This window comes from Eschrichtius robustus, chromosome 2 (assembly GCF_028021215.1).
Source record: "Eschrichtius robustus isolate mEscRob2 chromosome 2, mEscRob2.pri, whole genome shotgun sequence".
Taxonomy (NCBI): Eukaryota; Metazoa; Chordata; class Mammalia; order Artiodactyla; family Eschrichtiidae; genus Eschrichtius; species Eschrichtius robustus.
Window position 1 is genome coordinate 170,292,204 of NC_090825.1, and position 68,235 is coordinate 170,360,438.

The 68,235-nt window shown below is 53.3% G+C and overlaps 4 protein-coding genes and 1 pseudogene across 8 annotated transcripts; 4 read left to right on the forward strand and 1 right to left on the reverse strand.

Moving 5' to 3' along the window:
• Positions 1-14,441: 14,441 nt before the first annotated feature.
• On the forward strand, positions 14,442-26,264 carry YJU2B (YJU2 splicing factor homolog B). Of its 2 annotated transcripts, none has more exons than XM_068536875.1 (11): positions 14,442-14,491; positions 15,222-15,266; positions 17,016-17,237; positions 18,632-18,685; positions 20,134-20,216; positions 21,959-22,014; positions 23,705-23,765; positions 24,246-24,388; positions 24,484-24,656; positions 25,330-25,468; positions 25,566-26,264. In XM_068536875.1, exons 3-11 carry the CDS (start codon positions 17,235-17,237, stop codon positions 26,045-26,047), a joined length of 1,194 nt encoding a protein of 397 aa, XP_068392976.1. In that variant the 5' UTR covers positions 14,442-14,491; positions 15,222-15,266; positions 17,016-17,234; the 3' UTR covers positions 26,048-26,264. The 2 variants fall into 2 exon arrangements, with proteins under 2 accessions (XP_068392976.1, XP_068392977.1); XM_068536876.1 differs by lacking the exon at positions 14,442-14,491 and adding an exon at positions 14,524-15,142.
• A 1,018-nt stretch (positions 26,265-27,282) lies between these two features.
• On the forward strand, positions 27,283-32,512 carry MRI1 (methylthioribose-1-phosphate isomerase 1). The gene is made up of 6 exons (XM_068536874.1): positions 27,283-27,494; positions 27,570-27,808; positions 28,646-28,821; positions 30,088-30,264; positions 30,347-30,571; positions 32,299-32,512. Exons 1-6 carry the CDS (start codon positions 27,363-27,365, stop codon positions 32,442-32,444), a joined length of 1,095 nt encoding a protein of 364 aa, XP_068392975.1. The 5' UTR covers positions 27,283-27,362; the 3' UTR covers positions 32,445-32,512.
• A 1,115-nt stretch (positions 32,513-33,627) lies between these two features.
• C2H19orf53 (chromosome 2 C19orf53 homolog) lies at positions 33,628-36,798 on the forward strand. 3 transcript variants are annotated; one of them, XM_068536878.1, is made up of 4 exons: positions 33,628-33,903; positions 33,981-34,036; positions 35,943-36,065; positions 36,354-36,798. In XM_068536878.1, the coding sequence occupies exons 1-4, from the start codon at positions 33,807-33,809 to the stop codon at positions 36,495-36,497; spliced, it is 420 nt and encodes a 139-aa protein (XP_068392979.1). In that variant the 5' UTR covers positions 33,628-33,806; the 3' UTR covers positions 36,498-36,798. The 3 variants fall into 3 exon arrangements, with proteins under 3 accessions (XP_068392979.1, XP_068392978.1, XP_068392980.1); XM_068536877.1 differs by having other exon boundaries at positions 33,674-33,903; positions 35,943-36,086; XM_068536879.1 differs by lacking the exon at positions 35,943-36,065 and having other exon boundaries at positions 33,694-33,903.
• A 6,444-nt stretch (positions 36,799-43,242) lies between these two features.
• Positions 43,243-62,462, forward strand: ZSWIM4 (zinc finger SWIM-type containing 4). Of its 2 annotated transcripts, none has more exons than XM_068536880.1 (14): positions 43,243-43,610; positions 45,655-45,856; positions 47,245-47,601; positions 49,139-49,287; positions 49,374-49,524; positions 50,386-50,553; positions 51,216-51,572; positions 52,893-53,030; positions 53,393-53,647; positions 54,276-54,411; positions 56,663-56,817; positions 58,279-58,442; positions 59,910-59,991; positions 60,405-62,462. In XM_068536880.1, exons 1-14 carry the CDS (start codon positions 43,458-43,460, stop codon positions 61,262-61,264), a joined length of 3,327 nt encoding a protein of 1,108 aa, XP_068392981.1. In that variant the 5' UTR covers positions 43,243-43,457; the 3' UTR covers positions 61,265-62,462. The 2 variants fall into 2 exon arrangements, with proteins under 2 accessions (XP_068392981.1, XP_068392982.1); XM_068536881.1 differs by having other exon boundaries at positions 49,139-49,218.
• Positions 62,463-64,310: 1,848 nt separating this feature from the next.
• LOC137760018 (uncharacterized) overlaps positions 64,311-68,235 on the reverse strand; it is a 6,323-nt pseudogene continuing 2,398 nt past the window's right edge.

Below are 68,235 nucleotides of genomic sequence, written 5' to 3' on the forward strand. Positions count from 1 at the left end.
GTCTTTTTTAAGGAACGTCCATACTCTTCTCCATAGTGGCTGCACCAATTTACATCCTCACCAACAGTACAAGAGGGTTCCCTTTTCTCCACACCCTCTCCAGCATTTATTATTTGTAGATTTTTTTGGTGATGGCCATTCTTTACCATAACGTTTTTAACTGATTTTCTGGGTGTAGAACTATAATCCTATTTCTACAAGCACTTGTAAAATTAAAAGAAAAAAATGCATGACCTCATTCTGAGAAAACGTCAGGAGGGACATTCTACAAAATACCTGGCCAGAATGCTTCAAAAATGTTAAGATCATGAAAGATAAGGAAATACTGAGGAACTGTCACAGACTGGAAGAGACAAAGGAGATGTGACACTAAATGAAATGTGCTGTCCTGGATGGGTTCCTGGTCCAGATAAAGCTTTCACTAGTGGAAAACCTGGTGAATTCCTAAGAATGGCTGTAGCTGAGTTAATAGTATTCTACTAATGTTGATTTCTTAGTTTTGATAAATCTCTGGTTATATAAGATGTTAACATTCAGGGAAGCGGAGTTAGGTATATAAGAACTCTCTGTACTCTCCTGGTAAATTTCCTGTAAATCTAAAATCATTTCAGGGCTTCCCTGGTGGTGTAGTGGTTAAGAATCCGCCTGCCAATGCAGGGGACACAGGTTCCAGCCCTGGTCCAGGACGATCCCACGTGCCACAGAGCAACTAGGCCCGTGCGCCACAACTACTGAGCCTGCGCTCTAGAGCCTGCAAGCCACAACTACTGAGCCTGCGTGCCACAACTACTGAAGCCTGCGCACCTAGAGCCCGTGCTCCGCAACAAGAGAAGCCACTGCAATGAGAAGCCCGCACACGGCAACAAAGAGTATCCCCCGCTCGCCGCAACTAGAGAAAGCCCACACACAGCAACAAAGACCCAACGCAGCCAAAAATAAAAATAAATAAATTTTTAAAAATTTAAAAAAATAAAATCATTTCAAAATAAAAAGTTTAAAAAGAAAGACTTCAGGTTTTGACCTTCAGCCGATGGAGAACCTGATCCAGTGGATAAATGTTCCTGCCTCCAGCTTTCCAACAGACATTGCTAGGAGGAATCTTTACCCTGTGGCCCACGGCAGTGACCGCAATAACACACCTTATCTTGGCTTTTCCCCCTTGTTGGTCACAGTCTCCCAGCTCTCTCACTCCTGCTCCCTGAGGTCACCTCTGACAAGGACCCCTCTCTTTGGCCAAACTTTAGTCAGGCTCCTCTGAGCTCTCTCTGGCCAGCCCTTGTCCTTGTCCTGCTGAGCCCAGTTGAGCAAGAATCTCCCCACACTTGACACATAACCAAGTTCCTCTTAGTAACTCTCCATCCACTGATTCCCCCACGCTACCCATTGGCTATAACCTCCCAGCTGCCCCTGCTGTATTAGGAGTTGAGGTCAGTCTCTCTCCCCTATTTCCATAGTCTTGAATGAAATCTTCCTTGCTTGTTTAACACTGTCCAGTGCCATTTTTCTTTGATGCCTCCCAAATAAACAACCTGATTCCAAGTCCTTATCTCAAGGGGACCCAAACTAGGACAATCCCCGTTTAACAGATGAGGAAAATGAGGCACAGAAATTAAGGTGTTCTCCCAAGGTCTAACAGCCAGGAAATGGTTGAGATAAGGCATCAACCAGACAGCCCAGCACCAGAGTCTGCCCTCTTGATGACTACACTATACTGTCTCTAAGAATTTAAGTATTTTCCACTTTAAATTTCACTAATTTAAACCCAGGTTTGTATCCCCATGATTCCCTAACACAAACTCAAACACCATTCTCCTGCCAACTTATTCAAATAACGTGTGTAGGGCAGAGAAAAGTGACAGCTTGAAACTACTCTAATTTTACTTACAAATAATTTGGTTGATTCATGCTGTTTTCTCCAAAACCTTCCAAAAAAAAAAAAAAAACCTGGTAATCTGGTTGGTGTTACAGAATGCCAAGTTTGTCACATACATCTCTCACAACTTCTACAATTCTCCCTCGAAAGCAACACTCAAAAGCAGTCAGTCACAAAACTAGAGTAGTAAACAAGGGATATTCCAAGACAGGAAAAAGTTAGCTTTCTAAAACAGATGGAATGAGAAAAAAAGGAAGGAGGAGGAAAGTGAAAGAGCAGCTTCTGGAAGAAAGAAACTTCAGTGTTCCATGTTGTAAAGATCATTAACAGGGTAAAAAAGAACTAAGTTGCTATAACAGACACCCAAAAATGTACCAGTATAAAGAATGCAGAAGTATGAACCTTATTCAGGTAACTGTCCTCAGGTAAGTGGTCCTGTTGTGCATGGCAGCTGCTCTCTGTTTGATCACTCGGGACCCATGTACTTTCATTCCCTTGCTCTGCTATTGTATTAGTTTCCTAGGGCTGCTCTAACAAAGTGCCACAAGCTGGGTGGCTTCAGACACCATTTATCCTCTCATAGTTCTGGTGGCCAAGAGTCCAAAATCAAGGTGTTGGCATGGCCATGCTTCCTTGGCCTGTGATAGCAACATTTCAATCTCTGCCTCTGTCTTCATGTGGCCTTCTTCTGTTTCTCTCTGCAGTGCTCTCTTCTTATAAGGACACCAGTCATATTGGAATAGAGCCCCCTTAATGACCTCTTCTTAACGTGATTATATCTACAGAGACCGTATTTCCAAATAAGGTCACTGCTGAGATGTTTTTACTTACACTTTTGACACCAAGTGTATTTTTTCCACACCAATAACCTATTTTCCAACTCTCTGGACACCACCTGGGTGTCCAACAATTCAATTCAGTTCTGACACTAACTATTCAGAGTTCATGCCAGACGCCAAAAGTTAAGGGCTCAGTTCCACAAGACTGTCCCCCACCTCATATGCCAATCACAAATGCTGGGCCTCCTGTACTTATGACCAGCCATCTATACATCAGGGGCTCACATGACCCCCTCCCTAGGTTCAATAATTTGCTAGATCAGCTCACATAACTCAAGGAAAATGGTTTAGTTACTATTACTGGTTTATTATAAAGGATATTATAAAGGATACTTTATACACTTAGAATTAACTGAGGCTAGGAAATGATATAATTTTATCAAGGTCATACTGTCAGTAAGTGGCACAGGGAGGATTGGAATCCCTGCTTCTCTACTATGCAATGCTGCTTAACAAATATAACAGGATCCTTCTTCATCAACCAAAAACAAAACATTTACCATATGTCTGCTTATTTATTCAAAAAATTTGATGAGTCAATCCTTACCTTCAAGAGGTTCACAACTTAAAAAAAAAAAAAAAATCCCCAGCGTCCACTCTCTCTTTATTCCTTTAAGTAGTACAACCTCCTGCATTGTAGGGGTATATATGGCCTCCAGCTAGAAACTACATTTCCCAGGAACCCTTGCTGCCAGGTGTGGCCATGTGACTACATTGAAGTCCAATGGGATTCAAGCAAACATCAGAGCAATTTGGAGGTCATCTCCTTAAACACAAAACTACTCGCCTTAGACTTCCTCCTCCCACTTCTGCTGGGAACTTGGATATAGAGGCAAGCCAGCTCCTACTGTGTATCTGAGGACAGACCCTAGGAGCTGGAGAAGCAACAAGATGGAAGGAATCTGGGTTCCTGGATGACCTGATGGAGCACAGAAAAGAATTAATACCCAATCCTACATGACCTTATTTGCCCCTGTTTAATTTTAATCAAAGACTTGAGTCCACACAAAGTCTGTGGCATGAATGAAATGGAATGACATACTATAAAAGCTTGTTATAAACATTCCATAAAGCTAAAAGCCATGCAACTAATTACGGTAAAATTATTACGTGCAGGAAGGTAGCTGGCGCGGATGCAAACTTCATGCAAAGTTTCCATGAAAAAGGCATCCATTTTAACAGAATTAGAATAAGATGCACTGTCCTTCAACTTGGGGAACACAGCCTAGGCTGGATTTCAGCCCCCTTTCCAGCCTCTCAGCCAGGCACAACATGAAGAGCCATACACAGCAGTTTATATCTATACGCAGAAAAAGGGGGGTGGGATCTTGTATTTAAATGAATTTTATATAAAGTGAATCGTTTTGAGTGCACTGAGGAAGTTTTCTATTTAAAGAAATCCTGCTGCGAATTCCTTTGCAGAGAATGCTTTCCTAATGGAATTAGTCACCAATGAGTCATCTCTACAAAATTCAGATTCGTGATTTGGTCTTAGCAGGATCTGGCCGGAGAAGTCAGATGAATTATAGATATCGGTAATAAATTATAGAGTACTCAAAAGCAAAAGAGGAAAGAAAAAAATGGCACGTGGGTGTGAACCGGATGGACACAGGGAGATCTTCAAAGTGGTCCCCACCAGCACCTGATCTTGGCCGGGATCCGCCCGCCCGTGGTTGTCCTTTAATGGTCATGGGGATAGAAAATCAGCTTCTGTCCAATCGGAAAGTAAATGAACGAAGGGACAACACAGAACAACTCGGAGAAGCGTCACCAAGTTGAGGTAAAAGGCTGTGAACGAACAAAGGAAGCCTAGGCCTGCAAGTTCTCGGCCCGCCCCGCCCCGGTTGCCCTGACAACCGAGCGGGCGTCAGAGCAGAGCCTGGGACACGTGGCCAGCCTCCCGAAGGCCCCGGCGCACTGGCGCTCGCGCATGCGCCTGAGGACTGGCGTTGCGCTGCGGAGGCCGCACCTACCTTGGGCTCTTCAGACCCTGGCTTGGCTGCTGCTCATCTGTGAGAGCCTCGCCGAGCGGGGAAGTGGGATCACAGGGACCCAGCAGGGATAAGAAGCTCGTCTGGGCGCCCCCTTAGTGCTGAGGGCCCTCTGGGGGGACTCTGGAGAAGACACCCGCCTTCCAGGCCGGCACCTTCCTTCAAAGCTATGAGACCGCACTCCAGGTCCCTGGCTAGACTCAGTTTCCCCACCTGTAGAGTGGGGGTTCACAGTTCCTACCTCAGAGGCCGAAGAAGATTCATAAAACTGGAAACAGGGCGGGCTCCGTGGTGACCGCTCAGGGGCCTTCGTGGTGGGAGTGGTAGGGTGAAGGGGTGCCCTTCAACAACCCGAGGAGGTGGGCATATTATTCTCTTTTTACAGGGAAGGAAACTGAAGCCAGAAAAGTGAAGTGGGACCCACTCAAGGGGCTCAGCTAGTGCCTGGCAGAACGAGGAGGGGAAGCTGCCCAGCCTGGGGTCACCCCCGTTGGAGGATCTAGGGGTGCGACGCGCCATGTGCCTTGGCGGGAGTGAGCGGGTTGTGTGTAAATGTTGGGGGTGGGAAGAAGGAGTGAGGGCAAGAAATAGCAGCCCCAAATGCCCCGAATACCATCCGGATTATAAACGGGATGGGGAAAGTGATGGATTTAGGAGCCCAAAGATGCTTACCTTTGAGACAGTACCTTTGCTGGCAAATTCTTCAGCCCGCCTAGCATCTCCACCAGGGTCCACATTCCAATCTGAGCTCCCATTTTGTTTCCTGTGCCTCTAGCGCAGGGTTTCTCTACATCAGCACTACTGACACGTGGGGCCGGATCATTCTTTGTGGTAGCGGGGACCGGCCTGTGCACTGTGAGATGTTTCTGTCTAGCAGCGTAGCCAGCCTCTACCCGCTAGATCCCGTGAACATGACCCCCCGAAGATGTCATAACCAAATGTCCCCTGGGAGACAACTCTCCCCAGTTGAGAACCACTGACCAGGGCCAAAAATTAAAAGACAGATCAATTTATTCCTTTTTCACTAAGTAAATTTTGAATTCGTGAACCATGTTCTATGCCCGGAAGTAGATATTATATTAATTCTCGCTCTCTCTGGAGACCCTAAAAATAGCCCAATTTTCTGGAAACTGGTTATCCCAATTGGATTATATGAAGTACAATGGATGATTGTAACGGACAGGTCAACTGTGGAATAAGCGTTGGGCAAAAATCAGGAGACCTGGGTTCTGTACCAAGTTCTGCCATGACAAACTCTGTGGCCTTTTCACGTAAGCTCTCTGGACTGATTTTCCCGTCTGTCAGATGAAGACAGTGAGATGATTTCTAAGGACCTGGAAACGCTCAGATTCTGACAAGATACCTCCCCCAACCTTGAAGTTATTTAAGCCACCCAGCCTCCCTCTCAGTGCCCCCTTCACTCCCAAATGTCTTTTGTTACTTCTCTCAGCCTCCTGGCCTGGTTCCTTAAACACATCTTAAAGAGTCAGTCCTTCCAGGCTTTTGTTACCACTCAGACAAACTATTATTCCTGATTCTAACAAGTAAATTATGGCGGTGTTTAACACAGCAGTGGCAGGGGCTTGTTTGTGGGAAATTACAGTGTTTAAGCACAAGACACCCTGATGTTTGCGTGAGGAAAAATAAAATAAAATTAAAACTGGCCTTTTAAAATGCCCCATGATGTGGTGCTTAAATTATAGGAATGTCCCAAGCATCTACATAAATTATTCTGACCTGACTGGTCTTCATACAAAAAGCCATAGATCATCCCTTTAATTATTAATTCTCTTCAGCATCCACCTGCCTTTCCACGTACCCTGCAGTTGCCAGATTGGAGTAATGGGTCAGAAGATTCTATGACCTATCTTCAAAGAGCAGAAACTTGAAGGAATCAGGATCCTGCTCATAGAGAATGGTCTGCCCAGGATGATGCAACCTGAACCCACCAGAATGTAAGCTCAAGAGGGCAAAGATTGCTGCTGAGGGCCCGGGTTCAGTCCCTGGTAGGGGAACTAAGATCCTGCAAGCCGCACGGTGCAGCCAAAAAAAAAAAAAAAAAGAGGGCAAAGATTGCCCGTCTTGTTTATCACTGCATCTCCAGTGCTTAGACCAAAGCTAGACACCTAGTAACACTGAATAAATGTGTCAAATGAATGACTGAACAAGGCATATTTGGGTAAGTCATACATAAAGTCAATCTAAACATTTTGCTTGTGGTTTAAGATTATGTTTCAGCCTTCTAGGAAGTTTTGGTGTACTAGACAACATTTCCTTTTTTTCCCTCCTCCCTTTTTTCTATTACCCTCACCAGTTCTCTCATCTGACAAAGCATCTCCTCCCTCATCTGGGTCGGCTCTGTGTAATCAGCACCCTTCTGGAGGGCGGCATTCACATGTGTTCCTGGTCGCAGGAGGAGAAGGAATTTATTACCTGGAGCTCATGGTGTGGGGGACGGGGGGCAGTTCTGTGGTCCCTAAGCCTGATTCCTGTGCCCCGCCCCTGCTGTGTTGCATACTGGTCTTATCCCAAAAGCTTGTTCTATATGCTTGTGGTTTGCTGTTTGAAAACATCACCTTAATGCAGGTGAGTCAGACAGTGGATGCCTGACTCACCTTTTTTTTTTTTTTAAGATTTTTGTTTTTATTTATTTATTTATTTTGGCTGCGCCAGGTGTTAGTTGCAACACACAGGATCTTCTTTGTGGTAGGCGGGATCTTTTTGTTGTTGTTGTTGCAGCATGCGGGCTTCTTAGTTGCAGCATGTGGATTTCTTAGTTGCTGCATGCATGCGGGATCTAGTTCCCTGACCAGGGATCGAACCCAGGCCCCCTGCATTGGGAGCACGGAGTCTTACCCACTGGACCACCAGGGAAGTCCCAAGGCTCCGAGTTCTGACTTTCTCTTAGCGTCTCCATGCTTTTATTAGATCCATCTCAGAAGCAACAAAAGGAGAGACTGCCTCTTAAAATTGTCAATAGTACTCATTTCTTTTGGACAACACACTCCTTAAGGAGGAGAACCATCTGTAGTAAAGGTCTCTATTGGGAATTCCCTGGCGGTCCAGTAGTTAAGACTCTGCTCTTCCACTGCAGGGGGCACGGGTTCGATCCCTGGCTGGGGAACTAAGATCCCGCAAGCCGCATGGCACGGCCATAAATAAATAAATAGATAGATAGATAGATAGTCTCCATTTGGCCAAGGGGGTGGTATGGGTAAGGGTGTCCATTCCATTTCTCCCATATTTCAATTGTCTGTATATAGCAGTTACATCAAGCCTAACTCCCAAACATTCTTTTTTAAGATTTTAATTTGTTTTAAGGGTGATATTCTGGGCACACTTCTTTTCTTTAGGGCCATTTCTCCTCTTGACAATGTTTATCGTCATGAATTGATGTAGTGACTCCACATAGATGTCCTAGATGCAGAAGACCAAAAGTTACAAGTACTGGTTGTCTCATGTCCGTTTTGATAAACACCAATTCATTTATGCAGTGGAAAGGGGAAAACCTATTTTCTGAGCCAAAGACTATAGAGTCACCATTGGTGGAATCTAGACTAAAGTACCAGGCATCATGCTAAGTGCCTTCCCAATGTTATCCCATGAAACCTCTTCCGCAACTCTGAATTTTGAGGATCGTTCTCCCCATCTTGGGGTGATGAAATTGAGCCATACGGTAGTTAACAACTTTGCCCAGGTCACAAAATTAGGAAGTGATGGGGCCCGAATTCAAATCCCTAGATTTGAAGTTAAAATCTTTGTAACAACCAGTAAGCAGATGATCATGGTCCAAACACGGGACCTCCCTGCATCCTGTCCACAGCAGCTTTGCAGCTGCTTTTATTAAAAAGACTTGGAGATCTGACTTGTAGATGCACTGAAGATAAAGATTTCACCTTTTTGATCTCTTGGACCATGGCTAAGCAAACCATCTGCCCTCTGCCTGATTTTATTTTTTTTTAATTTTTCGTTGTATTGGGTCTTCGTTGCTGCACGGGCTTTCTCTAGTTGTAGCGAGTGGGGGCTACTCTTGATTGTGGTACGTGGGCTTCTCATTGCAGTGGCTTCTCTTGTTGCGGAGCACGGGCTCTAGCACACAGGCTTCAGTAGTTGCAGCATGCGGGCTCAGTAGTTGTGGCTCGCGGGCTTAGTTGCTCCTCAGCATGTGGGATCTTCCCGGACCAGGGATCGAACCCGTGTCCCCTGCAGTGGCAGGCGGATTCTTAACCACTGCGCCACCAGGGAAGTCTCCCTCTGCCTGGTTTTAGAAATACAGTTGTACTGGCACACAGGCACACCTGTTCTTTTACATATTGTCTGTGGCTGCTTTCATTCAACAGCCCCAGAGCTGAGCGGTTGCTACAGAGCTGTCTGGCCCACCAGTGTAAAATATTTACTCTCTGGCTCTTTACAGAAAGTTTGCCGACGCTGCCTTAGACTCTAAGGCTTCAAGCCAGGACGAAAGCACGCGTTAGCCCAAATTCTGGCCCACCTGCCTGTGACTGATCGCAGCACCCTTGTGCTTATCGCCCCCGTGTCCTTCAGATTTGGCTGTCAGAAGGACATTATGAAGTAAACTGCATTTGTGGGCATTTAATGGTAAATAAGGCACCACTGCAACAGGGCCGCCAAGAGAACAGCAAATGCCTTCCTCGTGCACTCTGTTGGTACCGTTGATCATTCCAGCCGCAAGCAAAAATGCATTGAGTTATTCCTTAAAAGGCTTTTAGAAAACCAGAAATGCTATGAGTGTCTCTGCATCTCTGCTTCCTTGCTCTCTCCTGAAATTTCAAGAACGGCAGGCTCCAAGAGATTGTCAGACCCTTCCTATGGCACACCAGGTCAACCAAAATAGCAAGCAGCAGAGCCAAGAATAGAACCCACTGCTCCCGAGAATCCAGTTTTCCTAAACCCATAAAGGCGCAGGCCTCCTTTAAAAGTCCTTTGAACCCGGTACAGTAAAAGCAGTGCCTGAGTTGAGCATGTCATTCTTCTTGTTTGGAGGTAGTTTGCAGATGGCATTGAACTCTTCAAGATCCAGACCTCCTCCATGTCCTCTCTTGCTGATTACAGGGCCACAAAGCGTGATGGGGCCTCGTGGCTTCAAGGTGCCCTTCCACCACTGGGAAGGGAGGCTCCCTCTCTCATTTAATCCAATCCTGCCTTCTTCCTCTTTAGAGACAGCAGCCCAGTTAAGTAGCTCTCACTGCCCTGCGTGGACTCGAAGCCCTTTGCATCGCACACTCCTCTTTTCACACACGAAACGTATTTCTAATCAGATGTTCCTTTTCTTTTTTTCTTACTGAAGTAAAGTTGATTTACAGTGTCGTGTTAATTTCTGCTGTACAGCAAAGTGATTCAGTTATACACATATATACATTCTTTATCTTTTTTTATAAATTTATTTATGTATTTTTATTTTTGGCTGTGTTGGGTCTTCGTTGCTGCACGCGGGCTTTCTCTAGTTGCAATGAGCGGGGGCTACTCTTCGTTGCGGTGCACAGGCTTCTCACTGTTGTGGCTTCTCTTGTGGAGCACAGGCTCTAGGCGTGAGGGCTTCAGTAGTTGTGGCACACGGGCTCAGTAGTTGTGGCTCGCAGGCTCTAGAGCACAGGCTCAGTAGTTGTGGCACACGGGCTTAGTTGCTCCGTGGCATGTGGGATCTTCCCGGACCAGGGCTCGAACCATGTTCCCTGCATTGGCAGCCGGATTCTTAACCACTGCGCCACCAGGGAAGTCCCACATACATTCTTTTTTATATTCTTTTCCATTATGGTTTATCCCACAATATTGAATATATATAGTTCCCTGTGCTATACAGTAAGACCTTGTTTATCTGTCAGATGTTCCTTTTCAAGATTTTTGTTTCCCCCAAAGAATTTAGCTGCAGAATAAGCCAGGTGCGGTAGCTAACAATTGGAGGTGTGGCACTGAACTTGCTCGTTTTGCAGGTCCTCTCCTGCCCCCTCCTCTGGAGTTACAGGATCATGGCAAGGACACCAAGGTTCGCTGGGTGCCCTGTGTGCTCAGAGCCTGGCCACTGGAGGAGTGGCCCACGCAGGAGCTGGCCCTGTCCTCTCTGTCTTCCAGCTTGCACCGGGAAGAGGATTTATCCGAGAAACCCAAGTGTTGTCCTGATCTCATCAGGATCTGACAGAGGCAGATATATAGGCCTGTCATTGAGTTTTCTGTTTTGTCTGCAGTTGATTTGAAAATGTGTCACGCTTCCTTTTGTCAAGTTCTTGATTCGACCTTTCATTTTCTCTCTGGACTCAGACCCCCTCAACCACCAAATCTGGAACTCTGATACTCCTGGGAAATGTGTTAAGTAACCTGCAAGTACAGCTTCATGTTAAGAGACCCAGACCAGTAGGATTGCACAAAGATCCATCGTCCTGGTTTTGTAGCCCCCTGAATTTCAACTCCTGTTACCTTGTCTTCCATAATCAGAGAGCTTGCATTATCGACCAGCCTCAGTGCTCACTTGTAAAAGATGATTAACTTGGTTTGGACTTCATTTTTACCATTCTATAGCTATTTCATACTTTGCAGTCCTACCTATAAAATGAATTGTTTGAGGCCCCCCAGTCTTGGTGTCAGCTTTCACAAAAAATAAGGTGAATGATCTGGAGTTTGTAAATTCCACATACCAACTCTGCATCTTAGACACAGATATTGTTAAAGTTCTTTGGCTTGCAAGAAAGAGAAACTTGTTCAGATTCGCTTAGTCAAAGAGGAGAGTTTATTTTAGGGATACAGGGATATATCAAGCCGCTTAAGAACTGAAAGGTCTCCAGGGGTAAGGAAAGTTTTGCTGTCTATTTCTTTCTCTTTCTCTCTCTTTCCCTCTTTATCTCTATTTCTTTCTCTCTCTCTTTCTCACCACATGGTTTTCATCTCTGCTTTTCTCTGCACATGGCTACAGATGTCTTCCCACTAAGTCCCAAAGTTCTATGTCCTCAGACTAAGCCACAAGCAGATTCCTGTGCATGTCTGGATCCCAGCTGTAAATTGCCAGGAGCAAACCCCATTGGCCCAGCTTGGGTTAAATCTATACCCCTGATCCAATCAGCTGTGGCCAAGGATGGGCCATAAATCGAAATGCTGCAGCATCCTCTGGAAGTTGGATGTTCTCACACAAAGGCAGGGGTGGGGGCTGGGCAGACACCCCAAATAGTTTTGGTCACAGTCACAGATCAAATATAAACTGTCTAACCTATTGCGCCTGCTTTCTGAGCTGGTTGGTGATTGGGGCATGAAGACAGAGGTAGGCTTGAACCACAGACTCTCAGAGGTGGGAGGGAGCTGAAGGGCTGGCATGTGGAAGAGGGGTCGGTCCTCTGTGACCCCCAAAAGTTAGGAACAGGGCCACATAGTGGGTGCCAGTAGCAGGGAAGTGGGTTTCAGTTTTATGTAAAGAACTTCCTGGTGCTTAGAGGTCGCCTCCTCCTCGGTCATTCTGCTCTTGTCCCCCGAAGCCACACCATGATCTTGGAACGCCCCTCCCGGCCCACTGGCTTCTCTCTTCCTCTTCAAACTCTTTTACAAATACATTGGTAGGCATTTACTGCATTTGTTCCCATGGGCAGGGCTGAGATATCCCACTTTACAGGTAAGCAGATAGAGGTGACATGACTTGGTCAGGGTCCCCCAGAGCTAGAATCCAGGTCCCTTCCTGTCACCCTGCCCAGCCTGGCTAATTGTCTTCCTCTCCCCGAACCAGTTCCCTTGGTCCCACGGGAAATGCCTTGCGCTTGGCATCTTTATAGACAGTCTCTTCGTATCCCAGGCTGATGTTTGTTTCCATCACCTGAGCTGTGTGTGAGTAATAAGAGTGAGGCTCGGGACTTCCCTGGTGGTGCAGTGGTTAAGAATCCACCTGCTAATGCAGGGGACACGGGTTCAAGCCCTGGTTCGGGAAGATCCTACATGCCGCGGAGCAACTAAGCTCACAAGCCACAACTACTGAGCCCACGCACCACAACTACTGAAGCCCGTGCACCTAGAGCCTCTGGTCCGCAACAAGAGAAGCCACTGCACTGAGAAGCCCACGCACCGCAACGAAGAGTAGCCCCCACTCGCTTCAATTAGAGAAAGCCCGTGCACAGCAACAGACACCCGACACAGCCAAAAATAAACAAAAAATAAACAAATAAAGGATTTTTTAAAAAAAGAGTGGGCTCTACATGTCCCTTGAAAGCCAAGGGCTCTCACACTTCTCACCAAAATATTACTCACAAGGGAGTATTTTGTGGCTTTTCAGTCACTAGCTCTTCTTTCAGGTGCAAGACAAGGACTCAACCAAAATCCAAAGGTAGCAAGCAAGATTACTGGGGTTTGAGTGCAGCTCCATCTTGTTCCTCAGGATCTGTGAGCATTCCTCTGCCCTCCCCCCGTACCCTTCCTCTGCCTGGCTTCTCTTTATCCAGCTCCGGTGTCACCCCTCACAGGGGTCTCACTGACCCTCACTTCTGCCCGCTCCTGAACACCCCACCCTTGTTAAAGATTCCTCCTGGTTCCCACAGCCCTTATGTTTAATGCATACAACCCAAAGCAGTATAGCTCAGAGGTTAAAGGAACAAGGTTTAGTGTCAGCAGATGTAGGTCAAATCCTCCACCTTTCACTAGCTGTGTGACCTTGGGCCAGTTGCTTAATCTCTCTGGGCCTGTCTCGTCATTTATAAAATGAAAATGATAGAGTATCCATCTCCTGGAATCAGCATTCCCTGAGGTGATTCATGTGAATAGTGAGCACTGGTGAATGATGCCTGGTGAGTAGTGAGCACTCCATATGCAGCACTATGATTACACAAGATCTGACTTACGAGGGCTTTAGAACAGGGCCTGGCACCAAATAGTATAGTAATAGTAGCAATCATAGCAGTAGTAGTGTCATCATTTTTCACACTGTCCTCGATAAATTGCCAGTTGACATGCCAGCCTCATCAGTGAGAAAAGGGTGTGTCCTTTACTCCATAATCCCCGTGGCCTGACATATAGCAGGCACCCAGTAAACAGCTATTGAGCGAACAAATGAACAAACAGATTTTGCTAAACTCTACAAGGCACAAAAGTACATTCAAAAGCCATTGCCCTGTGCAGAAGGCAAAATCAAGCTGGTCTGAAGGCTCTAAGACAAGGGCTGACCCACTTCTGTAAACGGCCAGACAGTACATTTTCAGCCTCCATGGGCCACAGGCGCTCCGTGACAACCATTCAATTCTGCCACTGTAGTGGGAAAGCAGCTACAGACAGGTAAATGAGTGGGCGCAGATGTATTCCAATAAAATTTTATACACGGACACTAACATGTGAACTTCATTTGATTTTCACAAGTCATAAAATGTTATTCTTTTGATTCCCCCCGCAACCATTTAAAAATGGAAAAACAATTCTTAACTCGCTAGCCATTCAAAAACAAGGGGCTGGTTTGATTTGGCCCCGGAGCTGGAATCTGCCCACCATTGCTCCACCGCTTCAGCTGGCGAAATCCCGCTCTCTGGAAAGCATCATCAGAAAGGCGGTCCTCGGATTGGGTCAGGCAAAGTGGGCGGGGCCGAGGGTGGGGCATCGTGTAGTGCGTGCAGTTGGGAAGGGCAGGCCCGGATTGGTCCACTCCGGCGGCTGTGAGCGAGCGGCGTGTTCGACATTCAGCCAGTCAGCGCTGCGCTGCCGCCTCGCCCCGCCTCGCGCAGGCGTCTCTGTCACGCGGGGAGTGCGCCACGCCCCCTTACGCACCCAGCAGGGACTTCCGGAACGGACGCGGAGTGACGTCAGGAGGAGGGCAGGTAAGTGCAGGCGGGCAGAGGGGCGGCTAGGCCCGGTAGGGCTGGGGGTCTGTCCACTGCTTCACCCGGCCTCGGAGCCGCCCGATGGGGACGAACGCGCCGGGGGCCGCGGGGCTCTGGGAACGTGGGCCCGATGCTCGGAGCCGCCCGCCCCCCAGCCGCGACCCCCGACCCAAAACCCCGGGCCCTGGCCGCGACCCCAGACCTGACCCTGGCCCATATTATACCTCTTCAGGTTTTCCTCATCTGGAAAATGGGACAGTAAGCCCCTACTTCTCTGGGTCTCGGTGAAGATTTTTTTAAATGACGCTTGTAAAACGGTTTGGCATGAGAAATAATCAAAACTACCAACGTTTAACTCAGCATCAGGCGCTCTTCCAGATACTTTAATTCACTGAGTCTTGACAGCAACCTCATCAGGTTGATACTTGTATAAACCCCGTTTTACAAATGAGAAAACAGGCTCAAGAGAGAGAAGCAGTTTGCCCAAAGTCAAGCCGCTAGCAAGCAAAGCAGAGTCGGAATCCAAGCCCAAGCATTATGCCCTGAGCCAGTGGGGTTTATCATTATTCTTGACACCAAGGACCAGAGATTTCTATACATCCACCCTGTAGCCCCACCTGTACCACCCACTGGGGTGATAAAACCACGGTAAGACCCCCAACTCCTGTAAATGGAGTACTTACTCTGTGCAAGCATTACCCATGTTTGTATGTTATTTCATTTACAGCAACTCCAGAAAGTCAGTCCTCTTGCCGTCATCGACTCTTTACAGGTGAGGAAATATAAGCTCAGGGAGGCTCAGACATTGGCCAAGGTTACCCAGCTAGTGAGGAATGGAGCAGGGATTCCAGCCCAGGGAACTGTGCCCCCAAAGCTTGGGTGGGCACTTAGCTATTTTGTTGGCAAAAGCATTTTTAGTTTGGAAGTGACTTTAAGAAAATCTGGTCCAGGGGCACGCTTTACAGGTGGAGGATCCGAGGTGGAGAGGAGTTTGGGGGGATGGTGGAACACTTTGTATCTGGGGCTTTGCACCCTGGCTCTGCCTTCCTATCAGCTTCTGGCCCCTGGCAAGTCACTTAAGCTCCCACATCCTCATTTGTCAACTGGAGATAATACTAACATAGTATAGAGTAAATGGGGCAATGATGTTGGACTCTGCAGCGGGTAGCACACAGTAACTATTAGAGAGCACACAGCTAAGTTGGCAGAAACAGTTAGAGACTTCCTGATTCAAGAACAGGGAGCCAGCAAACTACACTCACAGGCCAAAACCAGACCACTGCCTGATTTTGTACAGCCCACCAGCAAAGAATGGATTTAACTTCTTAAATTGTGGGGAAAAAATCAAAAGGAGAATAATATTTTGTGACATGTGGCAATCATGTGAAATTCAAATTGCAGGGTCCACAAAGTTTTGTTGGAATGTAGCCACACCCATTCATTTACATATTGTCTATGGCTGCTTTCTAGCAGTGACAGCAGAGTTGAGCCGAGTTGAGCTGTTGGGACAGAAATTCTGGCCCTCAATCGAGAAAATCTGCCAATCCCCATTCTGGACTACACTTTAGTCCCTCATAGTATCTCTCTTTTTTTTTAAATTTTTTTTATTGAAATACAGTTGATTTAAAATGTTGTGTTAATTTCTGCTGTACAGCAAAGTGATTCAGTTATACATATATATATGTTCTTTTTTTAATATTCTTTTCCATTATGGTTTATCTTAGAATATTGACTATAGTTCTCTGTGCTATACAGTAGGACCTTGTTGTTTATCCATTCTATATGTAATAGTTTGTATCTGCTAACCCCAAATTCCCAGTGTCTCTGTGTCACCCACACTGAGTCTTATGGAACCTCAGTCAGTTATCAGAGATTCATGAAGTCAGCATTTATCAGGAGCTGTCCTGGGTGCCGGAGACATAGCACAGTGGGACCCGGCGGAGGAGACAGACTGTAAACAAGTAAACAGACACAGGGTGATGTGGTAGAAGCTCCAGGGAAGAAGAGACTTTAGATCAGGTGATCAGATGAGGCCTCTGACAGAGGTGATGTTTGAGCTGAGACCTGTGACAAAGAACACTTGTGGTGGGTGTTATCCTGTGTATTGTGGGTGTTTAGCAGCATTCAAGGCAGTTGGCCTGCACCTGCTGAGCTTTCGAAGGCAGCCAGGAAGCCACTGTGAGTGGAACAGTGAGCGAGAGGGAGAGGGGTAAAAGGTGGGCTCGGAGAGGCAGGCAGGGGCCCCATAGGCCATGGGGAGGGGTTTGACTTGATTCTCAAAGCGAAGGGAATCACTGGAGGGGTTTAAGCAGGAAAGCGATAGTTCAGATTTATATTTTAACAGATCCTTCTAGCCCTTACGAGGAGAACAGACCGTGAGAGTCAAGGGCAGAGCCAGGAGCCTAGGGAAGAGGTGACTGTACTCGTCCAGGCGAGCGATGATGGGGGCCGTGGAGGGGTGAGAAGTGTCACCTGGGAAATACATGTTGGATGGAGAGTGGACAGGACACTCCCTTTCCAGACAGACAAACGCCGCTCCTTGGACGCCTCCTACACCTGCGGGGAGGATCGTCTGAGCCGCCACCACCACGCACAGCCCACCGCATCTTCACAGAGAAGCCGCGACTGTCTGCCAGGCTGTCCAGGAGGGTGGCACTGGGCAGTGAGTCGACAAAGCAGTGTCTCATCGTCTTTTCCGATTGGCTGAGTAGTGGGTGAGGACCAGTAGGCAGCTTCCAAGATGGTGAGTAGACAGGCTGTGCTCATTGGGTTTCTCTTCTGATCTTTAGGTGAAGGGAAGGGGTCCCCTGAATAGCCCTTTCCCTCCCCTAAAAGTCTCCTTCCCCACCCCTGACCCCAAGCTCGCAGGTATTTTCAGACTCTGGATCATGGTCTTCCGGTGCTGTGGTTCTCAAACTTTGCGCTGTACTAAAATCACCCAGGGAGCTTTTTTCTTTTTCTTTCCTGTTTTGTTTTTTTTTTTAATGAGGTGAAATTCACAACATAAAACTGACATTTTAAAACATATGATTCAGTGGCATTTAGTACATTCGCAATATTTTGCAATGACCACCTCTATCTAGTTCCAGAACATCTCCGTCACCCCAAAAGGAAACCCTATACCCAATAGCAGTCACTCCCATTCCCCCACCCCAGCCCCTGGCAGCCACCAGTCTGCTTTCTGCCTCTGTAGATTTGTCCGTTCTGGACATTTCATATCAATGGAATCATGTACCATGTGTCCCTTTGTATCCAGCTTCTTTCACTTAGCATGATTTTTTCAAGGTTTACCCACATTACAGCATATATCAGAGCTTCCTTCCTTTGTATGGCTGAATAATATCCCATTATATGGATGGACCACGTTTTGTTTATCCTTTCATCCACTGATGGACACTTGGGTTGTTTCCACCATTTGGCTACTGTGAGTGAACCTGTATGTACAAGGATGTGTATACACACGTGTTTTCCAGGGTTGCTTTTGAAAAGCCCTGTGTCCAGGCACCATGCCCCAGAGCAGGTCCTCTGTCAGGAGAACCTCTGGGCGTGGGTCCCAGGCATCAGTATTTTAGAAACTCCTCGGGTAGTTGTAACGTGCAGCCAAGTTTGAGACCCACTGCTTCAGTGGATCGTTAAGTCAATAAGTCAATTCAGCAGGTGGCTGCCAGCATTTAAAAGAGAGATTCACAGCTGGGTGAGCATTCTTTCCTGAAACCTGTGCTTGTGTATTTGGGGTTAAATATGTCTTACCTTAAGTCACGGTCCTAAAACAACTGTGAAAGCCATTGCTCTGGGAGAGTCTGACCCTTGTGGAATTTTCCACAGCGACGACAGTGGGTTTTGTTTTGTTTGTTTTTCTTTGGCTGAGCCGCTCAGCTTGCAGGATCTTAGTTCCCTGACCAGGGATTGAACCCAGGCCACAGCAGTGAAAGTGCTGAGTCCTAACCAGTGGACCGCCGGGGAATTCCCAACAGTGGGGCTTTTTCCGCCAGGTCACCAGTCCTCGATGGGACACGGAGCCCTGGGCCATCCTCCAGGATATCCCTGTCTTCCTTGTCCAGGTCTCACCCCTCAAGGCTGCACGAGTAGGTCTCTTGTAGGACCCTCGCTGACTCACGTCTCTCTTCTGCTTTCCAGGGTGAAAGGAAAGGCGTAAACAAGTACTACCCTCCGGATTTCAACCCTACAAAGGTAAGGGGCAGGCTTCCTTCTCCGTGTCCACGATAGCATAGCGACCCCGCAGGGCAGGGGCCCCACGCTCTTCATCCCCTCCTGGAGTCAGAACCACAGCTGCAGAAGCCCGGGCGGCCCCCGAGGTCTCCCTGCCTTGCACTTGTCACCTGCGTCTTGGGGCAGCCTTCCCTCCCAGGTGGTCAGTGTGACCCTCGTCAATGACCCATGTAAACACCAGCATGCCCAGTGCTGTGTGTTTCCAGTGGAGTCCAGGGTGAGGTCCCACACACGGCCTCTGGGTCAGATCCCCTTACCCTCCCAGCTCCAGCTCGTCTGGCCTCCTCATTGTTCCGTCTGCCTGGAACCTCTCCCTCCCTCTGACCCCAAGACTCCTTTCCTTCCTTTAGGTGTCTCCTTACAGAGGGCCTCCCTGACCACCGTCTCATTCTCTATCGCATGACCTAGTGCTTTATTTCTCTCCGTAGCCTTCTTAACTCCTTGATGCATCACCCATTTATTTGCATATTGTCCATCTCCCCCTCTATTTATTTATTTTATTTATTTATTTTTGGCTGCACTGGGTCTCCGTTGCTGCGCGCGGGCTTTCTCTAGTTGCGGCGAGCGGGAGCTACTCTTCGTTGCAGCGTGCGGGCCTCTCATTGCAGTGGCTTCTCTTGTTGCGGAGCATGGACTCTAGGCACGCAGGCCTCAGTAGTTGTGGCTCGCAGGCTCTAGAGTGCAGGCTCAGTAGTTGTGGCGCACAGGCATAGTTGCTCTGCGGCATGTGGGATCTTCCCAGACCAGGGTCTGAACCCATGTCCCCCGCACTGGCAGGCGGATTCCTAACCACTGCACCACGAGGGAAGCCCCCCATCTCCCCCTCTAGAACGTCTGCACCTCAAGGGCAGGGATGTTCACCTGTCTCATTTGTGTCTGTGTCCCCACACTGTGGGCGCTCAGTAAGGGGCTAGTAAATGAATCAGCATGTCCCAGCTGTGTGGTCCCCTGCACATGACTCGGCCTTTCTACACCACAGTCTCCCCATAGGTCCAAAGGGGAAACAAAACAACCTGACCTCCCAGAAGCATTGAGGGATTAAAGTGAGATGACACACATAGAGTACCCAGCAGAGATTTGCTGGTCTTGTCATCTCACCTGATCCCACAACACCTGGAGGTAATTATGATCCTCGTCCCCAGTTGACTCATAGGGCTCAGGAAGGCAAAAGGTGAGGTCACTGCCCAGGGTCACACAGCTCTTTTAGCTCCTAAATGGGAGAGGTAAGATGCAGACTCCCGTTTTCCTGATTCCAAGCCCACTTGCTTCACCAAAGCCTAGGTGCCTCCCATTTTGCTGTGAACACTCCCAGCAGGACATAAGAATGAGGCCTCTCTCGGCCTGTGAGAGAGGGCCTGAGCTCCCCCAGCTCAGCAGTGCTAATCTGCTCCCTCTTCCTTTCCACACAGCATGGCTCACTCAACAGATACCATAACAGCCACCCGCTTCGGGAGCGGGCTCGGAAGCTGTCCCAGGGCATCCTCATCATCAGGTAAGGCCCTGGCATCACCTGAGGACCCCTGCCCTTTGTGCCACCTGGTGTCAACCTCAAGGAGCCTTCAGCACCCCCTGATTTTGCCCAGTGCTGCAGGGTCTTAATTCCATAAAGCAGAAAGTTGCTGTATCAGTCAGCCATTGCTGCGTAACAAAACGATAAGCACATGTTAAGCACTCGTGTTGCTCACAAGTCTGCAGCTCAGCTGGATGCCTCTGCTGGCCTTGGCTGGGCTTGGCTGACCTGAGCTGGGCTGTCTCACATGTTTGGGGGTTGCCTGGCTGGGGACTGGCCGGTCCAGCATGGCCTTGGTTGGTATGACTGGGCTGTGTTCCAAGGGTGTCTCATCCTCCAGCCGGCTAGCCTGGGCTTGTTCACACAGCAGCAGCCGGGTTCCAAAAGAGAGCCAGCAGAGGCACGCAAGGCTTCTTGAGGCAGAGACCCTGAGCTGGTACCCTGTCACTTCTGTCTCATTGATTCCCCAAAGCAAGTCATGATGCAGGGAGGGGGTGGGGCAACACACTGCACCTCTTGACAGGAATGGCTGCAGAGTCATCTTGCAAAGGGCACGGACATGGGGAGGATAAAGAATCACAGCCATTACTGCAGTCAAGCCAGGACGATGGCCATTCCCGGGGTTCTCCTCTTATTTCTGGCCAGCACCCTGTGGGTCAGCCGTGGCGGGAAGCAGAAGCCAGCTTGTGTCGTGCCAGAAGGAGCCCCTCTCTGCCTCCTTCTCTGCCTCGTGAACTCTGCCCTCAGCCTCTGGGGTCCGCCCTGGGCCTGAGCAGAGCATCCAGTGACAAAACCATCAGAGGCAGGAACATCTATGGAAAAGTAGTCAAGATGCAAATCTCAGCAGTGGCCCCAAGAGTCACAGAGCTGAAGGTCACCTCCAACTCCCGCCATGCCTCCACACTCCAGAGCCAACCACCCACCCTGCCTTCATCCAGTCTGTTTGCCAAGCCCTCATCTCATCTGTACAGTGTCTTAAATTCACCTCATTCATTACTTAATGGTTTTGTTTTAAAAGAGAAGCTCCATTACTGCTGTTAATGGCAATTTACCGGAATTGCACGTTGCAAATAGAACTGGATAAAAGAAACCCAGGGACTTACCTGGTGGCGCAGTGGTTAAAAATCCACCTACCAATGCAGGGGACACGGGTTCAAGCCCTGGTCCGGGAAGATCCCACATGCCGCGGAGCAGCTAAGCCCGCGAGCCATAACTACTGAGCCCGTGCGCCTGGAGCCTGTGCTTGGCAACGAGAGAAGCCACTGCAACGAGAAGCCCGCGCACCACAATGAAGAGCAGCCCCCGCTCGCCGCAACTAGAGAAAGCCCGTGTGCAGCAACGAAGACCCAGTGCAGCTAAAAATAAATAAATAAATGTATTTAAAAAAAAAAAAAAAATCCAGTGTCACTACAACAACTTAGCTAAACTGGAATCGAACACCAGTGCCCCCTGAAGCCTGCTTCCTCCTCTGCTTGGAAACTTGTGTAGCTGACGTGGTGGGATATGGAAGACAGGGCAGCACCCAGCGGAGACGCTCGCCCAGACTGGGTCAGCTGGCCAGAGAGCCACGTGATGGGCCTGGCCTGGTTGCGGGAATGACCACCGTTCTTTACCCTCCCGCTTGCACGCCCTTTGCAATGTGACTGCAGCCAGAGTCGCTGACCTGGAGATCCTGGGAGAGCCCACGTGGACAGGGACAAATGAGCTGTTCTCTGTTTGCGTAGATTTGAGATGCCCTATAACATCTGGTGTGACGGCTGCAAGAACCACATCGGCATGGGTGAGCTTCCGCCCGCTCCCCTGCTCCCCACCCTGACCCCCACCATTCAGCCCCACGGCCAGCGAGCCCCTTAACTGCTGGGCGCCGTGAGAGACCGTCTCCGCCGGGCCCCCGATCAGGAGTCGAGTAGGGGACAGTGGGCTGGAGTGCCTGGTGGGCTGTGGATGCCTCATGGCAGAGCGGTTAGGAGCCTCTGGGTTCAAATCCCATCCCTGCCACTTCCTCGCTGGTGACCCTTGGCAGGCGACTGAGCCTCCATGCGCCTCGATTTACCCATCTGTGAAATTCAGGTGGTATGAGTGCCCGCCTGTGTGGCATATAAAGTGCTTAGTGCAAGGAATTCCCTGGCGGTCCAGTGGTTAGGACTCTGCGCTTTCCACTGCAGGGGACATGGGTTCGATCCCTGGTTGGGGAACTTAAGATCCCACAAGTCGCACAGCGCAGCCAAAAATAAATAAAAACTAAAGTGCTTAGTGCACAGCATGTGGCACGTGCGAGGGCTCGTAAACTCAACCTGCTGCTGCCACTACCCTTACTGTTACCTTTAGCATTCAGACCCCTGATCGTGCCCACAGGTGCACAGATGGACGGACAGACATGGGTCTGCGGCCCTGCTCAGCAGCCCTGAGGCCTGCGGCAGGTGACTCGACCCTCCTGGCTTCCATTTCCTCCGCTATAGTACGGGGATCCTCAGCCCTTCCCACGGCGCCTGGCCCAGGGCAGCAGCTCGCTCTGTAAACAGGAGCCGGCAGCTCTCGGCAGGAGGGTCCAGTGCAAGAAAGAGGGGCCAGGCCACCCCGCTGCTGAAGTGGAATGACTCCCCCCAACACACCCCCCTGATCAGACCCAGCAAGGGGCATCTGCCCCAAAGGCCACCAGGCGCTCAGGCGGCAGAGAGCAGGGCGCAGCCTGACACCACACATGGGTCAACCTCAGGGCCGTGAACAGAAGCAGCCCCCCAGAAAAGGAAAAGCCAGCCAGGCCACACCACCAACCCCCGCAAGCTCTGTTTTTCTAGTTTAAGCTTTTTTCACTCAGTAAGCAAGATAAGAGTCAAGAATATATCATCTAATTAGTGAAAAAGGAACAAAAAACCTGGATATTCTCTAGAAAAATAATAAAAGCCAACCCTTTTTTTTTTTTTTTTTTTTTTTTTTGGCCGCACCCCACAGCTTGTGGGATTTTAGTTCCCCGACCAGGGATTGAACCTGGGCCCCGGCAGTGAAAGCACGGAGTCCTAACCACTGGACCGACAGGGAGGGAATTCCCAAAAGCCAACCCTTCTTGAATGCTTGCTGAGCACCTGGCCCAGTGTTAAGCGATCCGTGTGTATTACTAGCTTCTGCAGTTCTCACACCAGCCCTGTGCGGTAGGCGTCATAGCCATCCCTATCCAATCGATGGGGGAACCTGAGGCCAGACGGCCAGGGCAGCTGGCGTAAGGTCGCACAGCTGGTGGGGTGGAGCCAGGGTTTGAACCCGGGCCCTCTGGCTCCATCCAGCCCACCCTCCTCTGTGGCTTGAGCACCCATCCCGCAGCCTAGACATGGCTCCTTTCTGCTTGAATTTGTGTCCTCCAGAGGTGTCTCCCCTGCAGGGGAGTGAAATACCACCCCCGTCTACTCCCCACCCCAGGAAAAGACGCTGAGGGTGGCCTGAGCCCTAGCCTCGTTCTCTCCTTCTCCTCCTAGGTGTTCGTTACAATGCAGAAAAGAAGAAGGTTGGCAATTACTACACGACCCCGATCTACAGGTAGAGGCAGCCTGGTGGGCTGCAGGGTGAGGGGGCTACAAAGGAGTCTGAGTGGGAGGGAAGTTTCTACCCTCTGCCTGATGATTATTCCCTGGGTGTCTCCTGGAAACCATCATGGTCTGTCAGTCAGGGCACATCCTGCCTAGAACGCTTCATGGCTCCCACCTTCTTCAGAGTAAAAGCCTGAGTCCTCCCCGTGGCCCACAAGGCCCCGCAGGCTCTGCTCCGTCCCCTCAGGAGGGTTTGTTGAATGAATGAACGAACGAACAAATGAATGGATGGATGAACAAGTGAACAAACTCCGGACAGAAGGTCAGTGCCGGGGTGAAGGAACCATATCTGTCTCACCCACGGCTGTCCCCCCGACACGGAGCCCAGCATGTAGCAGGTGCTCCGTAAACCCTAGTTGATGACACGCACGGATGGAAGGAAGCAGGCCACAGTGTCCTGACTCTAGCCCACCACCCTCCACCCTCCCAGGTTCCGCATGAAATGCCACCTCTGCGTCAACTACATCGAGATGCAGACAGACCCCGCCAACTGCGACTACGTGATCGTGAGCGGCGCCCAGCGCAAGGAGGAGCGCTGGGACATGGCAGACAACGAGCAGGTGCTGACGACAGGTGAGCGCCAAGGGTGGGCTCCGAGCCCAATCCCGACCCTGACCCCAACCCCGAGCCAGGGCCCTGAAGGCCCAGCCCCACTCTCACCCTTACAGAGCACGAGAAGAAGCAGAAGCTGGAGACAGATGCCATGTTCCGACTGGAGCACGGTGAGGCTGACCGGAGCACGCTCAAGAAGGCCCTCCCCACCCTGAGCCACATCCAGGAGGCCCAGAGCGCCTGGAAGGACGACTTCGCCCTCAACAGCATGCTGCGGAAAAGGTTCCGGGTGAGCAGGGCTCCGGCCCAGGGTCAGGACCACAGGCAGGCGGGGGTTGCCGGGCATCACCAACAGTGGAGCGGGGAGAACAAAAAGCAGGCTAAGCGCACTTCTGCCTCAGGGCCTTTGCACAGGCTGTTCCCTCCACCTTGGAACACTCTTCCACCAGATACCCACATGGCTCCCTCAATCAGACACCTTTTCTCAAACGTGATTTTCTCAGGAGACTGTCCCTAACCCTCCCCTCTACCATGCACACCACATTTAAAGTTGAACCCCCTGCCTATTTCCTACCCTCTTCCCAGCATTCTTTCTCTCCTCACCACTTTGTCTTGCTCACCCACTAGAATGTCAGCTCCACCAGGGCAAGAGATTTTGTCTGCTCACTGCTGTGTCCCTAGTGTCTAGAACAAGGCCTGGCAGCAGAAAGACGTTCGGTAAATATCTGTGGAAAGAATGAATGAGTGAAGAACCCAGTGGTACACATACTAATGATTGTGTCTCCTGCTGTTGAGCAAATTCTATGTCGCGAGCACTGTGTGAGGCCTTTTCCTCGCATCAGCTTGAAGAGAAGGAAACTGAGACCCTGAACACTGGAGGGATTCTCCCCTCCAGCCCAGAGGGCAAAGAGGCACGGCTTTGACACGCACCATCCCTCCCCAACCCCTTCTCCCCAACACAGGAAAAGAAAAAAGCCATGCAGGAGGAGGAAGAGAGGGACCAGGCCCTGCAGGCCAAGGCAAGCCTGGACATCCCGCTGGTGCCGGAGACGGAGGATGACCGCAGGCTGGCCGCCCTGCTCAAGTTCCACACCCTAGACTGTGCGTGGGGGCCAGTGGGCGAGGGGGTCGGGGCAGGGGGAGAAGGGGGGCTGCCCGGGCAGAGGGCGGCTCTGGACCTCCCTCTCCCCATCCGCAGCATATGAGGACAAGCAGAAGCTCAAGCGGACGGAGATCATCAGCCGCTCCTGGTTCCCCTCCACCCCGGGACCCGGTGCCAGCAGCAGCAAAGCCAGCAGTGTCCTGAAGAAGCTGTCCCAGAACCGCAGATCTGCTCCCACTGGCTCCCCCATCACCGTGGGGCACCTGGGCATTGTGCGGCGGCGGTCCCGGGAGGTCCCAGAGAGCCCTCAGCACACGGCTGAGACCCCCAAGTCTGGGGAGCCACGGGTGCCAGAGGGGACCGCCCAGGACAGGCCCACACCCCCCAGAGACTGTCCTCAGGAGACCGCCAAGACCTGCAAGAACAGTGGGCCACCGGGGCAGGAGGAGAGCTGTCAGGACAGGCCCCAGCCCCTGCCAGGCTCCTCCCAGGAGGCAGCCGATCCCCAGGACACACCACAGCCCTGCAGCCTCAGCTCCTCCCTCGTGGCTGACTACTCCGGTTCGGAGAGTGAGTGATTCTGGGGGCCAGATTCACTCAGGAGGCCAAGACACACCGAGGAGGCCCCCCACAGGCTGCAGCCCCTTAGCCCGCCAGCCCTTGGAGAGCTCGGTTACCACCCTCCCCAGACCTCACCTCCTCACAGTAATAGAGTTGTTATTTATTTGGTCCTGGAGAGGGTGTCTGTGCCTTGTGGGACCCCCGACCTCCCAGCATTAAAACCCTGCTTCTTTGCCTCTGCCTCAGGTTACTAGATGGGCCCAGGAGCTATGCCTGCACCCCTCCCCCCACAACCCAACTAAGCTTGCCCAGCATCTCATCAGCCAATGCTGATGCTGTGACCACAGCCTGGGTCCCCACCCAGCGTGATGAGGGTTGAAAGGTGGCAGCCCAGGCTGGCCTGTAATCGGGGCCAACTTCCTGGAGGAGGTGGCACAGGCTGAGTGTGAAGGATGAAAATGGGACTGGACAGCAGGGGTGCTCAGGATCCAGGCCAGATGCAGGAGGGGATGGAGCACACAGGTGTGAGCTGTTCATTATCCCCCACCCATGGGGACACCCTGGAAGGGTCATGAAAAAGTCCCCAGTGTGTTGCTTCCTTTGAAGGAAACGAGTAGACTGAGCAAAAAACAGCTGAGCATCCACCAGGTGACTCATGGCCCACCACCTCTCCCTAAACCCTGGAGAAGGCTCATTTCACAAATATTAATGGAGCACTTGCAGTGCACCAGACGCTATCCTAGCCACTGGAGATACAGCGGTGAACAAACCAGACATACGGACCTCTCGGGGCTGAGGTTCTGGCTGAATTCTGCTGAACTTGTAATGTGCCCTGTCGGGAGGTGGTGGTGGCCCCCAGCCCGCAGGCCTTTACTCCCCGCGGGGATGGGAAGGTCTCAAGGCAGCAGTAAGAGTCTGTTCGATCTCAGAACCCCGTTTTGGTGCCTTGCTCTACGTGAGGCCACAGGCAGCACTCGCTCTGGCTGGAGGAGTCGGGCACCTGAGGGTACCCGCCTGGCACTTAGCAGTCTTGCTATAGCCAGACGCTAAACACAGGACTTGGCATGCAATAGTTGCCCTATAAATAGTGGCACCTTTGTGGTTCCGAGGGTGCGGCTAACTGTCCAGGTTTGGCGCGAAAGGTGGAGTAGGACCCGGCGCCTGGATGGCGGGTCCCAGGAGCCAGCGAAGTTGATGTGCGCACGCTCCTCCTTCCGGGAGAGGTCCCACCCCTGGGGCCCTGGCCTCGCCCCCTGCGCCCTTTCCGGCCCCGCCTCTGGTGCGCGCGGCCAGCTGAGTCCCGGGAGCGGCGGTGATGGCGGCTGCAACAGCATGACTTTGGAGGCGATCCGCTACTCGCGGGGCTCACTACAGATTCTCGACCAGCTACTGCTGCCCCAGCAGAGCCGCTATGAGGCGGTGGGCTCGGTGCGCCAGGCCTGGGAGGCCATCCGCGCTATGAAGGTGGGGCCGCTTGGTGGGACCGGGGTGGGGGGCTTCCCGTGCCTGCAGTCCCTGACGCCCCCATTTCCCCACCAGGTGCGCGGCGCCCCAGCCATTGCGCTCGTGGGCTGCCTCAGCCTCGCCGTGGAGCTGCAGGCGGGCGCCGGGGGACCCGGACTTGCCGCGCTCGTGGCCTTCGTGCGCGACGCGCTGAGTTTCCTTGTCACCGCCCGGCCCACCGCCGTCAACATGGCCCGCGCCGCCCGAGACCTGGCCGACCTCGCAGCCCAGGAAGCGGAGCGGGAGGGCGCCACGGAGGAGGCGGTCCGAGAGAGGTAGAGGGGCCTTGTGCCAAGCGCTGCTCTAACCGGCGGCTATTCATTCTTTTTTTTTTTTTTTGCGCAACGACCCATGTTACAGATGGGGAAACTGAGGCAGTGTGCTCTTAGTCCAGGGCCACACAGGCAGGGCTGGGACTCACCACCGGGCAGCCTGGCCCCGGTCCTTGAACTCAATGCCCTGACTTTGACCTCCCTGAACGTCCCCAGCTCTAACTGCCCTTGGAGGCCCTTTTAAGTGCCACCTCATTTACCTAGTTTTTGCTTTTGAAGAATTTTGTTTCTAGCCCTGGTCCTTTCCCTGCTCTCTTCCCACTCTCTCCCTCCCCATTTGCTGCACAGATACTCTCCATGTTTCTTAACCCCCACCAGGGTCCCTTCTGCCTCAGGGCCTTTGCACACACCATTTCTGCAAGCCAGGTATCCATCTACTTAATCTCCTCTCCTTCAAATTTCAGGTTGTGCCTTCCCCACCCCCCATATAATACAGCTCATTCCTGTCCTCTGTCTCCTGACTCCGCTGCCTTTTCCTTCACTTTATTGTCTGTTCATCACCTGCCTCCCCCACCTCAGTGTCAGCTCCATAGGAGCAGAGATTTTTGTCTTGTTCACTGCTGTGTCCCCCAGCCCCTGACGCACAGAAGGTGCTTGGTAAATGTGTCTCGAGAGCAAATGGAGTTACAGTTAGGTGGCTGTGGCAGAAGGGTCCAGCCCCACAGCTGTGAGAGGCTTTCAGCAGGAGAGCTCCAGGAGAGCAGTGTTGGGCAGGGAGGAGGGGCTGGTGTGGACCCTGAAGCCTTGTGACTTGTGCTCAGAGTCTCTTGTCGGCCCCAGAGTGATCCGCTGGACCGAGGACATGCTGGCAAAAGACCTCCGGGACAATCGGAGCATCGGGGACCTGGGAGCCCACCACCTCCTAGAGCAGGCAGCACCCCAGGGCGGCAAGGTGATCGTGCTGACCCACTGCAACACTGGTGCACTGGCCACTGCTGGCTATGGCACAGCCCTAGGTGAGTGGGCATCCACAGGGATAGGAGAGGGCCCTTTTTGGATGCAAGAGAAAGAAACCCAAACCACTTTATACACCCCCCCAAAATGTGAATTTATTAGTTTTTGTACAGAAACACTCAGGTATGACTGGATCCAGGGGCTCAAATAATAGCATCAGGGTCCATCTATCCATGTCCCTAAGATCTGCCCTCCTTCATGGTGGCATCATCCTCTTGCTCCACTGGTCGGCCAGGGTTCAGATCACGAGGAAAAGAGCCTAGGGTCTCTATTCCGACAGGGTTAGAAAAGTCTCCTTGTATCTCGGGGGCTCTGATGGAGTCATCTGTCCATCTAGGATCAGTCACTCGATAGGCCTGGCCTATGCCATGTGCCTAGAAAATGGGTGGGGGGAGTTCCCTGGCAGTCCAGTGGTTAGGTCTCGACGCTTTCACTGCTGTGGCCCAGGTTCAGTCTCTGGATGGGGAACTGAGATCCCACAAGCCGTGCAGTTCAGCCAAAAAAAAAAAATTAAATTAAATATTTTTTAAATAAAAACAAAGTTAAATTAACATTTTTTAAAAAGTGGGTGGGATGTGGACTCCAAGAGGACTGAGGGGTAGGGCGTAGCCCCCTAAAGAAAGATTAGGGTAGCTGTGACCAGGACAAGGGGGACTGGGTCCTGGGGTTCAAGGCAGCAGATTCCACTTGATCCTAAATTCTCCAGGAGGTTTCCCTACCTGCCTAGGTGCCACCCTTGTGCCTGGGGACTGAGGCTCTGATGGCAAGACATTCATTCATTGATTCACTCAACAAATATCCATGCTTAATAAATGCTTATCTACTGTGTACCCCATCATTCATACATGCATCCATTCCTTCAGTCACTCAACATTTATTAAGCACCTACTGTGTGCCAAGCACAGTTCTAGGAGTTAGGGACCCAGCAGTGGAGAAAGTAGATCAAATCTCTGCCATCAGGAGCAGGAAAATAGGAGGAACAGACACAGGAACAGAACAAATACGTATGATGCATTTGAAGGCGGTAAGTGCTAAAGAGAAAGAGCAGGGGTTGGCAGTGTGAGGGTTGCTATGTGAGATGGAGGAATCCCGGCAGACCTCACGGAGAAGGCATTCTCTAAACACATTTGTACCAGGCAGAGAGAACAGCCACTGCAAGGGCCCGGGAGTGGGACTGCATGCTTTGGAGAACCACGCTGCTAACCAGTGGGCTGCCCTGCGCATCTGTCCCTTTGCATCTCATCCTCCTGGTGGGCTGGGCCCCACAGGTGTGATCCGCTCGCTGCACAGCCTGGGCCGTCTGGACTATGCCTTCTGCACGGAGACCCGGCCCTACAACCAGGGAGCCCGGCTGACGGCCTTTGAGTTCGTCTACGAGCAGATCCCCGCCACCCTCATCGCCGACAGCATGGCGGCAGCCGCCATGGCCCACTATGGAGTGTCAGGTCAGCAGGTGGGGGGGGCGCCAGCGGGCAGGGCTCCAGGCATCCAGGGCCCGGTGGTGACTCCCGGCATCTCATTCCCCAGCTGTCGTCGTGGGAGCCGACCGCGTGGTTGCCAATGGCGACACGGCCAACAAGGTGGGGACCTACCAGCTAGCCATCGCCGCCAAGCACCACGGCATTCCCTTCTATGTGGCTGCCCCCAGCTCCTCGTGTGACCTCCACCTGAAGACGGGCCGGGAGATCATCATCGAGGAGCGTCCTGGCCAGGAGCTGACCCATGTCAATGGGGTCAGGATTGCGGCACCCGGTAAGCCATCCGCTCAGAGGGGGGCACCATAGGCCTGGGCACCTCTGTTGAGGCACCCTGACCCCTTCACAGGCAGCAGGTGGTATTTGGGGTGTCATCAGCCTTCTGAGGCATAAGCTGCTCCTTCAAGCCATATTTTAGAGCAGACACGTCTTGGAGGTCAGATTCAAGGTCAGAAGATACAACTAATGAGTTGGGAAGCCTTGAGCGAATTGTCTTGCTCTTCTCCACCTCTGTTTTCTCACCTGAATAAGAAATAAGAGTACCACCTGGCCGAGTGCTTATGAAGAGGCAGATATTTCTCAGCTTCCCTATACTTCCTGGCTGGGTAGCCTGGTTGCCTAAAATTCATCCCTAAGAGCCCCATGAGCTGTTTTCATGACCTACCTCATATACCCCAGGCGGTTCAGTGTAATTAACCCACATGAAGTGGAGAACAGTGCCTGGCCCTCAGTGCTCCTTAAATAGTAACAAGTATGATCGAAAACCTTTTATAAAAAGGACGAGTTAGGGAGAGGGAATTTGGGACTGACGTGTACACCCTGCTATATTTAAAATGGATAACCAGCAAGGAACTACTGTGTAGCACAGGGAACTGTATTCAACATCCTGTGATAAACCATAATGGAAAAGAATACAGATAGATAGATAAATAAATAAATAATAAAAATAGATACATTAATTCTGGAAAAAAAATATTTTCTCGTTATTTTTTTGGTGCCCCTGCTTTCCTGGAGGCTTAATTATTTAGCACTGATCAAAACCCGTAAGACCATGGAAAGCAGAGTTGACAACCCACCGTGCCCCTCCCCCCAAGAAAGCTAGGTAACACGGGCCAGGTGCAGTCTGGGGACCCCGATACTCTGCTCTGGCCAAGGATCACAGGAATGCAGACCCCAGGAGAACAGGTCTTCCTTCTGATTTTTCCAAGAGAAGCCTTACATTTGTTATATGTTTGAAAGCTCCCACACTTTGAAAGCTGGCAGCTAGTTCAGTGGTCTTAAAAAACTGTGAACCAGAGAAAACAGAGTTTGCAGCCTCTTGCGTAAGAGATTGTTATTCATTCAGCAAATATTTTTGAGCACCTGGCCAGTGCCAGGTGACATGATAGGGCCGGGGAAACAGGAGTGAAAAAAGACATAAAAGTCCCTGCCCTCACAGAGCTGACAGTCCGGTGGGGAGACAGACAACAAACGAGATAAATAACAAAATTCCAGTGTATGTTAGAAGGGGGTAAAGGCTGAGGAGAAATAAATGAGGCACAGAAGGATGTGGGAAGTGTCTGTGCAGGGGGTGGATTAGACAGGATTATCTGTTCCCACTGAGAAGGTGATATTTGAGCAAAAACCTGAAGCCAGTGAAACATCAAGTCATGTGCGTATCTGAGGGAAAGCATCCAGGCAGAGGGCACGGCCCATGCAAAGGCCCTGGGGTGGATTCTCGGAGTTTCCTAAAGAGATTCTTGGAGCAGGCACAAGTGGGTGGATGTATATAAGACTTACTTTGAAGGCTTCTTCTTAGGCAGTGACAATCCAGGAACGTAGGGGGTCTAAATTCATTACTGGTATCAAAACCCATGCCTTCATGCACTTTTGGGGTGAGGATCTCTAGATTCTCAAGGATTCCCCAATCCCAAAAACCACTGTGAGTGAGACAGGTGACAATAGCTTGAGAACTCTCACTGAGCCTAATACCTGCCTTTCTTGCCTCCCCCCTCTCCCCTGCAGGAATTGGGGTTTGGAATCCTGCCTTTGATGTCACCCCCCACGACCTCATCACTGGCGGCATCATCACAGAGCTGGGTGTCTTTGCCCCTGAGGAGCTCCGGGCAGCCCTAGGTGCCACGGTCACCCTAGGTGGACCCCAGAAGTAACCAACCTAGCTGTCCATATCCTGCCCCCATTGTTTTTATAATAAACTTATTGAATGGCCTGCCCAAAAGCTGACCTTTTTCCCCCAACCACAGTTCTTCCCAGAACAGAGAAAGCAGACAGGGCCTTTGCATGGCTCTTAAGATCCCAGCAGCTGAAGTCAAGCTGCCTGAGTTCATATCCCAGTTCCACCGCCTTTTCTTTTTTTTTAAATTTATTTATTTATTTATTTATTATTTATTTATTTTTGGCTGTGTTGGGTCTTCGTTGCTGCGTACGGGCTTTCTCTGGTTGCAGCGAGCGGGGGCTACTCTTCGTTGCAGTGCGCGGGCTTCTCACTGCGCTGGCTTCTCTTGTTGCGGAGCACGGGCTCTAGGCGCTCGGGCTTCAGTAGTTGTGGCACGCGGGCTCAGTAGTTGTGGCTCGTGGGCTCTAGTGCGCAGGCCCAGTAGTTGTGGCGCACGGGCTTGGTTGCTCCACGGCATGTGGGATATTCCCAGGCCAGGGTTTGAACCCGTGTCCCCTGCATCGGCAGGCAGATTCTTAACCACTGCGCCACCATGGAAGTCCTCCACCGCTTTTTCTGTTGTGTGATCTTAGCCGAATCACTTCACCTCTCCATGCTTTGTTTTCCTCATTTACAAAATGGAGACAATACTAGTACCTCCCTTTTTGGTTGCTCTCAGGGCTGGAATTAGGGTGACACCTCAGGTGCAAAATTTTAGAGGAGGCCCTGAGAAGCTCAGTAGTCAAGATAAATAATAGCTTCATGCATTATTTTTGAAAAATCAAAATTAATGCAAAAACAATCCATGGTGAACAAAATATAAAGATATTAAGTAGAATGAAACCCTGACCTTGCATATCTTGACCCTACTCCCTTCACTCCTGATACCAGCCCTCGTTCCAACAAAACTTTATTTACAACATCAAGCAGCCAGTCCACAGGCTGTAGTTGGACGATTTGATTTTCTTTGTATTAAAATATTATTTTTGAATGTTGAATATATTTTTATCTTGATAACTGAAGTTTGGGGCACCCCTTAGATTTTGCACCAGAGTGCCTCACTTGCCTGACCGTGAGTCCTAGACTTGAAGTTTATGTGTAAAGAGCATAAAACAGCATAAGTTTTACAAAGCGGATAAGCACCCAGTAAGTGTTAGCTTATCATTATAACCTTTACTTCGAAATTTTTGCGAAATGCTGGCTATCATCGACCGTCGTGGGTAGTGGTCACTTTAACTCTTTGCCACGTTGTATCCCGTGAGCCATTGCGCCCTCCGGCCCCACTGTATCCCATCATGCCCTGCGTTTTTCGTCTGCGACCTCCCACAGCCCCGCCTCTTCCGGTGCATGACTGATCATGGCGCAGGGGCAGCGCAAGTTCCAGGCGCGGAAACCGGCGAAGAGCAAGACAGCTGCGGCAGCCTCGGAGCGGAACCGGGGCCCGAGGAAGGGCGGTGAGGAGCGGGCCGGGGACTGGGGGGCGAGGTGGGCCCGAGGTTCTCCGGCCTCACGAGAGCGCATCTCTCCCCAGGTCTCGTTATCGCACCCAAGAAGGCACGCATCGTGCAACAGCAAAAGCTGAAGAAGGTGAGTTCGAGCGTGTGGGAGGCCGGGGATGGAGAACTCCCAGTGCTGTGAGCTTCAGTTTCCTCCCTTGTGCAGTGGGTACGGAAACATTACCTGCCAGTCAGTGAGCCTCCTAAAGCCACGACTGGTGCGCAAAATGTGTTCAGCACACATTAGCTGCTTTCGCTCAAATTGTCCTCGTTAATAGACCTCGAGAGGGAAGGCAGCCTGGGAAAGGGGTTGAAAACCCCAGCTTTGCACGAAGACAGTGCTGGGAGCAAAGCGCAGTTCCATCGACAGCTAGTATATCTTCACCCGGAGCTTCTTAAAGAAGAAACGGTTGTAGTGATAGCACTTTTCTCCTAGAGTTGTAAGGATTCAATGCCATAGGACGCCTGTAAAGCCCTGAGAACAGCACAGGGCTGAAGTAAACGTTTTTGTGGTTGTTTTTAAGTGTAGCTTTTTCGTGTGCAGGTAAATGGGGTTGATCTTATAAAGAAGTGGCAAAGAGATTTTTGTTAAGGTTGGAAAGAGAAGTTACAAAGAGATCTGGTGGAGTCAGACCTGAATTCTAATTGTACAACACACACTAACTCACCCTATAATCTTGAGCAAATTGTTTAGAGCCTCAGTTTTTTGTTTTTTGTTTTGGCTGCACTACACAGCTTTCAGTAGTTCCCCGACCAGGGATTGAACCCGTGCCCCCTGCAGTGGAAGACAGTATCTTAAATCACTGGATCGCCAGAGCCTCAGTTTTCTTAGACCTGGGTACCCAGCAAGCTGCTTACCTCCATGTCGCAGCCAGAGGGGGAAGGTGTCTCATGGACATCTCAAGCTCAGTACGTCCAGAACCAGGCTCCTGATCCTCTCCCCACTGTGCTCCCCGACTCCACCATGATCCTGCCACAGTCTCTCCTTCCAGATACTCGGGATTCCCCCTTTCTCTCACATCCAGGTTGGATCTCGTCCTTTTTGCCTTCAGGATTAATCTAGAATCCGCCCACTTCCCATCTTTCTGACCCCCCAACCTGGTCCCATCCCATCATCTCCCACCTGGACCAGGGCAGTCACATCCTCCCAGATCTCCTGGCCTCGCCATTCCCCATAGCAGCCAGAGGGCACCTGTGAGCACCTGAATCAGGGCACTTGCCTCCTCTGCTCAGAAACCTCGGTGGCTCCCACCTCACTCAGGAAGAGCCCAGGTTCTCCCCACAGCCCACAGGACCCGGCACACTCTGCTCCTGTCTTTTCCTTGCCCTCACCTCCTCCCTCTCTCCCTCCAGCCTCACTGGCCCCTTAACTGCTCCTTGTCCCACCTCAGAACTTTTGCACTAGCTGTTTCCTCCGCCTGGATTCTTCTCCCAGAAATCTACACGGCTTCCTTCCTCCAAGTCAAGTCTGGCTGCAAGCGTTGCTTCTGAGCAGCTATCCCTGATGGCAACCTCACCCCACCCCTCACTCATCATCCCTTGTATGCTTTTCTCCATAGCAGCACTTATCATCTGTCATCCTTCAACAGTTTACCAGAGGGACTTCCCTGGCGGTCCAGTGGTTAAGACTCTGCGCTTCCACTGCAGGGGGCGCCGGTTCCGGTTCCGGTTCCGATCCCTAGTTGGGGAACGGAAGATCCCGCATGCCACTGGGCGTGGCCAAAAAAAAAAAACAGTTTACCAGAGTGTGTCACTGACAGCTGTGTTGTCCACACGCACTGAATGTCAGCTTCATGAGGGCAGAGGTTTTTCTGTGTCTTTGCTGTTGTTTCCCTTGCGCCCAGGCGTGTGGTGACGGTCATGGTTGTCATGGTCATTGAAACTCATAGGCAGGGCAAGGGAGCAGTTTAGGTAATATGATTAAACTACCAGTTTTGGACCCAAACACTCGGGTTCTGATTCCTGTGCCTTTACTTGCCTACACCCCTATTTCTCAGAGCCCCAGTTCACCATTAGCAAAGCAGAGACAAGAGGAGGCCGCCCGCCTGGAGGCTGAGGCTGGAGACTCTGGGCGTGCTGGGTTCCAGTCTCCCATCGCTCACATGATTTGGGAATCCTGGGCAAGTGCCTCCTCACTGCAGGTGCCTCAGTTTCCCCAGCTGTAAAATGGGAATGGGCAGAGGTTTAGAAGCTGAGATCCAGAGATGAGAAGGGGTTTTTCGGTGTGCAATGTTCCCAGAGTATGGGGCAGAAGCAGGGCTTAACCCCCAGCCACCATACTCTCAGGTGTTGTTTCGGGGGGAGTTGCTGATCCAGCCCCTTGTGAGCTCACAGGAGAAAGGGCAGCAGACCAGGCCCTCCCTCCCGCCTCAGGTCCCAGTCTGATTGTGCCACGGTTGCTCCCTCAGAACCTGGAGGTCGGGATCCGGAAGAAGATCGAACATGATGTGCTGATGAAAGCCAGCACCAGTCTGCCCAAGAAGCTGGCCCTGTTGAAGGCCCCCACCAAAAAGAAGGCAGCAGCCCCTTCCTCCACCAAGACGCCTTCCTAAGGATGCAGCCCAGCAGAGGCCATCACCGCAACCCTCTCTGTGCTCAGACCTGTGCAGGGAGGAGGGGCTGTGCTCCCCAGAGCCTTGGGTTGCGCCTCAAACTTTACTGGGGGCCTGGCCCGTGAGCAGGTGATCAGCAGGTCAGAAGTGCACCGGCTCGCTTCCCAGGGTGCCAAGGCCAAGCGCAGGCCAAGGCCAGGAGGATGCCTTCACCAGCTTCCTGTGTCCCCCTCCCCCTCCCCACATCCTGTCTCCACTGGTTTAACCCGGAGCAATAAACCTGACTTTGTCATTCCTCCCACGGTCACATGTTCCTGTGAGCTCACATGTTCCTGTGAGCGGGACATGCTGGGGCCTGGGGCCAGGTGCCCCGACCGGGTCATCCCCAGCAGTTTCCACAGGAGACTAGCCACGTGCCAGGGAAGGACGAATGGGCTTCTGCACCTCCAGCCTGGGAACCAGGGGAGAGTTTTCTTTCCTCCTGCCTTGGGTGACTCACCTACATACCCTCCACAGACATGCCTGTGTCACCCCCTCTGCCGGGGACCGGCCAGGCAGCCTAGGGATGTCCTTCCCATCTGCAGGACAGGTACTGACACCACCTTGTAGAGTCAAAATGCTGATTAAGCCAGAATGTGCTTATAAACTTCTCAGTGCCACCTCGATCTTTAAAAAAAGTCATCAGTCATAACAGCAAGTACGAAGCACTGCCTGTGGCCCAGGCACTGCTCTGGTGCTTTCTACACATCACCCCAGTCCTCATGATGCCCAGGTCAGGTCACATCATTAACATTCCAGAGCAGGGACTTGAACCCGGCACTGGCAGAGCCCCAGTATGTGCTCTCAGCTGCCCATCTGCTGCCTCTCTTAACAGACCAAGTTTCTGTTCTGTTCCATCCTGGGCTCCCCTCCCCTAAAACCTCAGCTGTGCCTGTGGGATCGGCCAGGAGCTCTTCTGGTCTGAGGTCCTTCCTCCCTCCCTCTGATGGGGGGTGGGGAGCAGGTTACAGCTCAGGGACCAGGCAGGCAACAGTCTGGGTGGTGCTGAGCCGCTGTCTTTGTGGTGGCTGTTCCCCCGAGGTGGGTGACTGAACTCCCAACATTTTTCTAAAAAGCAAGGGACAACCACTGTGGAAGACAGTTTGGTGGCTCCTCGGTAAGTTCAGGCTGGAGTTACCACGTGACCCAGCCGTTGCCCACCAGGCACACACCCCAAGGGATCGAACACAGACTCAGCATCTCGTACACGTACGTTCACAGCAGCACCAGTCACGGTCACCCAAAGGTGGTAGCAACCCAAATGCTGCCAACAGATGACTGGATAAGCAAAGTGTAGTTTGTCCACAGGATGGAATATTATTCAGCCATAAAACAGAATGATACAGTTCACCATGGGTGAACTTTGAAAACATTATGAAAGAAGCCAGACACAAAAGGCCACATAATGTGTGATTCCATTCATGTGAAATGTCCGGAAGAGGCAAATCCATAGCGACAGTGGTTCTCTATGGGGTGGCAGGGACTGGGGGGGCGGGGCAATGGGGAGTGACAGCAAGTGGGTATGGGGTCATCTTTGAGAGGTGATAAGGTTTTGCAACTAAAGTTGGTGGTTGCAAACGTTGTAAATGTGCTAAATGCCACTGAATTATACCCTTCTAAATGGTGACTTTTCCATGTGAGTTTTAACCCCCAGAAAAGGCAGGAAGGGTAATTTCACATGCAAAAAAAAAAAAGTCCTGATTTACATCTCAAAAACACAGGAATTGTGGCAGCAGAGCCCTAATTTGATGGCGAGACTTCACAGTTTGGAGTTGTCTGGGGCCCGGGGCTCAGGGTTTCTGTTAGGGGGAGGAGAGGGGCGGGGGATGGGGCCCAGACCCGGGACTGGAGGGCAGGGCTGCCGCTTGGCTCTGTGATGCCCAGAGTATACCGTTCCTTGAGCCCCACCTACAGGACCTGGACCCTCCTGCCATCTGCCCACCTCACAGCAGTTTCTCCCCTAAGCAGACAGCGAGTGACTTATGCCCTTTAACATGGAGTCGCTTTGCACGTTGGGCATTTATTGTGCGCCTACTGCATGCCAACCTCTGGGCTAGGTAGAGCTGAGAACTGACATTCTAGTGGGGAGAACAGAAAACAAGGAAGCCCCAGGCTGCCCCCTCCAGACCCCCGCCTCCTCCCAGTCCCGCCCCCTGCCCTTTTGCACCTCCTGTTCCCTCCCCCTCCCAGGTGTCACCTCAGAGAATCGTTCTCTGTCCCCTGCTCCTGGAAGTGGTCACTCTGTGTCACTCTCATCCGTTTTCTACTTTGCATCTTTGTTGTGTCTCCAACACCTGGAACAGCGCACAATAGTTGCTCCACGAACAGGTGTTCGCTGAATGAAGGAAGGAAGGAATTGTTTCTTTCTGCAAGGAACATTTTGCATCTCAGTAAATCAGTTCTGACCATTCAAAGCATCATCTCTATACAACACGCCCTTCCCTTCCGGGTTAGCTGGTTCATAACAACGTCTATGAACGATTTCACAGCTCCATCCATGAATTGTAAGCAACTGATTGAGCAATACAGAACCACTCTTATCTGCTCATTCCGGCCCATGCAGCTGAGGTTCCATTGACAGCCCTCCTCCCCTGTGGAAAAACCAATTTGCCTCCATTCGCACATTTATTTACTCAAATAGTCTGATCTGTTGTAAAAGCGCCCGTTTTCCAGACTCTCTTTTGAACCTCGTATAACATCTGCCTAGTTCCCACAGGAGTTCAATAAAAAAATCTTAACACGTGTTCATCTTTATTTGTCGGTGAGAGCCTTGATTGCACCCGCTTTTGAAAATTATCTTTTAACCTTTCTATCTGGAATCTCGAAAGGGTGAGGGGTGGGACCGGCTGGGCTCTGGGTGCCATCTGGCGCTTCCCTCAGCCACCAGGAGGCGCCTCCAACCCGGGCCAAGCCCACTGCCGCTGGCGGCGCCCGGGCTGGCCAAGGACTCCTGTAAACTGGCTCCCTTTGTCCCTCTGACGCCAGCCCCTTTGAGGGGGACCCCAGGGGTGAGGAAAGGCATTCAGGCGTGACAGGTTTCGGATCTGGAATGTCAACCCACCTGTTCCCTCTTCACCCCACTCCCTCGGCCTCCCCAAACAGCCTCACTTTCCCACCACCTCCACCCTCCACCCCATCACTGACCTGGGTGACTTTTCCCTCCCATGCTAGGTCCTCCCTAGCATGTGGGTCCTGCCCACAAATCCCCCGTTAGTGTCGCAGCCAAGAGCCCCAGACTTTGGGAAATCCCTACACCTCTTGTTCTCTTCAGCAGGTCCCTTTCTGAGCCTCAGTTTCCTCATCTGTTAAATGGAGACCCTAACACCCCTCCCTGAGTGTGGAAATGTGGGGAGCCTGAAGACTGTGACAGCTGCCTTTGTGTCCTGGACCGGGAGGGAAGCCCAGTTCCAGCCACTCAGCCTGTCTACTCCCTGCCTTTTCCCCTGCCCCTCCCCGCTCCCCAGGGCCAGGGCAGTCATTAAATGTTGCTTTTCAGACAATTATTCCTGCTCAAGCCTTTTCCTCTCCTGCCTCCACCTTCCCCCTCTGCCTGGAATGCCCATTTTTCCTGGCAGGGCCCTGACTCTCTGCCCATGAACTTGTGTTCCAAAAGGGAAGAAAAGAAATGTAAGAAGCAAATGTTGCCAGCTGGGCAGCCCAGAGGGGCTGCAAAGGGACCAGGAAGTGAAACTGCCCTGGCTGGTTTCCTGCCTGAGTCAACAGGGGCATTGGGGTGCTGCAGGGGGGTTGGCAGAGGGAGGGACCCTCAGAATGTTAGGATGGGGTGGCACAGAGCTGGGGGGTGGGGGGAGCCGTGGCCCCCCTCATCCGAGCCTTCAGAGTCACCCTGTTTCTCATGGGTCTTGATGTCAGTACACATGTGGGTTTGGGGTCAGGAGCTGTGGATGCCTAGACAGTGAGCTCACAGCAGCGGGCGGGATAAATGTGGTTCCATTTTCCTGAAGCCCAAACTCGCTGGCTACACTGAGAAGGGAGGACTTGCGGGTAGCTAGAACACCCCTTGCAACGTCGCCTTTCCTAAAAGTGTTGCTAGGAAGAGGGTAGGCGTGAAACAGGCTTGGAGACTTGATCCTGGAGGCACCCCCCATTTTCCCAAGGGCCTTTGTGACTTCTCACGTTCTCCAGGGATTTCTGTGTGGCCTTGGGCAACTTTCTGACCCTCTCTGGGCCTCATTACCCTCATCTGTAAAATCAGAGTAACGGAATAGAATGTCGGTGTTTCCCAAACTGTGCATTTGATCCCCAGCCAATGTGACAAGACCAGCCCACCCACCAGGGCCTGAATGCTGGCCCTACCCTTTCCTGCTGTGGACCTAGGTTAAGTCACCTGACCTTTCTGTGCCTCAGTTTTCTCATCCGTGAGATGGGGATGATGAAAATATTAGTATCTCTTGTGAGAGAATAAAATAAAACATCCTCACCCTGTGATGTCCCATTCTCTATTCCTCCTATATATCCTGTTCCACTGGCCTGGAGTGCCTTTTCTGATTCAGCATCTCAGGACATCCACGGAAGCATCCTCAGGGACAAGGGCCAGCCACATACTAAATGCTGAAGGGGGCTGCTTGGAAAAGCTGGACCCTGGGTCCTGTTTGCTAGGGGAGCACCTGAAAGACTTGTTTCACTGATGTTCTCCCTGCTTTTCTCCCCACCTATTTCTCCTTCCCCATAAGTCTATCTTTGCCTCAAATCCTTGCAAGAAAGACATGCTCTAATAAGTCTAGGGCTTCCCAGTCAGGCAAGAACTCCACCTCTCTAAGCCTCAGTTTCTTCATCTGAGAAATGGAGGTGACATCCGCATTTTGCAGCGCTGTTGGAAGGCTTACATTTGATAACGTGTCTGAACAGCTAGAGCACCACATAAGCAATCAGTACATTATTATTACTGTTGTTTTGTTGTTGTCATTGTGGTCAGCTGTGGTTTCTCAAGACCACTGCTGTTCCATAGAAATTACAATGCAAATTGCATATGTAACTTTAAACGCCCTGATACCGCATAGAATAAAATAAAATAAATACACAATGAAACAATCACGGCCCCAGTCACAGCCAGTGCCAGGAAAACCACAAGTGCCCGCTCTAAAATGTAGGGCTTGATTTGCAGCAACATGGATGGACCTAGAGATTATCATACTAAGTCAGTCAGACAGAGAAAGACAAATATCATGAAATACACAAGGTGGAATTAATTTTAATAATGTATTTTACTTAACACAAACATCTAAAATAGTATTATTTCAACATGTAATCAATATAAAAAATTCTTAATGACATATTTTGCCTTCTTTTTTTTTCTATTAAGTCTCCAAAATCCAATGTGTTTTACACTGACAGCACAGCCCAGTTCAGCTTGGTCTCATTTTAAGGACTCAAAGGCCACTTGTGGCCAGTGGTGACCATACTAGACAGTGCAGGTCGGAGGGAGTTTACTGAAGGGTGGGTTGGGGACTGGCCAGAAAATGCAGCTGTGAAACTGGAAATTCCTGGAAGGAAAAAGGCAGAGTTTCCATGTGGGGAGAGGCAGGGGGCAGCAATCAGGCTACTTAGGGGCCAGCTTGGGTTTTCCTGCTCTGTAGATCATTTCAGTGGAATGGGAGCAAAGCATGAGCTATATAGATTGAGTGACTGCTGTATGTATGTCCGGAGGTGTTCAGGTGCTGGCGGTAAAGCAGTGCATCAGTTAGACAATTAGACTGCCCCTTGGAGCTCACCATGGAGCGGGGAGAGACAGAAATTAAACAACTGCTGAAATAAAGAAACGTAATGATAATGGAGAGAAGTGTGGCGAAGGGGAAATGCAGGGTTCTCTAGCAACATGGAGATGGCAGGGGTGGTGGCGCCGGGGACCGGCGATGAGGACCACCGCCTGCTTCAAGGTCACATCAAGAGAAGTGACCTAAACAAGCTGAATCAGAAAAAATAATCAGAGGTGGTCGGATTTGACATCTATTCGTTGAACCTTATGAAATTGCCATTTAGTGTATCAAAAATTGTTGAAAATCAGTAATTTCATAGGACTTAACGTAATATATAGGGCATAGAATGGATTGGAGATTCTTAGCTTGGGGCTCAAGGATGGGCTTGAATTGGGCTCTATTTCTAGCGAGGGTGTCCGCAGCCCCCATAAACTCTACCAAGGGACCTGTGATCCCTCCATCCCGCAAAGCATCAAAACTTGACCCGTCGCCCAAAGAGGCTGAATTTCTCCAGTCACACAGCCCAGAGGGAGGAGGGGCTGAGGGACTGCCCGGGGATCCCGCCGCTCTGTCTCGCTCCCGGGCCGAGCCGTGTTGATTGTCCCCTCGCGGCGCCCGGAAGCGACCCTCAGTAAACAAAGCCTTGTGTGGGCGCAGCCCCAGCTGCCCGGGGAGCGCTGTCCAGCCCTAGCGGGGCGGGGGAGGAATGTTGTGAATGAACCCCGGACCCGCCCCGAAACTCCGCTTAAGGCCGACGCCGCGGGGTCTCCTCCCACTGTGATTGGTTTCCGGCGTCCCGTGATTGACAGCGCTGCTCGCTGAGCGCCCTGATTGAGTAGTCCCGAAAAGACAGGCAGTGCACACAATGAATGAACAGCGGCGACTTGTAGACGGATCTGGCGGTGCAGCCAATGGCGGAAGAGGGCCTCGGAGGCCGAAGGGGGGCCAATGGAGACGGGCTGTGGGGGCGGGACGACGGCGGAGGATAAAGCGGAGGCCGAGGCAGCTTCATTGTTGTGAAGGGTCTTAAAGGGGCCGCATCACCCCGTCGGCCCGGGGGTGGGTGCGGCGCGAGTCCCGGGGCGGCCGAGCGCGGACGAAGGACAGGAAGGCGGGCAGGGGTCGCGGGAGCCGGTGAGGCGGAGTAGGCGTCGGACCGACCCCCCCCTACACACAGGCCCCGCCCCGGCCCCGGCCCGGCCGGATGGACCCCCCCGCGGCCAAGCGGAGCCGGGACTGCCCCGCGGGACCGGAGGAGCGCGACGCCGGGGCCGGGGCAGTGTGCGGCCGGGGCCGACCCGAAGCGCTGCTGGACCTCAGCGCCAAGCGAGTCGCCGAGAGCTGGGCCTTCGAGCAGGTGACCGAGGAGTGCGGTGGGGAGGGACCCACTCCCAGCCCCGTCCCCGACATACCTTCTCCCCCTGTCCAGATTCCAGCCTCCGGACCTGCCTCCATCGGAGACACCCCCAGAGATCTCCTCCAAGATCCTTAACTCTGCCCGAGACATCCCCTCATCCTCCCATTTCACTCCTTCAAACCCTATGACCCACCCCCATCCCTTCCCCAGCAGCTCTGCCCTTCAGCCCACAAGACCCAGGGGTTCCCTCAGTGCCCCAGATCCCAACTCGGGACACTTTTTCTCCTCCTGCCCCATGGTCCTCTCACAACCCTGGGTACCTCTCTTTTCCCACCTTATCCTCATCCCCCAGTTAGGGCACCCCATTCAATCCTCACTCCTCTCTCCAACTCCTACAACCCGCCCCCACTTGGGAACAGAGCAGATCTCAGCACCTAGAGACTCCAGATCTCTGTCCTACACCCCCAGTAGAGGACTCCCCCACTTATATAGATCCCAGCCCCAAGACACCCCTTTCTGTCTCCAATCCCTGCCTCCAGCCTCCAGAACCCACCTGTCCCATGGGGACCCCCTTCTTCTCCTGCGGATCCTGCCCTCAGGCACTAACACTCACACGGCCCCTCAGTAATTGTGGGACTACCTCCCACCTGGGGCTGCCCAGCCCCTCCTGGCTGGCTGCAGAGATTACTCCATCGTCAGAGTCCCCCCTCCCCATTACCCCATGCTCACTCTCCCCTTGCCCCCCAGCCATCCCAGTCCTTCCAGAGTTTGGCAGCAGGTGTGGGGCCTGGGTCTCGGTACCTGGACAGGTGCACCTGGAATCCTGCCCCTATAACTTCTGGGGGGCCCTGCCAGGATGCCCCAAGGCTGGGCAAAGGATGCCCCCTTTCCCAGCCTCAGTGTGGGTCCCCAAGGAGCTGGCGTTGTGGCCAGGACCTGACCAAGCCTTCCTTAGCCCCCACAGGCTCTGTCCTCTGGCTTGGGGGGGCTTTCTTTGCTCCCTGGCCTCTCCAGAGTTAGTGAGTCTGCTGCGACTGATGGGTCTGGGCCAAGTGTGGATGGGGCGGGCTCTGATTCATGGCCTGGAAAATCCCTCCTTCGTCATCTGCCAACTGTCCCCGAGGCCTGAGCCAGTCACTGGTCCTCCCACTTCCCTTTCAAACCTAGGGCTGGGGGCTCTGAAAGGTCCCTGCCCCTTCATTGTGTGTGAGACCCCCAGAGTAATCCTAAAACCTTCTCCAGGGCTCCCATGTACCTGCCCTGGGCAGGTCTGGCCTTAGGAGAGCTCTTGCCCCGCAGAAACTAATGGAATCCTCTGCAGCCTTTTGGGAGTTGTTCTCCTTCTTTGAGGAAACTGGGGCACAGAGAGGTTGAGAAACTTGCCCAAGGACACTCAGCCAGTGAGTAGCAAGCCTGGATTGGAACGCAGGCTCAACCAGATCAGTTCATTGCCCAGAGCCCCCAGGGGTGGGCAGGACACCCCTCCTTTCCTGGGAACCCTTAGAAGCTGGAACAGAGAGCCTGTCTTGGGAGCTGGAGCTCACCAGCTGTGGGACCCTGAACAAGTGAATTCACTCCGCCTCTGAGCCTGAGATCCCCCAGGCTGCAAAAATATTGGGTTGTTGCTATGAGAATTAAGGGAAATCGCACACATAAAGCATTTAGCACAATGTCGGCTAAGAACATGGAGGCCTGATCACCGGTCTTCTTATCACTTTTGTCTTCCTTCCTCGTCCCCCGTCAAAGCCTGAGAGGTGAGACTGCCTTACATTAGGACCCTGAGAACTGACATCCAGGAGGGAAGCAGCAGAAAGTTCCAGAACACTAACAATAGGCCAGGTGTTATTGTAAGCACTGTACATATATTAATGCATATGTAATACTCATGACACCCAGAAGGCAGGTGCTCTTAACGTCTTCTTGCACTCGAGAAAAACCAAAGCTCAGAGAGGCAAAGTGACTTGCCCAAGGTCATACTACTTGTAAGCGGCAAAAAGCCAGGATTCAAGCGCCAGGGTTTCTAACACACCGGGCCTTCCCACAGGTTGAGGAGCGGTTCTCCCGGGTGCCAGAGCCGGTCCAGAAGCGCATCGTGTTCTGGTCGTTTCCACGCAGCGAGCGGGAGATATGCATGTACTCATCACTGGGCTACCAGCCCCCGGAGGGCGAGCACGATGCCCGGGTGCCCTTCACCCGTGGACTGCACCTGCTACAGAGCGGGGCCGTAGATCGTGTGCTGCAAGTGGGTGAGTGCCTGCCCCATACCCCTGCCAGGGAGGCCAGGGGGTCCAAAGCAGGCGTGGAGGGCTGGGGGAGGTTCCAGATGTCAGGCTTTGATGCCCAGGGAGGGTTGTACAAGATATTATGAGCTCAAGATCAGGGATCTGCCTCGACCTCAGTCAGCTTAGTTGGGGCATAGGGGTAGAGGTGGTAGGATAGGGAGGAGAGCAGGGAAGAAGGCAGGGCCGAGGCAGTGGTTTTGAGGAGTGATTGTAAACCAGAAGTGAGAGGAGGTTCCAGACCTCACACAGAGGGACCCAGGGATGCTCTGGGTCCAAGGTTTAGAGCCAGAGGTAAGAATGATCCTAGACCTCAGGCTGCAGCGTCCTCGGTGAGAGTGGCAAAGTTTTAGAGCCAGTGATGAGAGACAGTTTTGGACGTCAGGCAGAGAGACTCAGGTGGAGGTTGGGTTCAGAGGTTTAGGAATGGTCTCAGACCTAAGGCAACGAGGCTTCCGTGGGGTCTGGGCTGGAAGCTGGGGATCATCTGTGAGGAGTGGTCTTAAACCCCAGGCAGCAGGGTCCAGGTGAGGGGAAGGGATGGAGGTTTAGAGCTAGCGATGAAAGATGATTCTAGACCTCAGGCAGCAGGGCTCAGAAGGGAACCAGTAGAGGTTGAGCCAGAAGGCAGGTAAGCCCTGGAATGCCATACCTCCCATGGGGGCAGGTCATGTCTCCCAGCTGGAGGCAGGGGCTCAGCCAAGATGACCCTCTCTGAACCCTGTCAGCCTGGGGGCCCCCTTGCCTGGACATGACCCAGCCGGCCACAGGCTCGGCCACCTCCAGCCGGTATGAGGAAGCCGCCGTCTCCCTGCATGACGCAGCCAGGGCCAGCTGGGGCCTGAGCTGCCCAACCAGTCGGATGAGCCTGGCATCTGGGCTCCCCAGGGGCCAGGGAGGGGTGGGGGGTGATGGGGTGACCTGGCCCCTGGCCGGCCACATCAGTCCCTCGCCCCCCAAGTATCTTTGGTATCTTTCCAGGAAGTGACAGGGCGCCTGGAGCCTGGGCTGTATCCATGATTACCCAAGGGCTAAGAAAATCATCTTCAACAGCATTGCTGTAATAATATTATTCAGAATTAGAAGAAGAACAAACATTTATTTAGCACTTACTATCTGCCAACAGTGTTCTAAGCACTTGCCAATATTAACCCATTTCATCCTCATTACAAACGCATGACGAGGATGTTACTATTTGTTCCCATTTCACAGATGTGGACACTGAGGCACAGCAAGGTTAAGTGACTTGTGCTAGGTTACTCAGCTGGGATTTGCACCTGGTCTTGCTGTGCACCGTGGAAAAGACTACCCATCTTTGGGGTGACACAGCAGTGACAATTTGGTTTTGGTCTTAGGGTTCCACCTGAGCGGAAATATCCGGGAGCCAGGGGGCCCTGGAGAGCCCGAGCGCCTTTACCATGTCTCCATCAGCTTTGACCGCTGCAAGATCACATCCGTGAGCTGCGGCTGCGACAACCGAGACCTCTTCTACTGTGCTCATGTGGTGGCCCTGTCGCTGTATCGCATTCGGCATGCCCGCCAGGTGGAGCTGCGGCTACCCATCTCCGAGACACTCTCCCAGATGAACCGGGATCAGCTGCAGAAGTTCGTGCAGTACCTCATCAGTGCCCACCACACCGAGGTGCTGCCCACTGCTCAGCGCTTGGCGGACGAGATCCTCCTCCTGGGCTCCGAGATCAATCTGGTGCATGGTAAGGGCGCACCAAGGTCTGATGGGGGGCAGCGAGGCCCCAGCTCACAGCCATCTCGCTTGCTGTGCCACAGGCATTTATCACAGCATCCAAAGGTACCCCTGACCAAGGAATTCCCTTGTGGTCCAGTGGTTAGCACTCGGTGTTTTCACTGCTGCGGCCCAGGTTCAATCCCTGGTTGGGGAACTAAGATCCCCTAAGCCACGTGGTGCGGGCAAAAAAAAAACAAAGGTACCCTTGATCCATGAGCAGGGGTGGGGGAGCACCACTGCCTGAGGTCAAGATCACACACCTCAGCAATTATACTCCAATAAAGATGTTATAAAAAAAAAAAAAAAGGATCACACACCTCAGTAAGCGGCAGATCCTGGATTTGATCTGGCCCTGGGCAGATGAATGGTCAAGAAATCAGCCAGTGGGAAGATCCAGCCCCAGGGTGGGGGTGTCTCAAGATCACAGGAGCAGGCCTGAGTATGGGTGTGTGGAGGTCACAAGGAGTATGTGTGGACATTAGTGGGTGTCAGAGGTGGGATAGGGTAGGAGATAGACCAGGTGTTATGAGTTCTGGGGTGGTTTGGAGCTACAGGTGTTGCTTAACTATAATGATGGGAGGATGGAGTAGGATGGTGGGTGAGTAGACCGATGCATAGTGGGTGGAGGCATGAATGGATATTTGAGGGTGGCGATGGGTGGATATAGAAGGTGTTCATGATGGGGTGTTGTGGTGAACTGTTGGTGTGGAAAAATGGATGGAATGAGTGGATGGGTGATTTACTAGGATGGTAGGCGAATAGGGAGTTGGTGGTAATTGGTGGTAGGGTTGGATGGGATGGGCTTTGATTGGGGAGTTTGAGGTAGTGGACAGATGGGGTTGGTGGAAGACTGGAAGGGCCAAGGGGTGCATGGATTGAGGGTGAGTTGATGCGTGCATGAATGTTCTTATGTGAGGACTAACATGGTGGATGGGTCGAGTAGGTGGGTGTTTCTTGTAGGATGTATGGATGGACCAATGGGCTGGTGGGTGTTTGGGGAGATACCTATGAAGGGTGGTTGGTGGGGAAAGAATAGATGGAAAGTTTGGGTTAATTGGATGGATGGATAGAACAGTTGTGTAGGTCAGTGGATGAATAGGTCAGTGGGTATTTTGAGTGGTTAGTACAGATGAGTTGGAAAGACAAATAGGGGTGGGTAGGTGGATGGATGGCCTGGTGGGATGGGTTAATAGATGTGAGTAGGTGGGAGTTATGGGCAGGGTGGATGATGGACTAACGGGGTGGGTAGGTGTGCTAAGGGTTACGATGTGTGGATGGAAGGATGCATGGCATGGCATGGGGGTGTGGATAGATGGTTGAGTGGTTTAAATGGATGGGTAGGTGATGTTTGGGGTAAGATGATGGGTGGACGGATGGATGGATGGATGGATGGGTTTTCAGGTGGGATGGATGGAATTCTGGGATGGGTTGGGTGATTTGAAGGACTGGATGACAGACACCCCCTCCCCCCAGCCCCAGCCTCAGCTTTCCCTCCCTCCCCACAGGTGCCCCAGACCCCACGGCGGGCGCGGGCATCGAGGACGCCAACTGCTGGCACCTAGACGAGGAGCAGATCCAGGAGCAGGTGAAGCAGCTGCTTTCCAACGGCGGCTATTATGGCGCCAGCCAGCAGCTGCGCTCCATGTTCTGCAAGGTGCTGGCTGGGCGGGGACAGCGGGGCGGGACTAGACTGCCGGGTGCTGGAGCCCCCTTCCCTCCTCACCGTGTGGTCCGGCGCAGGTGCGGGAGATGCTGCGAATGCGGGACTCCAATGGTGCGCGCATGCTGATCCTCATGACCGAGCAATTCCTGCAGGATCCGCGCCTGGCCCTGTGGCGGCAACAGGGCGCCGGCATGACGGACAAGTGCCGCCAGCTGTGGGATGAGCTGGGTAAGTCCCAGACCCCGGAGTGCGGCAGGCACCCAGGCTTGCCCACCTGAGATTAGGGTCTGGCCCGTGAATCCTTCCTCATTCGTTAGCACCGCCAATGTACGAGGCACTGTACTGAGCGCTGGCACTACAGCAAGAAATCAGAGAGATTAAATACCTGTCCTCAGAGAGCTGACACCTAGTAGGGCAGACGGACAAGAAAATCCCACAAGCCCATTAGACCAGGGGTCAACACGTTTTCCATAGGGCCAGACAGTTAATAGTTTTGGCTTTTCAGGCCATTTGGTTTTTGTCGCTGTTACTCGATTTTATCTGTTGTAGCCGAAAAGCAGCCACAGACACACATCACAAAGTGGGTGTGGTAGCATTCCAATAAAACTGTATTTACAGACACTATTTATTTATTTGAATTTCATATCATTTTCACAAGTCACAAAATATTCTTTTTATTTATTCCCCACCCCCCTCCACCATTTAAAAATATAAAAATAAATCCTAGCTTACGGGCCATTCAAAAACACATGGCGGGTTCGATTTTCTCCGCGGGTGGTAGTTTGCTGACCCCTGTGACAGACGGTGATTAAGTGCTATAGAAAAAAGATTTGTTTTGCAAAAGGAGTCCAGTAGCCTGGGTTTGAGTCCTAACTTCTGGCTTCCCAGAAGCCAGACTTTGAGCAAGTGATTTTACCTCTCTGGACCGTAAAGTGAAGAGATGATGAGTTGCGCCCTCAGAGGCCGGAGGTGAGGGCTGAGCAGAGACCAGTGCCCAGCACACAGCGGGCACTCCATAAGCGTGTGCTGCTCCTGTCGCGTGAATGTTGAGCCTCCCCCGTGCCCGCATTTGCTGCCCTCTCTCCCCAGGGGCTCTGTGGGTGTGCATCGTCCTGAGCCCCCACTGCAAAACAGAGGAGCGGACGAGCTGGCTCCAGCTGCTTAGCAAGTGGGACAAGCTGGACGTGTGCCCGCTGGAAGAAGGCAACTACTCCTTTGATGGGCCCCGCCTGCAGCCCACCGTAGCCCTCAGCCCAGGTAGGAGAGGGGTCCCCGCCACTCCCCCCAACAAACCATCACTACTTCCTGTGGCCCAGCCACCCCATCATGGTGCTCTGGGGGAAAATGGAGGCAGGGCAGGGGGGACCAGCCCTTGCCTGCCTCCCAGCCAGGAGGGAGTACCCAGGGCAGGGGCAGCAGGCAGCCCGAGGAATAGCGATGTGAAATACTTAAGATGCCTATAGTTCTGGGCTGGTCTCCTGACTCAGTCTCCTTCTGGCCATGGAGGCAGGAATCGGGCAGGGGGTAGGGGAAACAGATAGAAAAGGAAACAGGTATTGAGAAGAGAGAGACAAGTAAAGAGTGGCAGAGATGGAGGGAGAGAGGGAGAGGGAAAGATAGAGAAGGAGAGAAAAAAATGGAGTGTGGAGGGAGAAAGATGGACAGACATTCACAGTTGTTCAAGATCAGTTGTCCATTCATATGAAGGGATATCTCCACTGACACACACACACACACACACACACACACACAGACACACACCCCTTTAAAAGGCTGCTGGAAGGATTTGGGGAGATAACACACACTCATCGCTTCACCCGGAGCCTAGCACCAAGCTGGCACTCAGTGGGGCAGAGCTGACCAGTGCCTGACTGCTAGGGCCCCCCTCATGGGGCTGCATTTGGGCGCCTCTCCCACAGGCCCAGAGGAGGAGGAGGAGGAGGAGGTGGAGGCTGCAGGTTCCCGCCACACCGTGTTTGGCCGCGCCCTGCAGGCTGGGTCGCTGCACTGGAGTGACGCCCACCTGCAGAGGATCCTGGCCAGCGACTCCTACGGCCCCAGCCTCACAAGCAACGGGGGTGGTGACAAGCCAACCTTTGACCCCCAGGGCCGCCCACTGTGGCTGGGCGAGCCCTTCCCCACTGCCTGTGCCCGTGTGGACACCCTGAGGGCCCACGGATACCCCCGCCAGGCCCTGCGACTGGCAGGCGCCATAGTCAACACACTCCGGCTGCAGCGGCGACATCAGCTTGAGACCTACAAGCAGCAGAAAAAAGGTGGGCAGCAATATTATCATCATGTCCTGGGGCTGCAGACACAAATGCCAACAGCTGGGGGCTGTGGCAACCTGGAGAGTCTGTGGGTACAACGGGAAAACAGACCACTCTAGGTGTCTTGAGCAGAAAGGAATTTAATGCAGGGGATTGAGGGCTCGCAAAACCACTGGAAGGGCTGCAGGATTGAAGGTCAGGGAAGCCCCTGCTTGGCTTCACACACTTGGAGTTCAGAAGCACGGGAAGTTCAGCAGGCTGTAGCCCTCACAGGGCGGCAGGGCAGTTCCCAAGAGGACAACCCAGAACCTGCTGGCAAACCTCATGTCTGTGCCCTGCAGACAGCCACACACCTGCTCACAGCTACTGCAGGAGAGTAATGGCCTCATTCTCTCCCACCTTCCACACCTCACACAAAGAAGTCTGGGAAATGTAGTTTCTATAGATCTAGCCACGTGCCTTTCAGGAACACGGACCCCGTGTGGCCAGATCTTCTGATTTTTCAAGAGAAGCAAGAAATCCAGATTATCTAATGTGGAATTTACTGATTTTTTTCAATATGGGCAACAATTTGAAAATTGTATTAGGAAAAACAAAAACTCACACTGTATTGGCCCAAAAAAGGACACGTTTGTGGACTAGATATGGGGGGACAGGAGAGAGGCTACCAGTTGTGTTCTCTGGGTGATGGAGTTGAGTTGATGGGTCAGTTACCAGGAAATTGAACACAGGGTGTAATGGGGGAGAAATGGGGGCATTGGGATCTGAGCAGACCCCTGACCTAGCCTCGAGGCATAGGGTTAGCCCCCCAGAGGAGGTGAGAGCTAAGCTGAGATCTTAAGGATGTTGAGGAGTTTCCCAGGAGAAGGGGAGGGAGCAACAATGTTCCAGTTAGAAGGAACAGCATGGACAGGAGCCCAGAGGCAAGGGAGAGCACGGCTTGTGGGAGGAGATTGGAGGATGGGCTTCCAGGTGGGGTGGGTGACCACCTCAGGGAAACTTTCATATCAGTCCTTGGGAGCCCTGAAGGCTGGCTGGGCCTGAGAGAGGTGGGAAGGATCAAGGGTTATAAGGAGGGGAATGACACTGGTTGGATGTTTTAGAAAGCACCCAGTTTAGCCAGGCCTGGGTCTGGGTGTGGGACAGGAGGCCAGGGCTGTGGAGGTGAGAGCTGCTGCAGAGCTCAAGGGGCAGAGAAAAGGGTGCTGGGTGGGCAGATGGTGAGTGGGCACTGGGAGGTTGGGCTTGGGGTTCAGGGAGAGGAAGCCCCCCCTGGGGGCTTGGTGGAGGGGGGCTGGGCATTGAGCCCTCTCTTCCTACCTGCAGAGCTACTGCAGAAAGGCTCCACCTGCATCACCAACATGGAAGGATGGGTGGGCCACCCCCTGGACCCCATTGGCTGCCTCTGCAGGGCACTCTTGGAGGCCTGTCACCTAGAGGAGGAGACCCTTGCCATTTACCCAGGTACCCACCCTGGGGACCCCTTGAGGAGGTGGGAAAATCACCACCTCTTGGCCATGCCCCCTTGCCCAGTACCCCTAGAAAGTGAGGCCATGCCCTTACACTTGGCCATGCCCCTACACTTGGCCACACCCTTCGGCCAGTGCCAGGTGCCAAGAGGCTTAGCTTCTCCTGAAAGTGAGGCCACCATAGGCCTATCTGCTGTTGGAAGGTGGGCCCCACCCCCCGGTGTGTGCGGAAGCAGCTGGGCTCTCCCTAAACCTCCCCCCCACCCCACACACAGTGTCCATGTTTAAGGTCAAGGACCACCGGAGTCCCAGGAAAAGGGGTTCCCATCTAGCCGCCCTGGTGTCCTTCTCCCACAGACTCAGGCCCTGAGAAGCGGAAGGTGGCCTACCAGCACGTCCCGGTGCCCGGGAGCCCTGGGGAATCCTACTTGGCAATGGCACTAGAGGTGGCACTGCTGGGCCTGGGACAGCAGCGGGCCCTGCCCGAGGGGCTGTATGCCCAGGACAAGGTGGTACGCAACGAGGAGCAGCTGCTGGCCCTGCTGGAGGAGGTGGAGCTGGACGAGCGGCTGGTGCAGGTGCTGCGCAAGCAGGCGGGACAGCTGCTGGAAGGTGAGGCCCCACTGCTAGCCTGGCCCGTTCCTGAAAGATAGGGTCCCGCCTCTGTACTGCAGTGGCCTGGTTGTTGCTGGATCGGGAGACCCCGCCCCTAGCTCCACCTCCTTGTCCTTACTGTCTTTCCATACCCTGGCAGTTCCTAAAAGGTGAGCTCCGGACCTTGGCCCCGCCCCCAGCAGTGCTGGCAGCCAATAGCGGCTTTGAGTGATGAGGCCCCCCCACCCCCTGCCCACTTTGGAGCCAATGAGCCTAGTCACTGATGCCCAGCTAGACTTTGATTGGCTCTGCCCACGGTCCTGCCTTGTGAGGCCCCTCCCCTACTGCAAAGGGAAGCTGGCTTGGCCACACCCCTGGAGCAGGTGCAGCCCCACCTCCACCCTCTGGCCCCACCCTGCATCTGAGTCCTGCCCCCTATCCAGGGGGTGCCCAGGGTCTCTTTTCTGTGGATTTTCCAGTGCTTGTCTCAGTCTTAGCCCTGTGCTCCCTCCCCCGGGACCTCTCTAGCCCCAGTCACTCTATCCTGGGTCTGCCCATCCCACGCTCAGAGCCTGGGGTGTGGGGAGACCTGGGGAGGGGCCATGCAAGCCCACACCCGGAGGCTGATCTCAGGCTGCCCCTGCAGGGGGTCCTTTCAGTGGCTTTGGAGAAGTGCTGTTCCGGGAGAGCGTGCCCATGCACGCCTGTGCCCGCTACCTGTTTACTGCACTGCTGCCCCACGACCCCGACCTGGCCTACCGCCTCGCGCTGCGAGCCATGAGGTGAGGAGAGGCAGCTGGGAACTCCCACTGGGCCGGACTGGACTGGGGGATGGGAGGCTACTGGGAGCCCCATCCTTCTGCCTGAACTCACAGCTTGGTTCATTCAGCCTCCCTCATCCGGGCATTCCAGACTGCCCTGTGCTCTTGATTACACATTAGAAATGTGTCATATTATTTTGGATTTGAGAAATATCCACATGACACAGAATTCAGAGTCCTTTTCTAGGCAGGTTTGTCCCAACTTACCCAAAGCTCTCTGGAGGCAAGCAGTGTTACCACTTTCTTATCTATACCGCAAGAGTCCATATTTCCGCAAACCCATAATCTGAAAATTAAAAGTTGGCTCTCCTTTACGCCATGACACATCCTGCACGTATTCTTTGCACCTTGTTTTCACTGAACATTTGCATCTTAAAAGCTATACCCTGTCACATAGCGTGTGAACCACTGCAGGGATACACCAGGAAAAAACCAATCTGGAGCTGATAGACATTTACACTGTTTCCAAAAAGATGTTGCAATGAATAACCGGGTTATTTCCCATGTGCAACAGCAAATCATAGAAGCAGAATTTTAAAAGTCCCCGTCTATAGTGAACCATGTCCAGCAGATAAATTGAAATCTGTCCCCCATCCTCTGATCCTATTCTCCAGACGCACCTATTAACAATTTGGAGTGCATTTTTCCAGAATATTTGGAAAGAATAATCTGTTAAGAGCCATGATTTAGAGAACACTCTTTCACGTGCTAGACTTTTTTCTAAGCCAGTGCCAGCAAATTACAGCCCACGGGCCAAATTTGGCCCGCTGCCTTGTTTTTGTACAGCCCATGAGATAAGAATGGTTTTTGTATTTTTAGATGTTTGGAAAAAAATCAAAACAATATTCTGTGACACATGAAACGTATGTGAAACTCAAATTTCAGCGTCCAGAAATAAAGTTTTATCGGCACAGAGCACCATTCACTCATTTCCTTATTGTCTGTGGCTGCTTTTACACAACAGTGACAATTGTGACAGAGACCAGATGGCCCACAAAGCTGAAAATATTGGCTGTCCAGCCCTGTGCAGAAAAAGGTGCTGACCCCCCTGATCTAAATCTGTGACTCACATAGTGAAATAAGTATGTTTACCCCCATTTTACACATAAACAGGTTTAAGGTGTGTCCCGAATTATGTAGCAAAGTCATTTAGATATTTGGAACCAGGATAGTCTTGACTCCTATTCCATGCTATTGATTACATTTAACAGCTTAGAAAAACTTTCTTAGCACAGAATGCATGTAAACAGTGAGCTGCTGAACAAAATATCTTAGGGGGGACATTGAGTCATTCAACAAACATTTGTTGTTTACCTGCTGTGTGTCAGGCATTGTCCTGGTGCTGGAGAGGCAGTGTCGGTGAACCAAATAGTCAAAAATTCCTGCCCTCATGGAGCTGCCCTTGTAGTTAGGGAGAGACAGTAAATAAATTTATAGGTAAACTATGTTGTATGTCAGATAGTGACATGCAAGAAAGGGGTGGAAGGAGTTGGGAGTAGGCAGTTGCACTCTCCCATGTGTTGGGCATGTCAGGGAAGAGCTTATTGAAAAATATTTGAGCAAAGACCTGAAAGAGGTGAGGGGGAGTCACAAGAATGTCTAGGGGAGAGTGTTCCAGGCAAAGGGAACAGTTCGTGCAAAGGCCCTGAGGTAGGGCTGTGCCTGGTGGTATGTGAGGGATGTCAAGGGGAACAGTGACTGGAGCAGAGTGAGCAAGGGGTGGGACCACAACAGGACACAAATAATCCCCTTACCTCTTTATCAGCCCTTGGTGCGTGAATAGAGCATCATTTATTTAATCAACCCCACAGTGATGGGTATAAACAACACTGCAATGAACATCTTTTTTTTTTTTAATTTTTATTGGAATATAGTTGATTTACAATGTTGTGTTAGTTTCAGTTGTACAGTATAGTGAATCAGTTATACATACATCAATACATATATCCACTCTTTTTTTTGATTCTTTTCCCATATATAGGTCATTACAGAGTACTGAGTAGAGTTCCCTGTGCTATATGGCAGGTCCTTATTTATCTATTTTATATATGCAGTGAACATCTTGAACATACATCCTCCATCTTTTTGGATGCCCAGGGATTTGCTGGCCTAGGAGGGTAGGCTCTGGCTGAGGCAGGAGGCCTTTCTCTCCTAGAGAGGATGGAGACTCCAGCCTTGTCTCAGGGCAGGGCTGCTTCTCTTCTCACCCCAGGCTGCCCATACTGGAGACAGCGTTTCCAGCTGGAGAACCTCACGGCAACCCACTGGATTCCATCGTGAGCAACCGCTTCCCCCGCTGGTTCATCCTCGGCCACCTGGAGACCCGCCAGTGTGAACTGGCCTCCGCCATGCTGACCGCCGCCAAGGGTGAGGACAGCGGCTGCCCCCTAACCCCGTCCCCATGTCCTCCTTTACCTTACTCCCCTCGTCCTTTCCCTCATTCCTTCCTGCCTACCTTTTATCCTTTTACCATATCCCACCCACAGTTTTCCTTAAGCGCGTTCTTTTTTGGCCACCCCACACAACATGTGGGATCTTAGTTCCCCAACCAGGGATCAAACCCGCACCCCCTGCAGTGGAAGCGTGGAGTCTTAACCACTGGACTGCCAGGGAAGTCCCTCCTTGAGCACTTTCTATATGTACTAGGCACTGTCCCAGGTGCTGAGCTTGCAGCAGCGAACAAAACTGTCCCAAATCCTGTGCTCTGTAGTGTTAATTCTAGTGAGGGCAGACAGACAATAAATAAGGTAAAGAAGATAGTTATGCAGTGAGAGGTAATAAGTGATAAGGAGGGGAATAAAGCAGGTTGACACTTAAGCCAAGACATGAAGGTGAAGGTGGAGTCATGCCAGTATCTGGTGTCTTAGCTCAGCTGCTGTAACAAAATACCATAGACTTGGTAGTTTAAACAACAGGAATTTATTTTCTCACAGTTCTAGAGACTGGAAGTTCAAGATCAGGGTGCCAGCATGGTCAGTTCCTGGTGAGGGCTCTCTTCCTGGCTTACAGACAGCTGCCTCCTCACTGCGTCCTCACATGGCAGAGAAAGGGAGAGCTCTGGTCTTCTGCTCTACTTATAAGGACACTAATCCCATCCTGGGGGGTCCTAGCCACATGGCCTCATCTAAGCAAAATTACCTCCCGAAGGTACTATCACGCTGGAGGGTTAGAGCTTCAATATATGAATTTTGGGGAGGACACAGTTCAGTCCATAGCATCTAGGAAGAGCATTCCAGGCAGAGGGAACAGCCAGTGCAAAGACCCTGATGCTGGACTGTGCCTGGTTATGTTTGAGGAACAGAGAAGAGTCTGATATGGCTGGAGCAGAGTAACAGAACTGTAGGATCTGGGCCAATGATAATAATAGTAATAAAAGCTCACATTTGTGTAACTCTTGCCGTGTTAAGGCTTTTACAAGTATAGGCTCACTGCAGCCCTGTGAGACACGTACCATTGCATTAGTATTACCCTTTGTACAGATGGGGCAGCCAAGGCACAGAGAGGTGAAGCGACTTGCTCAAGGTCACACAGCTTGTGAGTGGCAGGGATTTGAACCCAGGCATCTGGGTCCAGAATCGGTGCCCTTGACAATTAGGGGTCCCGTGGGTCCCTGGGTGGCTTCCTCCCACTGGAAAGGAGGGGGCAGAGGAGAGAAAAAGGGGAGTGCCAAGAGTGGTCCAGGTCTTCATAGAACCATTGCCAGGTGCCTGACTGTCCACATTCACACATTTGCACATGTGTACAGGAACCAGTGTGAGCAGGTCAGGCAGCAGCAGGGGCTGGTGCTGGGTATGCCCGCAATATCCTCTGTCCCTCCCCCCACCCCAGGAGACCCCAAGTGGCTGCACGCAGTACTGGGCTCCATCCAGCAGAACATCCACTCTCCAGCCTTGCTCTTCAAGCTGGCGCAGGACGCCTGCAAGACTGCCACGCCGGCCAGCGCACCACCGGACACCACACTGCTGGGCATTGCGCTGGAGCTTGGCCTGCAGGTGACTGGCCGCAGGGAGGATGGGGGCAGGGGGCTGCTGCCTGAGGGCCGGCCAGGTGAGGGCCACTTGGGGGTGGGACCTGAGTGTGACATCTGCCTCTAGGGGCGGGGCCTGAGGGTAAGCATCGCCTCCGGGGGCGGGGCCTGGAGATGTGAGCGGCACCTCTCGGGCAGGTCTACAGAGGAGCAGGGCCGGTGAGCAAGAGTCCTGAGAGTGAGGGAATGGAGTCACCAGTGAGGGTGGGGCCTATGAATGAGTGACTCAGTAGCAGAGCCTGAAGGTGAGAATCTACTTCTGGGGGTGTGGCTGAGGACAAGGAAGGGGGTCATGGAGCATGCAGGTGAGTGGACTGGCCATGAGAGAGCAGAACCTAAGGGTGCTGGCCTTGGGAGTGGGGCCTGGGGCTGGTGTGCCATAAGAACCACGGGTGGGCGGAGCTGAAGCTGAGGGGGCAGAACCTGCCTGCAAGGAGCTTTCTTGGGGAAAGGGCCTGTAGGGGACTGCAGCCTAGAAGGAGGGGTCACACCACTGAGGGGCGGGGCTTGGGGAGAGTCCTGTGAGTGAAGAGCCATCTCTGGAGGGTGGGGTCTGTGGTTGAAAGTCATGGAGGCGGGGCCTGCAGGTGAGTGTCCAGGCCATCCTCAGGGGCCGGACGAGGGACAGTGCTGCAAGGGCAAGGCAGAGGCATGGTTGCAGCCTGAGGGGATAGACAGGTATGGGGCTCATGGGGGCGGGGCCTCAGACGGTGGCCAAAGTAAAATAACAGAATAAGGTACAGATTCGGGTGATACCTTCCCAGGTAGAACTGGCCAGCAAAGGGCTGGCGGGAGGCAGAATTGGCCTCTGAACAACCCCCTGAGGGGGGCGGAGCCATTGTGGGGGATATGTGGGAGTTGAGATAAGGGTGGTGCTTTAGGCAGGTGACCCACTATTTAGAAGCTTGCAGACAGGACCTGGGGATGGGGCCTCAGAAGAGAGGCCAGCGAGGAAGGTGCTTATTGGGGGTGGGACCTGAAGAAGGTGGGACCTGTAGGGCAGGTGCTTTGTTTGGGGCTGCAGGGGGAAATCTGCTGACAGAAAGCATGGAACTTTCCAGAGAGAAGGGGCAGGTTGGTTTGTCGTCCCAGGTAGGATCCATGGGGCCTCAGAATAACACCAACACTAACAGTAATGGCTGGCATCAGCTGAGCACTTCGAAGAAGTAGGCACCATGCAAAGAGCTTTACCTACATACTTTCACTTAATTCTCACAACTCGATGAGGTGGATACTATTTTTATCTCCATTTTACAGATGGGGAAGCTGAGGTCCAGAGAGGTGAAGCCCCTTGCCCAGATTGTATGGCTCATTGATTCAGCCCTTAACTTCCAAGTTTCCCGGGGCCCTTAAGGATCCCCCACCCCCCTTCCACACGCCAGCCCTGGTTTGGGTGACCCCCTTCTCTACCCCTCCCCATCCCATGCTGCAGGTGATGCGGATGACCCTGAACACCATGACCTGGCGTCGGAGGGAGATGGTGCGCTGGCTGGTCAGCTGTGCCACGGAAGTCGGTGAGAGTCCCCAAGGGGACCCGCCACCCACCTCCCTGTGGAACTGGGCAGACATGAGGGAGAAGCAGAGCCATTTCCCCGACTCCAGCCTGTGCTCAGGGCTAGACCAGGAGGGAATGTTGGGAGGGGGGACCGAGCTGGACAAAGACCTGGAGTCTGGCTAGGCTAAAGTGGCTTGGAGAAGGGACAGTCCCTCCAATGCTTAGCCCCCCACCCCACCAGATCCCACCCAGCCCAGCTGCCCTCTCCTCCCTTGGAAAAGTAAAGTGAAGTTTCTGTCAAGCCAAGAGTGGCGGTAGAGGGGGTGCAGCTTTAGCCTTGGCTGGTGGGGATAGTAGGTCAGGGTAAACCCATGCACACAGGGTACACCCCTGTCCCATTCCTGACCAGTGTCACCCTGCCATCTCCCACAGGCCTGCAAGCCCTGATGAACATCATGCAAAACTGGTACTCCTTATTCACACCGGTGGAGGCAGCCACCATCGTGGCAGTGACGGGCACCACCCATGCCACACTGCTGCGGCTGCAGCTGGACGCGCCCCGGCGGGAGGAGCTCTGGGCCTGCGCCCGCACCCTGGCCTTGCAGTGCGCCATGAAGGACCCGCAGAACTGCGCCCTGCCCGCCCTCACCCTGTGCGAGAAGAACCACGCAGCCTTCGAGGCGGCCTACCAGATCGTGCTGGATGCCGCAGCCGGAGGCCTGGGCCACGCGCACCTCTTCACCGTGGCCCGCTACATGGAGCACCGCGGCCTGCCGCTGCGGGCCTACAAGCTGGCGACGCTGGCCCTGGCGCAGCTCAGCATCGCCTTCAACCAGGACAGCCACCCGGCCGTCAACGACGTGCTCTGGGCCTGCTCGCTCAGCCACTCGCTGGGCCGGCACGAGCTCTCTGCCATCGTTCCCCTCATCATCCGCAGCATCCACTGCGCCCCCATGCTCTCTGATATCCTGCGCCGCTGGACCCTCTCAGCGCCCGGCCTGGGGCCCCTTGGGGCTCGCCGGGCTGCCAAGCCGCTGGGCGCCGACCGGGCACCGCTGTGCCAGCTGCTGGACGCGGCGGTGGCCGCCTACATCACCACCAGCCACTCTCGCTTGACGCACATCAGCCCGCGGCACTACGGCGACTTCATCGAGTTCCTGGGCAAGGCCCGCGAGACCTTCCTGCTGGCGCCCGATGGGCACCTGCAGTTCGCGCAGTTCCTGGAGAACCTCAAACAGACCTACAAGGGCAAGAAGAAGCTCATGCTCCTGGTGCGGGAGCGTTTCGGCTGAGGGGCAGCAGGCAGGCGGTGGGGACATCCGCCTTCGCCCCCGCTTCTGTGGCACCCGCCCTCCATCACGGGCCTCAACACTGAAGGCCTATGTGGCATTTCAGTATTAAGTCAGGGAAGGAGCCCGGCTGGAGCTGGGTGGTCTTGCCTGCCATCCCCTCCAAGCCCAGAAGGAGGTGGGAAGCAGGGGGTCGCATCCTGCCACATGCGTGCCTAGGGCACATGCGTGCCTAGCGAGTGTGCAAGACGCAAGGATCAGAAGCCATACCACCACCCAGAGGCCTGGAAGGGGGTGTGTGCTTGTGCAGCTGGTATGACCCCACCTTGAGCACCCCAAAAGCAATAGGCAAGCTCTCCCTCCCCAAACCCACAGGTCTGCCTTGGGCTGGGGTGGAGGAGCTGGGAGGCAGGACTTTCCAGAAACTGGCTCTCAAAGTCAATGTAGCAGACCCTCCCTGCAACCAACTCTGGGTGCCCAGACGGCTTGTGTTAGGGCATCTAAACTTTTGTACCCTCCCCTCACTGCCTCAGGGGTCCCACCCGCAGGTCTGCGCCCCCTCCAGGCTGCCCAGCTGGGACCAATGGCTCACCCCCACTGAAGGATTTGAAGAGGCTTCAGGCCTCGGCCACATACCTCACCACCCATCCCGCCAGGACTCCCATTCCCTTGGGTGCCAGGGTCCCAGGGTGGGCTGGGGGCTCATTACTGTCCCTCCCCCTACCTGCTAGTCACTGGACATACAACTCAGGAACCGAGCCAGGCTCACACTGTCCTCCAAACCTGGTGTAGGGGGGGGATACAAGCGCAGGCAAGCCAAGGACCCCCCCCTCCCCCCGATCTAGAAAGGAAAGAGGCCAACATCTTAGCATTTTTTGGCCCTCTGTCTGTCTCTCTCTCTGTCTGTCTCCCGCTGATCCTCTGCCACCCTGCTCTGCCCTTCATCTTACTCCCCCTTCCCATATTTCTCTCCATCTAGCCTGTCTTTCTATTTGCATCCCCAAGTCCCAGCTGCTGTCTCTCTTTGGCCTCCCTTTCCCCTACCTTGACCCAGGGAGAAGGAGAGTGTCCCACCCCCCAATCACCCTCCTCTATCTTTTCTCCTCTTGTAATTAAGGACAAAGATTACCACATTTTGTAACTTTTTTTCTATTTATTGAACCATATATTGTATTTCCTTTTTTTTAAAGGTTGAACACAGTTTGTTCTTCTTAATTTTATTTTGAGACTAAGGCGTGTTCCGCCCCCCGGCCCCATTGTGGCCCCCTGCCAGGGCCGCCTTTCCCCCCCTCCCCCCACAGAAAATCTCCAGCCTCTTCTCTGGGTACAGCTTCAAGTGAGGGGTGCAATGGGAGCCACTGCTGGTTTCCTCCAGTGGTAACAATATGGATGATAGCAGACAGGGAGAGAGAGCTCACTATGAGCAAGCCGGGGGCTGACACCCGCGCTTTACACCTGTCATCTGTTACAACACCTCTCATAACAGCCCTATGAGTCGGTAGGATTAGCATTCCTATTTTACAGAGGAGAAAACTGAGGCTCCAAAGTTTAAGAAAGGGCACTCAGTTTTAGAAAGAGACAGAGCTAGATTTAGTACCTTGCTGGGGTAGGGCCACTGATTGCTCGCTCATCCCGGGCTGCATGGCCCATGCAGGGCTGGGAATGGCCACTAGGGGGTGCCCTGGTTCCAGCACTAGCTGTTGGAGTTAATTGCAAGTTTCTGAGCACGGGCGGTGGTGCGTGTCAGGTGCTGGGTGCCGCTGGGTGGGGAAGACACGCCCCCCAAAGGTGGGAACTCGGCTTAGACTAGGCCTTGGTGGGCGAGGTCAATGGGGGGGCGTGTCTGGGCTCCTACACCGCGGATGAGGCTCCCAGTCCCCAAATAGAGTGAGGGATCTGGTGGACGGCAAGAAGGCCCTTGGTTGCCTTCCTTTACTGGCTTCCTGTCTTTAGAGACTGACGGACAGAGGGACAGACTGTCTGGGTCACTGTCAGGGCCGGGGCAGGCGAGGACAGAGGCTTCCCGGAGGGGCGGGGCTCAGAGCGAGGCTGGGCGGAGCCGGCCGCTAGAGGGCGCCGGGGGCCTGCGCGCAGCAGTGGGCGGGCCTTCGGTGGCGCTGGGCCTGGCGATTGGTTCTTGGCTCCTCCCTGCGCTGGAGGGAACCAGTTGGAGGCGGTCCCACCTCCTGCCCCGCCTCACGCATTCCCGCAGGTAAGTGCGGGGAGACCCCACCCCCACCCCCACGCTGACCCGCACGCTCCTTAGTGCCGCCTGTAGGCCTGGGAGGGTAGGAGTGGCAGTTCTGAGCACTCTACATCAGCTTTGGCCCTTGTGGTCCCAGCTGCCTCCAAACATCCTCAGACCTGGGGTGCCCCGTACTGTGCCCCTCACCTCTCAAAGTCATCTACAGATAGATGTTTCCCACAGACCTAGGGTGCGACTCAGGTCCCAGTCACAGCCAGATGTCCCCCTTGGGCCCACATACACACCTCAAGCCCAAGTTCCCCACCAGCCTTCTCAGATACCAGACATCCCAAATCTTACCCCCAGCCCAAGTTGTCCCTTACGTCTAAGTCATCCCCAAATGTCACTAGATCAAAACCTTCAGGTCCCAGGTATCCCCAAATGTCCAGTGTTTCCCTCAGGGTCACCCCCAGCCACCAGCTTAGATTGGGTCCCATTCTCTCCCACACCTGGCCCTGGATGTGGGGCATGCCTCATCATGATCCCATCTAAGTCCTCCAAGAACAGTCCTCCCTGTCACCACACCAACCCTGAAAGTCAGTCCCTCCAGCCCAGGGTTTCATGCGGGGTCAACACCCATCCCAAGGACACTCCTCAAGGTCACCTTTCCATGACAAGGGCACCCTTTCCACCCATGTGACTAAATTATCACCTTCCTCAGAGCAGGTGGGGCAGGGATGGGCATCCTGTGAAGTCAGGAGCCCAGGATGCCAGGACAGTAAATTCAGACCAATCAACCCTCCCCAGTCAAAAAGCCAGAAACTCCAGGGTTGGAGGCCAGAATAAATCACAAACCACCAGACCTTCAGGAATGAGGCAGGGGGCAGCTTTTATTTAATTGAACAACAGGCTCGACACACAGCATAGACTTCCCCAAGCTGCCGTCTGCCCCTGCCCCAGTGGAACAGGGGTACACTGAGCCAACTCTGACAGCCTGGGGGGCTTCACTCTGCCTCCCCAGTCTCACCCCCAAAAGAGCCCCATTCCATCTGATGATGGACAAAGTCTCAACACGTCCATGCCCTGGGACCACCCAAGGACTGAGCGGGCCTGCTTGTGTCCTTTGGGCCCACAGGGACCTCATTCCCTGCCCCACGTGCCAGGAGGGTGTCATGGCTCCTCCCTCCCAAGTTAGGAAGCCGCAGGGCCCAGGGAGAAGGGGCCAGGCAGGTTCAGGTCAGGCCAGCCTGGTTCCGGAAGCCCGGAGTTGGCATTTAACGGTCTGGGGGCCCAAGGCAGCTTCCTCTTGGGTAACTGACTGCTGGGAAGATGCGAGCCAGCCATCCCCCCACCAGGCTTGGGAGAGGAGGGGCCAAGGGTCGGCCAGGCGGGGACACAGCTGGCTTCCTTTTTTCATGGAAAGGCTGGCCACCCGCCTGCCTACCCATCCTCCCTGGGAACACAGCCCAGCCTGAGATGGGACTGTGTGAGGGTCCCCAAGTGCAGAATTGGAGGAGGAGGCCTGCAGCAGACAGCTGGGTTCACCCATCCCATCCCAGGCTCCACTCATCCCCAAGTTCCTCCTCCAGACACAGGTCCAGGGCAGGGTCCTCATCTCTTCTCCCAGGCAGCGACTGGCCCACCCAAGGAAGGCAGGGGCCGAAGACTCCAAGGGGGCTTGACTCCTGTTCCTGCTGAACTGAGCCAGTCTGCACAAATCAACTGTGTTTCAGCTCAGTAGGCACGGGAGGCAGAGCCCAGAGAGGCCCGGAGGTCGGACAGGCAGGCGGAGGGGAGAGGTGGCAGGGCCAGAGGAGGCGGGGCCCCGGGGGGCGGAACTTAGCCACTGTGAACACGACTTGCTGTGGACCTGCTCACAAGCAGCTAAGCCCTGCTCCCCAGGCCAGACACAGGCGGTGGAGGCCTCTCTGCCACCCCATCCCCATCCCTGGGTCAGTGTCCTCAGCGGAAGCAGTGACAGCGGTGGCCCCAGAGGCAGGGCTCAGGGTCGGTTGGAAATCCCTGGCAATGTGATTTGTGACAGGCAGCAAATCCCATCCCCAGGAACCCCAGCCGGCCATGGCACAGGGGTGGGGGGGCACCAGGCAGGGCCAGCAGCTGGCACCTAGGAGAGACAAAAGGAGGTAATGAGATTTGAGGACATCTGCCCTCCAGGTCCCCACTTGCTGCCATCCTTTGAGGTCCTGCAGGGAAGCCCTTTTTCCCCATGTGCAGCAGCAGCTAAAGAGAGAGCTAGACCACCAGGCTGGATACCCCCAGCCCCAGCCATGCCTCCCAGGCCCAGAGAGGTAGAGATACCCAGAGGGTCACTTTCAGCCAAGGAGGCTGCAGGAGCTCCCAGAGCCAGGTCCCCCCTCCCTTTCTTCACCACCCCCACCACCGCGCCCTGGGCAGGCTAACTGGGGCCATGGGGAGAGGAAGCTGAGGGGGTGGCGGGCAGGAGGGTGAGGAAGTGATCTCACCCCAGCTGGCGCCACTTCCTAGAAGCCTGAAGGGCAGGAGGAAACCACCAGGGCCACCCCGCATGGCCCTGTCTCCTTGGTGTTCAGGCCTCAGCCCGCGCCCCACCAGAGTGAGCGGATGCCGGCAGCGGGCGCCCAGCTCTCCCCCAAGGCACGCACGCCCCCAGAGCACCGGACCCAGGCTCGAGGTGCAAATCCCAGCTCTGCAGTTTCCCAAATGCCCTCCAAGCCTCAGTTTCCCCATCCGTAAAATGCAGCCAAGAGTCTCTACCACATAGCATGGTGAGGTTTCACCAAGAGTGCTGCCTAGCAAGTACCTGGCACCAAGACCACCTACAGGATTTGTGGGACTCAGTGCAAAATTAAAACTTGGGGCCCCTTGTTCACAAATGAAGAGTTTCAAGACGACAGCAGAGCATGAAACCAAGCTCCAGGTCCTTCTCAGTGGCGGGTGACCCTGTGAATGGCACAGGTCACACGCCCATGAAGCCAGCCCTGCGTTCAGTAAACAGAGACCTCCCATATGATGAGAGCCCTGCGGTTAGGAGATCCAACTCTGGAGCCAGTCCAGCTGCATTTGAACCCTGGCTCTGCAGCTTCCCAGCTGGGTGACTCTCAAGTCACTCAGTCTCTCTGGGCCTCCGTCTCCCCATCGGCAAAGCAGGGATAATGTCATGGTAAGGATCCCGCAAGTGCTGTGTGTAATTAGGATGGGGCTACTCTGTCATCATTCACCAGGCATAAACAGGAAGGATGACGGCACTGAAGACGCTGCACACGGGTGGGACCCCAGCGTCCAGATGTGGTAGGCGGTGGCCACCGCTGGGAGACAGGTGGAGTGAGGTGTCCGGCTCTGTGCCTCCGCCCCTCCATACACACATACGTACACCGGCCACCCGCTTTACGGTCGGGCCCTAGCCCAGCCCTGTTCCCTCAAGGTTTAGGGGCACCAACCAGGAGCAGACAAGGCCCCGCAGGGCGGCCGGCCTCCCTGGGCCGCCTCCGGAAGTGAGACAGCACATTCGTGTCCCAGGGACGAGAACGGGAAGGGCGGCCATTTGGCCAGGCCCGTTTCCTGTGGGGTTTCCCCTGCACAGAGCCCCGGGCCGGGGCCAAGGCCACTCCCCATCCCCGCAGGCGCAAAAGGCCTGGCTCTCGAGTGGAGGGGGCACCATCATGCAGGTGCCCAGAAGCAGGGCCCCTGTTACCATAGGCGCGTCTCTCAGGCTCTGGGGAGGTGGTGTCCAAGGAGGGCCAAGCTCCTGGCAGCTGGAGGCATTGTGGGGAGGAAGGGCCCTGGGCCCGGGGAGCACAGCAGGCCCCAGGCCACACCGATGGATGGATGGATGTATGGATGTATGTCTGAGTACGCTCTGCAGACAGGGCGTGGACTCGTGAGACATACTCTGTAATGCCTGCCCCCCCCCCAACCCCATGCTCCAAGAATGAATCAGGGGCAGCTTCCGCCGGGGGCGCCACCACCACCGCCCCCAAGCCTGGTCCCCAAATACTTTCCACCCTCTCAGAGCAGCTGGGATCGGAAAATACCAAGGGCTGCAGGCCCCGCCCTGCCTGCCGCTGCTGCCCGCCCTCCCAGCCTGTCACTAACGCTTTGCCTAATGGGCCCAGACTCTCCGCAGAGGCTCCCTAGGCCAGGCCCCGAGCCAGCCGCTAACCTGGGCTGCCCAGCCAAGTGCCGCCTGACCACCCGCCTCCCACCCCTCACCCCCAGCCCAACGTGGGCACCATAACAACCGGACCGATGGGCAGCCCTCAGAGGTTGGCGCCCGGCTGGAGGAAGGCAGGGCACTGGTAAGTGGGTGGGCCCCGCTGCCCACCCAGGGCTCGGGGGAGGGGGGCAGGCTCAGGAAGGGGTGAGTAAGTGAGGACTGAATCACTTGTTATAAATAGGGGAACCATGCAAGTCACATCCCAGCCCCCATGGTGCCCGGCCACGCCGCACTCCAACCCCTGCCTTCAACTTTAATCCCCCTCAGACCAGTGACAGAATTCCCAGGGGACCCCTAACATCCACACTTTGGGCCCTTGACTGAGGGGTACACCCTACTGCCATGTCCATCTCTGCCTTATCCTTGTCCTGGCCTCCTGGCCTGCCTTTTGGGGGCCACTGGCCTTGAAGGCAGCTGCTGGCTTCCAGGCCCTGTCCCCCTCCTATAGCACCCTGACAATTCCCAGGCCCAAAGGTCAGGATTCCCTGGCGCCCCAAGGTATTCTCAGGGTGTGGGTGACCATGGTCCTGGACGATGACGCCTGACCAAGGCCAGAGGGAGGCCAAGGGGCTTAGC

Bases quoted from the DNA above. Each gene is read 5' to 3' on its own strand.
- ZSWIM4 (XM_068536880.1), top strand. From the start codon at position 43,458: ATGGACCCCCCCGCGGCCAAGCGGAGCCGGGACTGCCCCGCGGGACCG. The intron at 51,573-52,892 runs GTGGGCAGCAAT...TCCTACCTGCAG, and splicing joins CTACAAGCAGCAGAAAAAAG to AGCTACTGCAGAAAGGCTCC. The intron at 56,818-58,278 runs GTGAGGACAGCG...CCCCCACCCCAG, and splicing joins CATGCTGACCGCCGCCAAGG to GAGACCCCAAGTGGCTGCAC.
- YJU2B (XM_068536875.1), top strand. The intron at 18,686-20,133 runs GTAAGGGGCAGG...CTTTCCACACAG, and splicing joins CGGATTTCAACCCTACAAAG to CATGGCTCACTCAACAGATA. The intron at 20,217-21,958 runs GTAAGGCCCTGG...CTGTTTGCGTAG, and splicing joins CAGGGCATCCTCATCATCAG to ATTTGAGATGCCCTATAACA.
- C2H19orf53 (XM_068536877.1), top strand. From the start codon at position 33,807: ATGGCGCAGGGGCAGCGCAAGTTCCAGGCGCGGAAACCGGCGAAGAGC. The intron at 33,904-33,980 runs GTGAGGAGCGGG...ATCTCTCCCCAG, and splicing joins CCGGGGCCCGAGGAAGGGCG to GTCTCGTTATCGCACCCAAG. The intron at 36,087-36,353 runs GTGCCTCAGTTT...TTGCTCCCTCAG, and splicing joins CAAGTGCCTCCTCACTGCAG to AACCTGGAGGTCGGGATCCG.
- MRI1 (XM_068536874.1), top strand. From the start codon at position 27,363: ATGACTTTGGAGGCGATCCGCTACTCGCGGGGCTCACTACAGATTCTC. The intron at 27,495-27,569 runs GTGGGGCCGCTT...TTTCCCCACCAG, and splicing joins AGGCCATCCGCGCTATGAAG to GTGCGCGGCGCCCCAGCCAT. The intron at 30,572-32,298 runs GTAAGCCATCCG...TCTCCCCTGCAG, and splicing joins GGTCAGGATTGCGGCACCCG to GAATTGGGGTTTGGAATCCT.